The sequence below is a fragment of the Mizuhopecten yessoensis genome, unplaced genomic scaffold, assembly GCF_002113885.1.
Source record: "Mizuhopecten yessoensis strain PY_sf001 unplaced genomic scaffold, ASM211388v2 scaffold4839, whole genome shotgun sequence".
NCBI classification, from domain to species: domain Eukaryota; kingdom Metazoa; phylum Mollusca; class Bivalvia; order Pectinida; family Pectinidae; genus Mizuhopecten; species Mizuhopecten yessoensis.
Window position 1 is genome coordinate 139,334 of NW_018405747.1, and position 72,089 is coordinate 211,422.

The following is a 72,089-nucleotide window of genomic DNA, read 5'->3' on the forward strand; positions in this document are numbered from 1 at the left end:
AAGGACTGAGCTGTTGCCCCTCTGGCCTCCGCATACTGATCAGCAATTTTCGCCATATCTTTAACAGACGAAGGGGATCTCTCCTTCAGAAATAACGACAAGTCCTGACTACATCCACAAATAAACTGGTCTTTTATCATAAGATCCTTTACGCCTTCGTACGTTTTCTCAGCCCCAGCCATTTCCGTCCATCTCTCCAGATAACTTTCAAGCCGCATAACAAATTGAGCAAAGGTCTCACCTCCTTCCGGTCTAGTACTTCGGAAACTCTTCCGGAATCCAGTCTCAGTCTTCTCAAACCGTAGCAATAAGGCCTTCTTCAAGTAGTCAAAGTTCAAAGCTTGTGACACAGGTAATCGGGAAAACACTTCCAATGCTTTTCCTTTCAATAAGGCACTTAAGCTGGTTCCCCATTGGTCCCTGTTTTATCTCTGAGCTGTGGCATACACTTCAAAGCGCTGAATATATGCATCCATACTATCTTTACCCTCGTCAAAGCCTGGCAGTTTCGGACCCCTCGGTGTATTCGTTGAGACTCTAGAGGTGTCACTGGTAACATCTAAAATACCTGCCTGGTGTAGTTCCAGCTTCCGCTTATGTTCTATATCTGCTCTTTCATCTGCTCTGGCTTCTCGTTCAGCTTCTATTTTAGCTTGCTCAATCATCATGGCTTTCCTCTCTGTCTTCACCTTCAGCTCCTTGTCTCTCTCTGCTTGGTCAGCTTCCACCTCAGTCTTCCTCATCTTCCTCTCCATCTCCCGCTCATCTCTAGCTCGGTCCTGTGTTTCCTTCAAAAACTGCCGGAGCTCATCTCCCGTGTAACCAAGCTCCTTTCCAGCCGCGATTATCTCGTTAAGTGTCGTCATATTTACATTACAGGATAAAACAATGCCACAAATATTTATATTCTGTAGTATATTGTTACGACAAGAAAAATGAAACAAGATACTTATCTCCCATCAAGTACATAGCTTCCACAAGAGACAATATAATGACCCTTGTATCCCTTATAGTATAAAGCTACCACAGGGGGCTGTAGCATGATATTTGCTTCCACTGTAATACATAGCTACCACAGGGGAATAGAGCATGATCCTTGCTGCGATCCCTATAGTACATAGATAGCAAAGGAGACTGTAGCACTATCATTGCCTCCCACAAAGTATATAGCTACCAGAGGAACATTTGCTTCCCCTAAAGTAACGAGCTAGCAAAGAGAAACGCCCCATATATTACAAGTCATATATACCACAGGGGATTGTACGATATTTTTGCCATCCCTACAAAACTGTAACAGTAAACTCGAATGTGACAATTGCTTCCTATAGTTGTCACAGACGGCTGTTGCATTATCTTTTACACTTAACCGTAGTGGTCTGTAGCATACGTCTTGTCTCTCCTAAAGTACAAAGATACAGTGCCACTGGGGGCTGTAACATAATAGTTGTCTCCCCTTAAATAATGTAAATTGGCTCTCTCTCTCTCTCTCTCTCTCTCTCTCTCTCTCTCTCTCTCTCTCTCTCCGAGAAACAAAATAAAACAACAAAAAAAACACAATCTGACGCCTACCTTTAAGATATCCCGCATTCTGTGTGAAAACAATAAAAATTCAATTATTGCCATGAGAACAGTTCAATTATCAAATTTCACATTGTTGGCTATATACCTGGGACTGTCGTATTTGCACGTGTTTTTCTAGTAAAGCGTCTAGGATTAAATCAAGAAACGATGTCTCTATGGTAACTTTCTTACCTTTAATATAATAACCACATCAGCATGTTATCCTAAACACATTCCAAATACAAGCATTGCCATGGATACCTTCACATCAGAACTTAACACAACTACAACAATCGCCATGGATACCCTTACATTAGAACTTAACACAAATACAACCATTGCCATGGATACCTTCACATCAGAACTTACCACAACTACAACAATCGCAATGGTTATCTTAATTGCACAAATACAACCATCTCCATGGTTATCTGAATAACACAAATACAACCATCGCCATGGCTACCTTCACTTAACACAAATACAACAACGCCAATGGTTATCTTAGTTGTACAAATACAGCCATTGCCATTGTTACTTTTTCCCCTTAACTTAACACAAATAAACCCGTCGCCATGGTAACCGTTATACATTTTTTTTTACACAAATATCATCGTCGCTATGGGCAACCTTTACACCTCAATTTTATACAAGTAATTGTATTTCGGGCAACTGATAGATAGTCGGATGTAAAATAAGTATTTATGGCGATTATGGTATTAACGTAAAATTCAGTTTTAAAGATAACCATGGTTGTCATTTTAGTGTGTATAGCTCAGAAGTTCAGATGTAAAGTTCACCATTCTTACACTTGACATTATCTCAAATATTGTCATACTTATCATGACCTTTAATCACATCCATGATTTATTAACTTTTACATACCTGACATATACTTTCATCACATATCCCACTTTTATTCAGACACTCTATTCAACATGGTTGGCTGCATGCAACAGGGTTTTAAACAAATAATCTCAACGTTGCCCTATATTTCATCCTGCAACACTGTTAGCGTGACGGCAGTGATCTAACCATGTATTGAAAATCAATTAGGACCGTGAGACATGAATTCCTCGTAAAACAGATATATGACAAACAAAAATGCATGTGCAGCAATTCCTCAATGTCATGATTAATTAATCTTAATTGCCACGTGGCCAGCGACACCTTCCCATTGCTGCCTCGAAATACGCTAATGTTTCATTATTTAGCCAATAAGTCCTACTTTCTGAGACAAGGTGCAATAACCATGCGTGCGATTACCACACACATATCTCTTCTTCATGGCGAAATGACATAATACAATCACAATACTATAATTATCATTGATTGTCGGGACCATTAGGGAACTACATTATCGTCCTTTGAGAAATTGAATTAAGCTATCTTAAAAAAATAAGAATACCACTTATTTTCGTTCAAATTGGTTATTCTATGCGGTTTTCTTAGAAACCAGTCCGCTTTGTGATAACTGAACGGCAATGGGTGCTGTAGAATGTGTTGTTCAGGAGGACAAAGGATAAACACGGAGAAAGGTTTTCTGGGAGGACCAAGGGTATCGTGGAGAAAGGTTCTTAAGGATCAAAGAAACCACGATAGTGGGTGCTGTGGAATGTGTCTTTGAGGAAGTCAGAGGGCGACATGGGAAAAGCTTTTCTGGAAGAACCCGATGGTAGTGCGGAGATAAGTTCTTAAGGAGGACCGAGCGCTTATTTAAACATTTTTTATTTGTCATTCAACAAAAAGGATTAGGCACAAGTTATCTCAACTTAGAAACGCCCTCTCCCATACATTTCATTATATTGATTACATGACAACAACAACAAATATATTTATAATATATATGAACAAAGAAGAAAGGAAGGGAAAAGGGAAGAAAAGAAATTTAGAAGAATAAGAAAGAGAGATGATAGGATAATACTACTGACCTTAAAATCTGTTACTATTTTTAATGTAGGTTTGGACTATATGGAAGATATTTTCATTGTCTTCATCTGACAAATTTGGAGAACCGTACATAATAACATTTAGAGAAATATTACAATAACGTGAGACATCATCAATCAAAATTTGTCTTTGTCTGATATACAGCATACAATCAAAAAAGTAATGGACTGCATTTTCACACTCATTTCCACATGCACACATTGGATCACCTTCGATATTAACTCTATACAAATCATAATTTAAACTACTACATGAATGACGCAATCGTGTATGTAAAATATTTAGTTTTTGATTTCCTACATGAAAAAAAATAGGCAACAAGTAACCTTGGTTACGCTTAATCGATGCTATTGTAACGAACTCGAACAGATGACGGATTCACAGAGAAAATCTCACCTGTCTGGTACATAGTAGGAAAAATAAAATCCGCACGCGGTTGATATAATTTACGGAATACTGGTAGAATTGACGGAACGCATACCAATATGGGTTTCACTATCGTAGAAAGGGGTCCTTTGGGAAAGATAAATAAAGGTATTTTGGAGAAACAGGACGAGCAGGGAGAGTTTCCTTTTTTTCTTTCTTTCTTTCCTTCATCCAAGGAGATGTTTTTCGTCGTTTCGTTTATCTCAGGATTTTGTGTCGTAGCATCATAAAGTAATATAAAACGGTATCCAATACATAATTGGATTCATTCAAAGGTCACTATAAAGTTTCATCTCCGTGAAGTGTCATAGCTTCATTCTCCCCCATGTCACATAAAATGGTACCTCGGGAGACACCACTGATCTCAGTAGGTAAAAAAGAAAAGAAAGTACAGATAGAAGTAACAATATTAAAATGTTGTATCGGGGACAGCTTATCCATCCTAAGATCCTGCAATCAACTATAACAGGACAATCCTTCCTCGAAGGTTTTGTTCGTTAAGACTACGGGGTAAAGTTTAGAAAGCTTTCGAGGAGGAATTTTGACTAACATTGTGCGCGTAAGAAGCTAGAAAAATGAGGAAACATGTGGATGGACTGAGCGTAACGCAGGAAGAAATTATCGGATGTTTAATATTTTTTTTCAACAGATCAACGAATTCATTAGCACGATAAGAGAATTGTGCGAACGTGTCAAAGAGCGGTAGATATATCGTAGTGGGTATGGTGATGTAAGAAGAAGTGACTGTTTGCTTACACCAACACGAAAAGGGAATTTAAGGCTAGGCAAGAAAACGCTAACGTGAGTTGACTCTTTCGGTGGGACATAAGGCTTGTGTAGAGAGAGGAGTGTAGGGCGGTGAAAATGATGTACCTGATAAAGTACCTGATAAAAAGACCTGGCATTCTTAACAAAAGAACGATAGGAGACTAGGATGGTAAACTCAAGTATAAAATGGATAACATATTGTGACAGTGGCAACATCGGGGTAGGGATGTCTTCATTCAAGTACAAAGACAATCACATTGCACATAAACCACCGATCAGTTTACTCCGTATCACAAAGACAATAGGCAATGATTCATGCACAAAGTAAAGAATATTCCAATTTGACAGTTGAACAAGTAAACGGAGAGAACTAAATAAGATAATACCTAGTGGAGTGTGTAAGAAAAATATCCGATATTTGTAAAAATTACACATATTTTAGTACAATTATTTTTGCAGTAAAATTCGATTTACACATAGAGGGTGCTACTCGGTGTTCACTGATGATAGAGAAACTCAAGGACTGAAACTTCATAAACTGGGCACGATAGCATGGCATTTCACCTGGTCATATGTAACTGACAACGCAAAGAAACAGAAGGTTAATGAGTACAGAAATGAAAGAAGTCCAATTCGTTGAAACAGAATTTGTTTGTTTTGGTTTAATGTCCTCGCGACAGCTATGTTCATATGAACATGGGTGCCCAGGGAGACACCACCGGGAAGAAACAGAAGGAAAATGAGAAAGTGTTGCAAACGGCGCAGTAAATCTATTTTAGTTTCTTTAACGTCCTCTAAGCTGTAGATACAGAAGTAACCCCCTGGTTCTGCTTGTCGCCACTTACTATATCACGCAGTGGGAAACGGCTGACTTTTTGTTTTCCGGAACCTGCAGAGGTTTGCAATAGGTGCGACAGATCAGGCTTGGTCTCTTGATTCCCCCCTGATCAGAAGACACAGGAGAAACCTTCGATTCTGCAGGGGGTCCCGCATTAGCTACATCTTGAGATATCATGCAGTGGCATGCAGCTATTCTTTTCTTTTTCCAGACCCTCAGAGTTTGCAATAGGGCTAACCTATTAAACTTGGTTTCACTGCCCAACAAAAGAAAACAAAACAAAACAAAACAAAAACATCGATTCTGCGGGGAACCTCCATAGTTAACATCATACGACCTTGCAGTATCATACAACAGGTGAATCCTTTTGAAAATCACCCGAATATGTAGAAGATTCATCACCATCTGATATGGTGTGGAGGAAAATGACAAAAACGTGTAAATTCGTGTTAAAAACTCCATCACAACGCTTCATACATTTTTATCGCATGACCCGTCAGAAACGTCAGTGTCACGTCGAGCAATTAAAAAATGTCTACCACACTGTGTAGCCTAACGCTACCGCGACATTAGACTTTAAAGATAATTCAATGTGTTTACGAGGTATCGGTGCTAGGGGCTCTATCGAACTCGCGCTTTATGGGCGTAAAGCTCCAATTTTTGAGATGAATAATTTACATTTATCATATTAGAACATTTGGATTGGTGATTTACAACACTTTTCTGAACTTAAATAAAGAAAGGAAACATTTGTATATGTATGTATGTGCCGATATACATAACGGCATATATTTACACGATGACCAAAGGTTCTTCAAAACACATTACCTCTGAGTTAGATATCTCTAATTTGTCATATTTGAAAATATGTGTAATTATTTGAATTGATGTTAATTTGGCGTTTCTCAGTCATCTGTAAAAACCGCAGTCAATGATAATATTTGTTACGGAGACATAAAACTAAACAAGTTCAATCTGACATGTTAGACTCAAATCTTATTTTTGTTCCTTTGTAGGAAAAATATTTGCGGTTTGATGAACTTGTTTAGCCGAATAGTAAACCCTAGACAGACATACACTAAGACAGCAACTTCGTGAAACCACACTAAAATACCAATGTGTGTGCATTAAAGGTGTAACGGTGTAACTGTAGACCATAAGTGTAAAAGGTACCGTCACCAGCTGTGAAGAACGTCTTTCCCGAGACGGTATGACGCATGGGGATCAATAACGACCTAACGTTGACTTCTCATTTCTATTTGCGTTCTTATTAGACAATTATCTTGCGTTAAATATTTTCCTTTATCCTCTTGAGATAGATGAATCTGTAATAACAACTAAAGGTCACGACAATCATATTTGTTATCTTGTGACGTCAGTCGGTTGCTGACTGTTTGACCCAGCTGTGGCAATGGGACTTACGTGGGGGTTGTTGAGATGTACAAACTATATAAGTGATATTGATACAGTGTTTATAATAGACTCCCGTTGTTGGTGCTTGTTTGAAGAAAAATAAGTATCAATATACTTATATCAACGTCACATGTAAGATTGGGTCATTTATTGCCGTATTTAGTTCGAATCATCTGCATGTACAAGCGGGGGCCGTGGTGGCCAACTGGTTAAGGCAGCTAACATTCTGCTACAACTAGCCTTCCACTGCTGGGATGCGGGTTCGAGGCCTTCGTGGGGTAGTCGCCAGGTACTGGCCGTAGGTCGGTGTTTTTTCTCCGGGAACTCCGGCTTTCCTCCACCACCATAACCTGGCACGTCCTTAAATGACCATAGCTGTTAATAGGACGTAAAACACAAATAAACCAAAACAAAACACGTACAAGCTTGAATCTCTCTCACGAGTAAACTTGAATTAATATCAGGTATAAGCACGAGTCATTGTCACGTACAAGCTTGAGTGGTCTTCACGTACACGTTTAAGTCACATTCATGTGTCATTTCTGGTCAACTTTCATTTTGAGTCACATATCGTTTTACAGCTTAAGTCATATCCATGTACATGCTTGGGTTACGTTCACGTATAAGCTTTTATTACCTTCTCGCACGGTAGCATTGTGTTACTTTTACCTGTCAGTTAGAGTTACCTCCAATTTCAAGCTTGTATCACCTTCACATATAAGACAAAGTCACACTTATAAGCTCAAGTTCCACTCACTTGTGTAACAGGAGAAGAAAATTGCACGGACAGACCGGGATTCGAACCGGGGACCCTCTGAACTCTAGATGGACGCTTTACCAATTGAACTACCTGGTCGCCGACGATCAACTCTGTCCAGTTCCGCTACACTTGTCTTATTGAGTCGCCATCACGTGTACATGTCCGATTGGGTGCTTTAGTACAAGCTCGATGCACATACATATGTACGCTTACATCGCATTCTAGTGTACAACTGAGTTATACTCACGGGAATTCGAGTCATTCACGCAATACTTTATTCAAGTGCATTTATACACATAAAACATTAGTCATTTTTATGTGTACGCTTCAGTTATCTGATTTATATCTTTTCAATTGTGTATGCTTCCGAATTAAGTGTTAGTATTTCCATAAGTATTCGGCAATCAAATAACATTTGACCAACAATAGGGCAATCCCTATTCTGAATGTCACTAATGAGTCCATTAGTATTAAGGACATCGATACCGTTCGTCCTGAATGGTCATTTGTTGAACGTGACACGTGTATGAAATGCTAGAGGAGATAAATAACGAAGCCGCTTACAGCTTCAACTTATTTGACCGTCAAGGTTCACAACATTCGCCATTTAAAACTACGACAACTATGTAGGATTTAGATCCACAGCTATGATGGTCAGAGTTAGTGCAGCCTTTTGATGAACGGAAAGATATAACTCGCGGAGTTCCGGACGGGGAAATCCGGACGAAATATGTTTTAAACATATTTATTGCCCAATTCGAGCAGAGGATTAGGCTCAAGTTTCATCAACTTAACAACGCTTTTTCCTCTAATACAGTTCAAATTGATATTTACATGATAGCATTTAACAAGGCATACATACTATATTAAAAAGTTTCACGTGTCTTAGTACTTCTGTATTGATATCTACGGACAGATTTGCATTACCAAATAAAAATAAAAATAAATTAAATGGATATATATTCAACGAGCTTATGTTTTGAAATAGCGTAATTCGTGCTGTTTTAAAAAAACTTACGTTCTAGCATCCTCGATATCCAGGGGTTACGCTCACTTTCGCTCTCTACACCCCTGGAATATGTCATAGCAAAACTGAAGGCTCAGTATGCGCCACCTTGTTGATGCCCAAGAAGACTAGTTCGATCCCTTGATGTACATCAAAAGAATCTCGAGGTCACGTACCGGTAAAAATTGACAGGCTTTGAAGTCGGGCGTCTCTCCTTTGTAATCTTCAAAGGACAGGTATCAGCCTAGCAATTGGTCCGGTGTTTTTTTTACCTGAGACCAATCAAACAGCTATTTTCGTGCCTTCAATTTTGCTATGACTTATTCCGGGCTGTAGAGAGCGAAAGTGAGCGTAACCCCTGGATATCGACGATGACGTTCTAAGAAAAATGGACAACAACCTCACAGGAATTGTTTTTCATTTTATATAAAATATTCAACTTGCGCCTCCTCTCTGATAATGTTTCTAAAACCGTTTCAAAATATCATGAATCATTGAAGGCAGTCCTGTTATCACTCGAGCCACCTCTCTTTGTGAAAAGATCTAAGATAAACATTCGACACCTTCATCCTAATAAAGTCATCACAAAAATTAAATGAAACAGTTGATTAATGTTTAAAATTAAGATAAATATATAAACTGTTTACACCTTCTTTATCTTAGATATAATCAAGTCATCACAAAAAGGAAGAAAAAAAGGGGAAAAAATCAGCACTGTTTCAGTTTGAAAGAAAAGGTTAAATTTCTAAGTTAGATTGACTTATAATTCCATAAGCTCTGAGGTATTGCGTTTCCGTTTCCAATTCCTTCCATACCAAAATAACTAAACTGAACAGCTAGCATCACCCCTTAAATCACAGGGTTTGCAGATCTAATATCGCTGTATCGATACGACGCGAAATGTAAACATGATTACAGTTCGACTGTGTGCCGTGTCAGTTGAGTTTGTCCGATATTTTAATGTGCTTGCTCTGGATTCTATTTCAACAATAAACAGTGGAAAATCCAGCTTTAATGTTCTGCTAAAAAAATAGCACTTGTATTAAAAAGTCAGCCTGGCTGCATAGGGTTAGGGAAGCAAGCTGACTTCGTTTGTAGAGAGCAATCCCCAGAGGCAGGTCAACATCCACAAAGCCTGTCTGCAGAAGCCACAGAGCTTTACCACTGTTTGTAAATGTTATGCAACGATCTCGAAGTATTCGTTCTAGCGTATTTGGTCGTCGTCGCGTGTCGATGTATATTGAAGATGATACGTTGAGTGATGTGTAATGTGTCAGTAAACAAGTCAATCCGTAGGATAAAAGTACATGTTTTGGTCGGTTCCTGGAAACGATCGATAAGGTAATTACATTCATGTATGAAGTAAGTGTCAAGGTTTCGACTAACGACATTGTCAAGGTCATGACTAACAAGAATGTTAAGTATAAAACTAACGAATTCGAAAGCGTCAAGGTCACGAATAATAAAATTGTCAAGGTCATGACTGTCAAAACCTTAGGTGTACGAATAACGAATTCGAAATCGTCAAGGTCACGACAAACTACATGGTCAAGGTCACGAATGATGACAGTGTCAAGGTCATGACTAACGACATTGTCAATGTCGTGACACATGAAAGATTACGGCTGACGACAGTGTCAAGTTTTCGACAAACACTCGTGTCAAGGTTACGACTGACGACTGTGTCAAGGTAACAACTAACACAAGTGTCAAGGTCACGAATGACGACAGTGTCAAAGTTACGACTAACACTAGTGTCAAGGTCACTACTGACGACAGTGTCAAGGTTACAACTAACACATGTGTTAATGTCACGACTGGCGACAGTGTCAAGGTAACAACTAACACATGTGTCAAGGTGACGACTGACGACAGTGTCAAGGTTACAACTAACACATGTGTCAATGTCACGACTGGCGACAGTGTCAAGGTAACAACTAAAACATGTGTCAAGGTCACGACTGACGACAGTGTCAAGGTAACAACTAACACATGTGTCAAGGGCACGACTGACGAAAGTGTCAAGGTAACAACTAACACATGCGTCAAGGCCACGACTGACGACAGTGTCCAGGTAACAACTAACACATGTGTCAAGGCCACGACTGACGACAGTGTCCAGGTAACAACTAACACATGTGTCAAGGCCACGACTGACGAAAGTTTCAAGGAAAAAACTAACAAATTGTATCAAGGTCACGACTGACGAAAGTGTCAAAGTAACAACTAACACATGTGGCAAGGCCACGACTGACGACAGTTTCAAGGTAACAACTAACACATGTGTCAAGGCCACGACTAACGACAGTGTCAATGTAACAACTAACACATGTGTCAAGGTGACGACTGACGACAGTGTCAATGTAACAACTAACACATGTGTCAATGTGACGACTGACGACAGTGTCAAGGTTACAACTAACACATGTGTCAATGTCACGACTGGCGACAGTGTCAAGGTAATAACTAAAACATGTGTCAAGGTCACGACTGACGAAAGTGTCAAGGTAACAACTAACACATGTGTCAAGGCCACGACTAATGACAGTGTCAAGGTAACAACTAACAAATTGTATCAAGGCCACGACTAACGACAGTGTCACGCTTACGATAGTTCCAAGACCATGACTAACGGCAATCCATCTTACTTTGAGACGATTATGAATACAGAAATGGACTATTGATTGACAGTGTATACATTTCTTTGCAGTTACATTGTTTGGCATCGGTAGCATATTATTTTTCCTCAATTTCAAAAATGCCTTCCTTTGAAACAATGAAACGCTCTTGAAACTAACCAAGTTCTAACATCTGCCTGTACCACTGGCAGGATGCAGACGTGTAACAGTGTTCCTAGGGTTGCGTAACTGACTTTGAAGCCTTGCTTGAAAACACAGAATGATTAATTCAGTGTCAGGAGGTATGGTGTGATACTCCGGGTTATTAACATTTTAAAACTGATGTGGAGGGGTTATTTCTTCACGTCTGTGAGAAGATATTTAATGATTTCTTACTTTAACAGTATTATGAATACAGATATTTATGAATTATGAACACAAGTTCTCTGCAGACACTTGGAACTTATTTTTCGTCCTCAGGTTCATATGATCTCACTCTTTTCACTGACTAAATTATCGTCTCTGTTCTGCTGTTCAACGCACCGGCAAACTTGTAAGAGATTAATCAATAATTTACGATAGAACACCTTAAAACCACTATTTATTTTCTAAATTTGCTTTATTTGGCATATAGCACGTGCGCGCGGGTCATCCAATAATAAATTAATCCGTCTGTGGTTCCTTAGAAGCACGAAATACGTGCTGAACACTTCATATGATTATGAATAATTTAAGGAAAACGTATGAATATTATTGTATTATTATCTGAAGTCGAGAATCCAGGATGATTTTAATGAGAGTGCTAAACTTTCTCTAGGAAATGGGAAAACTTTGAAAAAAATATATAAGAGAGACGTCATTTTCAATTTTTAATGAATATGACTTCTAAAAAAGGGGTCATGGTCCTAGGGACCTCCGTATCTGGATATTGGAGTATCTTATGTACCCTCCACCCCCCATCCCCGAAAAAAAGGTGTTATGTAAGAAGAAAAAAATCACACAGATAAATAGAAATAAACAAATAGAACGAAACGAAAATAAATTTATGTCAAAAATAATAGAGTTTGTATACTGTTTTTATATAGCGATTAACACAACCAAATGAATAAATAATGAAAGGCAAAAATAACGCTTAACGAAACATGATAAAAAAGGAATATTTTAGAAAATAATACCGCTTGTAAACCGTTTTTAAAATATGTTTTCTACTTAACCTTAATAATTCAGTCGTGTTCTGTGATCCACATCTCTAGCTCTCAAACCGCAGCTTCTGATGTAATTATTCCGGAGTCTTTTAGATTACACCTGTCTAGTAAATTTCATTAGAAGGCATTTATTGCCTTCTCTGAGCAGAATACACAGAAACTTTACCTTTATTACCGAAACAAGTCGAATCTAACTAAATTAGCCTCAAAGCAATACATCATCCAAAGGTCAACGTCAAAAATAAACGACGTGTTGTGCTTTTAACAACAGCAGTATAAATATATAAAGAGGACGAAACGATCTGCAAATTTATCAAATTTGATTTGTCGCTTTTCAGTATTATAATTCATGTCTTAAAGTAACACGGTGACCTTTAGATTAAATTGTAGGTGACTCATACATGGAGCAGGACATTGGCTTGGGTTAATGGCGTTTATCGCAGGAAATCAGCATTCGATACCTAAGGCGGTAATAAGTGTACACACAGGACATAAACACGTGTTACCTATGCCGGTTACACGTGTACACACAGGACATAAGCACGTGTTAACTATGGCGGTTACACGTGTACACACATGACATAAGCACTTGTTACCCATGGCGGTTACACGTGTGCATACAGGACATAAGCACGTGTTACCTATGGCGGTTATACGTGTACACACAGAAAACAAGCACTTGTGACCTATGGCGGTTATAAGTGTACACACAGGACATAAGCACTTGTTACCTATGGCGGTTACACGTGTACACACAAGGCATAAGCATTTGTTACCTATGGCGGTTACACGTCTCACACGTCTCATACTTGGGTAGCTAAACCGGTTCGCTAACACACAACTCTAACTAGTGATTTGTAGAATGTTCATAACTTCCTTAATGCCGGTTATCATGAGTTCTATTAAGACTCCCAATAACTTCCTATTTTTGCATTTGTTAAAATTAGCGATGCAATATCACTAAATTATAACGTATGCGTACCTATGAGTTATTTGTGTTTCTGGAGCTAATAACAATCAGGTGTGAATTTAATAGGCAGATTTCTACAGTGAACATTCAGTCTTGAGTTTAAAACCTTCAGGCTTCCTGCAGTCATTACCAAGCTTGGCAGGTTGTTCCAGTCATTTACAATTCTGTCGGAGAAGCAATTATTTTCTACAGTTTATCCTGCTCCTTGCTTTCTTCAGCTTCCACTGGTGTCCTCTAGTTCTGGTGTTATCCTCTTGTTCGAAAAGCTCAGATTTCTCTTCTCGATTTCCTGTACGCCTGTACCATATCATTCCGTTTCCTTCTAAATTGGAGCGTTGAGATTCCGAGATTTCGTAGTCTTTCACTGTATGTCTTGTTTCTGAGGGCTTTAACCAATTTTGTGGCCCGACGCTGCTCGTTTTCGATGGCTATGATATCCTTTTAGTAGATTGGATTCCAAAATGATATTGCGTATTCTACCTGTGGCCTGACCAATGCTTTGTAGACTGTTAGGAACGTTTCTTTGTCAAGGTGCTCAAAAGTTCGTCTGACAACGCTGATCATTTGGTTTCCTTTTGACACACATCCCGATATGTGCTTGCTGAACTTTAAGTCTTTGTCGAATGTGAACCCTAAATACTTTTTTGCCTTGACTTGTGCTATGTTGGTCGAGTTTCCGTTGATTGTTATTGAGTAGTTACTTTCCTGGTTACTCTGCCCCAGATGCATTGATATACATTTTGAGGTGTTGAATAACATCTACCATTTATCAGACGACTTTGTGAGGTTGTTCAGATCTTGTTGAATCAAATCTTTCTCTGCCACAATACCTGTCTTTCCAATGATCTTTGCGTCATCTGCAAATAGTTTAGAGGATTTAGAGGCATTGTACCCACTTTTCCTGATAATGTGCTTGTAACTTGTGTACTAGTTAGAGGTGTGCTGGTCGTAGTCAATGCCCGTTTTTCAGCCGATCTCATCAGACGTCCTACGATTTCACTTTGTTTTTGGTGGCAACTTCCTTCTTTTTGTTCTTTTGTGGTTCATTCAAACTACTGGCCGAAGTTGCACTTTTGTTAGAAATTCCTGATGGACCCGGCCTAGGTTACTGTTGTGTAACTGGTACTGGATTGGGTTGTGCCCCTTCCTTTTACGTGTTCCAAGATTCTATGGAGTAGAGTGGTTCATGCAATAGACACAGGCGGATTCTTGAGTAACCTGCAATTTTCCCAAGAATACGTGACACCTCCTGTTCGTAGAAATCATTTCCTTGCTCTATTTCCGTGTTTCTAAGCCATATGTGACCATTCTCGTCCTTTGCTGTGAGGTCGCACGCCCCTGTCCACAAGTAAATCACTATCTTTTGAGGTTTTTTTTTATATTTCCATTTCGCAGTTTCTCCTCAATCACTTTCCTGCATCTTTCAGTTGTCACCCCTTGCTGTGCAGCTGAATTATATTTTAGGGACATTTCCGTCACGTTCAAGTTTTTTGTATTTGTTGTAAAGCATCAGGCCCTTACTGTCCCCTATAACGATAGGTCTCCACACACGATTTCCCCTGTAGATCACAGGATCCCTCCTTAAGTATTTCTCTAAGGCCCTCTGTGACATACAACGTTTTTATTCACACCTGACTGCTAAGATACAATTTATTTATTTACACCACAAAACAAAATTGACTTGGACTAAACAACTTTTGGTCTCTCCCAGTCACCATATACATTGGTACGAAGACCCGACAGAAATCAGAGTTGAATATTTATCTGAATCGCAGTTCACCGTAAATGACCTTGGACTAACGACAAATGTTCTCAAAAGCAAGTAGATGCTTAATTTTACTAACGACGAGCCCATTTCAATCCCCTATGCACAAGCAATCATTGTTCAAACCTGATTTCAAAAATCCAATATGGCGGCGCCCGCGGCCCACCAAGCCAACATGGAAAACACCTATTTTCCAACTCAAGAAAATGTCCGGTCGAAAGTAAATACACAGCCCCCTCGACCGTCCCTACCAGCACTCACAGAACACAATTTTTAAAACGATAATGTCCATACATCATAAATAATCGTCATATATTCTTCTCAATGCTTTTTGATGTCTTTTTTGCGACTTGTCATCTGTGCATGCGCACACTTAGTCCTGATGGACGAACCAAAAACGTTTGTATTACATTTTTGATATCTTTTGTCTGAAAACTGATTAGTAGATCTATTGGCTGTATCCTTTTTTCAAGTAATCGGTGTGTATACTCAATGTTGACCTGGTGCATGCTCACTATTTATCTTAATTTCAAGTCCCTGTGTATTCAAGCGTTCCAAGCACTTAGATTGTGATGAGTAACATCCGTCACCTCTTTGCTTTGTTAACCATGTGTTTTGATTAAAACTGCGTGTGTGCTTGTGCACTTGTTGTGGTGTGCTTGGCCCATATTTGTCATGCAGCCATGCTCAACTGGAACCCATATATCATGTTAAGAAAACAATTCAGCAGCCTGAAGATCAACAGAAGTCCACATCTTATCAATCGACAATGGGTAATTTTAGCAGGTCTCGCACAAACTTCAAATGGAGTATATAACCTCCACTGACCCTTATGAGCTCCATTGACGTATACTATTATACCCAAGTTGGTGTAACTTGAAAGTAATTAACATACGCCGTTCGAAGCATGCATTATCGAGAAACGACAACTGGTAAGCATGAATGACCACGCTACAGCTGTCCAATAGACATGTTCCATGATTTACCAAATTGTAAACTCTATCTCGCTAAGCATGATTAAATTGTAAATTTACCTGTCTCTCCACCTGTACGTGTCAATAAAAGCCCTGTAAACTCCACTTAGCTTTCATTGTTTGTCTCGGAACTTCGTGAGCCGACACCATACAATCTACCAACGGCGGCAATACACCGGAAGACAATTTGTATCAAGTAAGTGTGAAACAAAGGCGGGGTAATAAGTCCGGATACGTCATTGAACACAAAAAATACGGTATCGCATAGTTGCCGTACAATATTTATTTTCAACACAATAGAACATTTAACATGGTTCTAAAACACAAAATAAAATGAAAAATACTTAATAATTGTGTAAAATTTAATTAATGGATAACGTTAAATAAGTGAAACTAACATTTTGTAACGCAGGTCATACTATTTTATCCACAGGATGGAACCAAAATGTAGTTGTCTTAATCACTCACAGTTTGCTTCTGAGGCTCAGAGGATGCCAGCAATAACATCTTTCGAATTTCTGCCAATAAATTTAGAAGATGTATTGTGCAGGCATTTATTTCCGAAAATCGCCTTGTCAAGACCTCAACATATCTATGTACATTGTGTGCAAAAAACTCGGAACTTAACTTTGTTCAGTCCCAAAACGAAAATGAGGAAGTTTACAACGAAGTCCATTTGATCAAAATAGTACACATGATGGAGAAAAATGTTATCTCAGAAAACTATATGAGAACTCTTACACATGCGTTCGCGCAACATTTATCTGCTATATTGTCTCCGATTGTATGGCAGCAAAGGAAAGTTATAAGGATGAACATTTTCTGAAAATGTACAACCCTTAATCCTGGCTTCATAAGCAAAATAAACTATTGGTTGTTTTTTTTACTTCAATATGTTCGGATTTTGACACTAACAATACATCACAGTGTTTAGCTATTGTGAAGGCCATCGTACAAACATATTTAGCCTCATCCTTTAACATTACGTTGCCATTGTCATTTTCATCCTCACTCATCACTTATTTTCTAACTGGGAACAAGAGTGCCGTACAAATCAATGCAGCGACATCACCATCCGGAAGCTACTCGGGTCTGTTAAACTGGATTAAATCCTACACTACCATCCCAGTTCAATGTCCCCAGAATGGTGATGTTGTAACATATTTTGATAATAATCAGGTTCTGTCTAGGAACTGGCGCGTTCGGTACGACGTAAAAGCAAGATTAAGTGTCATCACCAACATTATTCATATCATTCCTCTTGTTTCATCCTCCAACCAAAACAATCAACAATTGTCACCATTTCACTGGCTTTCCAATGGTAATGTCCAGATATTGGAAACGGTCACGCGCAATCTGGAATCCTGTCAGCAAGATGGGGATGGGTTCTCCTACGAGTATGAAGTTATTGTGATAATTGAGTATTTTGAATTTGTACCATGGTATTAAACTACCTTCAATATTTATCTACAGGTTCGCGTCTCATCAGCAAAGTCATCGTATGTCCACGATGTAGTGAACGGCTTTACTGAGAGCACACTTCTCAGACAAACACTATGAAGGCGCTCCTATCAGTAATCTTCCTATATTCCGCAAATTTAGGAACATTCTTTTGCAACCAGGTTTTGGCCATATTGAAATCAATAAGGTCAAGTGCTTATTCAAGTTCCTATGGGAGGAGGTCCTGAAAGACATTGCCAAGAGGAATGGTTACCGAAGCTCACTTGGCAGCCCATGCAGCATCTGACCAACATGCAGCTTTTAGATGGTGGAAATAGCTTTGTTTGGCATGGCCGACGAGCTTCTGTTACCATACTTTAGAGAACGTATGGCAGCTGGTGTAGGAGTGTCGGCTGCCGACTTCATGGTGTGGATGAGGGATGTTGTCAATCCAAACTTCCTGTTCATAGTTGAAATTATTTTTACGTATCTTTTGTCTGTTTATGTTTTCCGTGCTGGGATTCGACGCAACAACAGCAGTGTCATCATGAGCAGTCGCGCTTCCTTCACCGACCTTTTCTATGGGTTAAACAATACCCTTTATCAAGAGCTGGAGTTGACGGACCTAATGATTCGCGCCCAGGCACCCCCACAGGTCATACAGTTCCAAGCAGCCGCTGAATCTTTTTCAGTTTCCGGTAATGACAGCAAAGGTGAAGCTGGTGACTTCATCCTGGAAGCCAAGAACAGACGAAGCAAAATGTGGATGCCACCTGGAGTACCTACGAAACAAAGATAGTTGAGGGTGTGTAGGAACTTCGACAGATCAGAAGAGGTAATCGCTCTAAAAAACAATAAAACATCATTATTCTTCAGGTTCGTTATAAATTACTATCCTGAATACGGTGATTGTTATAAGATGTGATGTCAATAATACGTACAAAATACTATATATATTGTATAATGCAGTTACTATACAAACCTTAATACTGTATCACAATGTGTCAGTTCTAAGTACATGCGTGCACTTTGCAGTAGGTCGCGATGCTCTTTGTGGTTGTAATTGTACCTATATGACATTATAAACAATACTAAATGTTCCTTTTTAGAGTTAACAATTTAATTGTGATTTTGACACCAAAATTCAATATGTTTTAAATACTTCTTATTTTTTACATAGCTGTTGGTGCAGAAGGAATGCACCCAATACTCACGATTGGGTGCTTCACAACCAATCCAACACCATTTCCCTGTTTTTTTATCATCTATTCCACATAACTGGCAATGTGTTTTAGGGTGTTGCCCACTGCAGCACCCTGTATACCAGTCTGTGTTCCGATGGTCGTTGTGGGGGTGGTGTCATTAACTGTACTTTTTGGTGTTATCTGTGACACTTCTTCCTGATGTAATTTCTGCAAATTAACAAATGTTATGGTTACGCATTGGTCGGGGTTTCAACATGCTTTTACTATCTATATTTCAACAACCCCGGCCCGTAACAGTTTGTTTAAGAAATTATGAAGCTCAATTACACTCTGTAATCCCCCGATATATGTAACAAATTGTATATACGTTCAATACCTCAAAAAGATCCATGCGGTAATGAAGACTTTCACCGAATCTGCTCTTTGTTTGCAATGACACGTCACTTCCTGTGGCTTCAAACAAGTCCTTAGCCTAATTAACAATAAAACATCACAGCATACATTAAGTGAATTTGTTTGTTTTAAGATCCGCGCTAACCTTCTTTGTTTGATGGTTCTGGGAGAAAAAGAATGAGGTATGCAGCGTACCGATCTTACAACGGAGACCTTCCAATGGCGGTTGACATTATGTAACAATGATTATTTGTCAGCTCCGAAAGGTAACATTGTACCGGATAATTGTTAAAAAGTTTGGTATGAACCTGTATTTTCATTTTGATATGGTGAAATATCACCACCAGGTACTTGAAATGCATTAGCAGTTCTAGTATTAACACATGAAGCGTTAACTAATTTTACATTTCATATTCAATGTGATCATATTGTTCCTTCAAATATGATACAGTGAAAGTCATTAACAATCCCAATAGATTTGCAGTGTGTACATTTACCAGCTTCTTTTGCTCACTATCTGATGAATACGACAATTTATTTTCTGAAAATTGCTGAACCGGAAGTTAAACGGAATTGGCGCCTACCGGGTGGATATCGCGTTTGCCAGGACTATGCATAATTGGAGTACCACACATGCAAAACAATCCATATAACAAGTATACGATAAATAAAGAAAAACATAAGCACTTTTGTTTAATTTCAGTTACGGGAACACACACCAGCACATCCGGGGACGCGCTAGACCACGATCTCATAAACTTTAAGCGCAACGGCCAAGATAACCGAAAGGTTTACAACCAAAACATCTGTGAAGTAACCAAGGCAAAACTGAAGCCAATTTTTGTGCGACCTACCGACCGCACAAAATTTCACGATATATCGAGGTGTGTGTTCAGGAGAAGTTGCCATTTGAATAATGTATTAACCACTTTTTCATTTGTCATTTATTAGAAGTTCATTAAGTAAAAGTAAACAGTTAGTTACAAAAACCTTTCTCAAACAAGGAAAACCAAAGCGGAGTATGAAGAAATGATAATGAGCGAAATTGAGTCAACTGGGGAGGTCCTTGGATCCCAGCAAGAAAGCAAAATGAGAGCGAGGTGGGCTGCTACGAAAACACTAACAAAAGCAGAATACATCCAATTATATAAAGACGTAACTGTGTGTTTGGAAGACAGCCAACTCAATGGTAAATAGTTCCATTACACTCTCCCTTGTTCGTACATTTGAAAACAAAGTGTCCCGTCTTCTACAGTTTGATTTGGACCTTGCCTTTGGGTCTTAAGTAGGTTTGACCAACCTTTTGCCCGTATGGAAGGTTTTGCATGTTGGTAGTTGACCCGCTACATTCGCTAACGCGCTTCCTCAATTCCGAAGATGTGTTCTGTTAGAAGATAGAGAACATATGCACACCCGATGAATATGAAGACGATGACGATGATGAAGTTTAATGCTGTCGATGAATATGAAGATGGAGCTGAGTAGGAATAATAAAATAGGTAGTGTGCACTTTACTCTATGTGTTTGTCTTTATTTTTCTCCAAAAAAAATATAATAAATACAAAATGCATAATTACCATGTTATATGATGCCACCAACGTGCAAAGCTACTTTCTGTGTTCAGGAGATCCCTCGAATACCGGAAACACTGATGAGTTTATTCCACTTTGACCATTTGACGGAGAGAATATTTATATGCTTTGCCTGTTATTCTATTCAATTGACTATACAATCTTGTCAATAAAATTTGATGAAAAGAAATTACATGCATCTGTAGGATGATAAGGTTGTAGTTAGGTACAATATGGCGGCCCTCGTGGGGGTACCAGCGACTGTGACATCACTTCCGTTGTCATATGTGTGTGTGAATCGTGAAGGATGAGGTTTGCAAACTTGCTTCGATTATACTACTGCTTTACCGGGCGTTATGTGTCTGATATCCGATGCATGGCCTATGGACTACTGTAAACATCATTTAGAGTAACACTTTGGCCAATTTCCAAAAAAATAGTTTGTGCGCAATGTGTTTTCCCGTTCTATGCGGTCCGGGTTTACTTTATAAATTAGCTTCGGTGATACAGCGGTGTTTAATACTGTGTCTAGACCGTCTAATGACACTCATCAGGAAATGTATTTTACCCTCACAAGGGACCGGACAAGTGATTCGCACGGTTCATGCATTTTTTGCTACATCTCACCAAGTGGGAATTATCTACCCGGCGCCACTGTTTGTCGCGGCTAAAAGTCTACACAACACTACAACGCGGCAAGATAACGCGTGATTTAGCCACGGGAAATAGAGGAGCGCTAGCATCAGATTAATAGCGACCAAATGATAGTCCAAATCTTTGTAATTATTTCTCCCGTGTTTTAATGGAAATAATGAACATGGGTGATGTACGTACCCTCGATCTATACTTTCGGATTCGTTCCGGTTTTTTTTAAAATGCAGTAATCCGTATTTTGCATCTACATAAAGTGTCACTCAAACTAATGTCAGACGTCTAGAATAACGGTAATTCACGCGGAAATCCCGTAACGAGTGTAAACTGATATGACTTGTCTGAAGTTAAATACTGGATGTAACGTTTTTCGCTGTAATGTAACATTTTACCACAAATCGTACGGCTTTGTATGACGATCTAAAACTATAAAAAGGCCATTTACATATATGCGAATTCTCAGTTAGCAGCGTCTTTGCGACAAAAGTCTGGATATTTATCTTAATTGAGAAATGGCAAATTGTAAGTGGTCCCAGTATCCGATCACACCGCGCTCCAGACAGCCAGAACGGTGCCCACCATTTCCAAACCTATTATGGGATAGTCTGAGGATTAGAAAGAAGGTATCGTTGTTTTTCCCCACTTATGTTTTGTACAATTTGAAAATAAAATCTGTCTATAGGAATGGTTTCCTCCTTGGTGACAAGCACGTGGAATTTAAAGGCTTGAAATTTCGGATGGCGCTGGACTGGAGTGATGTAAGTTAACATGATTCCCGTCCTGTGGCGTATTCTTGTACTCCACCTTTTTCGATATACATTTAAAATGTTGTTTATGTTTGTAAATATGTTTATGCAACATGGTTGACATTGCTGTTATCCATGTCTGCCATGTTATTCGTCATTTAATAAAAGGACATTTACTGGACATGTTTTATTCTTTGTTGTTCTTGATGTATATTTATGCAAAAAGCTAGCTTCAGTGGTGATCGGATGATCGTGATGGAGATTTATAGCATAAATATACTTACGACTTCAAAAAAGTCATTACGAGTTTAAAGAGTCGAATTTAGTTTAGTGGTGTCCCAATGTTCCCTTTTCTCGCACACACTATTATTGAGTCTATTCGTGATAGGTGCTTGTTTCCAAATATCCACGTAAATATTTCCTTATTTCATAACGTATTGTAATTTATATACAATGGGAGTTGGGCACAAGTTTAACAACTTATATTAAGCCCTTTCCCTACAATATATTAATACAAATGTTCAAGGTGGCATAATACATATATATATTTACATTGGCTTNGGGGGAGACAGAGAGACACAGAGATTCGGATTAGTTGTTAAACACGAAGGAGTGCAAGAAAATATACTCAAAATCTGTAAGTATATAAAATACATTGTTGCGTCTGTTTGTCTATTAGGATGTTTTCTTGATATGACAATTCATTATTACCGTATAGTAGTAGCTGCAAGTCAAGTGGAATGAAATCGTTTAATTCGCGGTAGAGTTTAATTCTCTGATCCGCATAATTATAACAAGTAAAAAAGAAGTGATATGTATCTTCGATAGGATGTCCACATTGACAGTGATTGTTTAAGATACTAGAGTTATTTCTCATTCTGGTGTGTAAAATATTACTTTTTCGATCACCAATGATAAATATAAATGGACTTGTAACGTATTTAGCCTGCGAAGAGTATCTTTCAAAACTGTATATAAAACGCTGTGTTTTATATTAAGGTCTAACTGGTTCCAGAGTCGCATTGAGAGAGGATAAAACACAAATTTGTCGTAATTGAAGTCGTGAATTAGGTAAACAGTAATTTTCAGCAATACTGAGGTTATAGTGTGTGTTTTCTGAAACTGTAGGTGTAAGATTCTTATGGGTTTTGTAAAAGTTGTAATTTCCGCCGAGTTCTACGTTCAGATAACGTTTCTAGACCAGTTTCAAAATACAATGATTCAATACTTGAGTTAGATGGTAACCCGGTGATAATCCTTATAGTCTCAAGCTGAAGTTTTTCAAATTTGTCTGCATCACCGAGAGTGCACCCATCCCATACCTCACAACAGTATTCTAATAGAGGAAGAATGTACGATCTATACATTTTACTTAAAGTTCTTCTACTCAAAATAAATTTCAATTTACGTAAAACGCTTAACTGCTTCGATACTTTATACAAATATTTTCAATATGGGTACTCCACTTACAATATGGGTACTCCACTTACAATATGGGTACTCCGCTTACAATATGGGTACTCCACTTACAATATGGGTACTCCACTTACAATTTCCATCCAAAATTACTCCCATGTGCCTATGATTGTCAACAAAATCAACACTAACGTTATTAAATTTAAAATCGATAACATACTCTCGAGTTCAAAGTTAGAGATTAGTAAAGCTTTCGTTTTTGAAAGGTTGAATGTCACCAGCCAAATATCCGCCCAATTTTGTTTTTTTCCAAGTCACTATTTATCTTAGTTTCGATATTCTGGGGAGATGCATCAGAACATAATAAAGACGTATCGTCAGCAAATAATTTAGACAAGCTTTCAAGATTATCAGATATATCATTAATATATAAAATAAAAAGTAGAGGGCCTAACACTGATCCTTGAGGTACTCCAGCATTTGTAGTTTTAATAGAAGACTTATCATTACCAATAAAAACTTTCTGCCGTCTATTACCAACATCATAACTTAGCCAGTCTTATAACCTTCCCGATATACCATAACTAGCTAGTTTCACTTTCAGTCCCTTGTGCCACACACGATCGAACGCTTTAGATATATCACAAAAAACTAAACAGGTAGGATGTCTTTTTTTTCTAAATTTTCGCATAAAGTGTGATCAATTTCTATCATTTGATGAACAGTAGAGTGACCAGGTTGGAATTCAGATTGGAATTTATATATTAAATGAATTATCTAACAAATAATTGTTTTAATATTTTACATTCAATCGTTCAAAAACATTACCAACAGAGCTGAGTAATGCTATTGGCCTATAATTAGCAAATTCATGTTTATCCCTCTTTTTAAATAAAGGCATCACTAAAGGTTGTTTCCACTGGTTTGGAAAGATACCAGTATCCAAAGAAGATCTAAATATAACGGTAGAGGGAGAGCTACTGAACATACTGTATTTTTCAACATATTGTGGCAAATGGTGTCGCTACCCACAGCTTTACTAATATATAAAATGTCTATAATGTCATTCACGTGGAATGGTATGTCAGATAAAGTGGAGTCTGTCCGAAGTTCTACTGTCGGTACGTCAATGTTAGTATCATCGATTGTCGAGATCGAAACAAAGTATCAATTAGAGTTTTAGCTTTGACATCGTTTGCCGTTTCTAATTTTCCGGTTTTGTTTCTAAGGGGATGTATACTATTGGAATTATCTGAGGTTTTCATTAATCTGCGGACAATTTTCCAAAAAATTCTAGGGTTCTAATCAGAGTATTGATCTAAAATGCCATTAATTTCCGCTCAAAACAAATCTATTGTACTTTTCTTAAGATTATTCTCATGATTCCGTTGTTTCCGAAAATTAGTCAAGTTATTTGGAGAACGATTAGATTTAAATAAGTGCAATAGTCTGTCTCTTTTCCTGATCTCCCATCGTAAGTTAGAATTAAACCATGGTTTGTCATTAGGTCGAATCGTCACTAATTTTGTTAGTATGCACTCCCTAGCTAGGTTAAAAAAAAGTCGTTGTAAATATTACACACATATCATCCAGGGAGTGCACACGCAACAATAAGTCTGTCCAGTCTGTCTATTCTAATTTGTGGTTGAATAATTCGTATTTGCGTCACTATTTAAGCATTGAACTGTTTTTGTATGGTATTTATGATCTATTTGAATGGCATAGCTTTGCAAGCAAACAACATAATGCGTGCGGTCGTCGCTTGGTGGTCTCAAATCTCCTTGACTGTGTCTATTACGTCAGCGAAAGTAAAAACACGTGTGTTGGAGAGTAGAATAGGGTCATGCAAGGTAGAGCACGTGCGTCCGCGTAAACTAACTGTTCTTCCCACCTTCAATATTCTTCATAAAAGTCCCGCGAGGTATGGTTTTCTTTTCGGAAATGATTGACAAAACTAGATTAACTCCGGAATAAAAAGTTTCCAGTGTGAAGTTACAGTTTTTGGCAGAGGTACGAGAACCCTTAATTTGAAAAAAAAAAAAAAAAAAACAATTCTGTTCCGACTGACTACGCATGTTGTTTAAAGGAAGCAGAAGGAGAAAAACAGCTCTGTATAATGGTACGTTCTTGTTAACACAAATATGACATCTTGGACGCGTCTGTTATTTGATAGCTCGTCAGGAAATAAAATTACGGAAATATTAATTTGCTTGTAAATAGCACACAACCCGCTCCTTTGCTAGTTGACAAGGCTGCTGTGTCTGGTATGGTTCCGCTTAGATTGTGTAGATAACTACAACCATTTATATATAGATTAATGTATAAGTGTCTCTAGGGAGAGATGCCAGTCTTATTGGCTATGATATGTATGTATAGCCAGGCGAAAGGAAATGTATTTAATCAGCTTCTCTTGATAAAGTTCTTTCGTCTGAATAACTCTCATTGGCTCTACTTTGGACGCCAATTTTTCTTAATTAACAATATTCCATTTAATTTTCCAAATCTTGTACAAAATATGAACCTCTGTTACCGACGCTCCCTTTCTGTCTCTCCACACATCTGCCGTATGGGCCTGACGAGTGAACAATTAATTCACGTCTTGAAAAGAACGCTAATGATATCGGCACTCTCTTGCGGAAAATAAAGGTTCCATGCCTTTAAGGGATATTTTTTATTACCTCTTTCTCGACTAATCAGTCGAACAAATCGGCGGTCGGTATACCGTAAACTAGATGTGTTCCTGTTTAGGAGTTATAATTCAAGAGAAATCTCGCAGACGCGTCATGAGTGGCTCAAAAATACCCGAGGACACTTACACTGTATCGCTCCGCTGATTCCTGTTGTATTTATAAGAACGTGGTCTTTTTGTAAGTCTTTATTAAGATCAACAATGAACACAGTCTGAAAATACATAAATGAGAAATACTCAGATATTTACCAAATGACGTGTTGTTCCGATGATAAACATAATTAACATTTGAAACGAGACAAAAGAATAATTGACACAGTACATTAATGAACTATAAGTAAATGTAGTCAATGTAGTAACTTAATAACTGAGTATCAATGATTACTTACAAATAGTATGCTCTAAACAGGCTAGTGTTAGTGTTTCCTCAAATGGCGACCTTCCATCAAAGGGGAGTAACTCTGAAATGCCTCGACTATAAAGGGAAGTAAATATGTAATTACCATTGTCAATAAATAATAATCATGTAGTATTACAAAGCCATTATTCATACAAAGATCGAGAAGTTTGTTATCTGAGGAAAGTACAAGACAGCAGTCGATATCGTACAGGTTTTATGTTATTCGAGAATTAGTGTCTGTTAAGGTGCATCATACTCCATCTTCGATATCCATGGGTTAGCTCATTTTCGCTCACTGCACCGCTGGAATATGTCATAGCAAAATTGAAGAATCAGTGTGCGCAACCTTGTTGATGAGACAAGAAGACACTATCGATCCTTTGATATACATCAAAAGAATATCACGGTCACGTGACGGTAAAAATTGACAGGCTTTGAAGTCGGGCGTCTCTCCTTTGTAATCTTCAAAGGACAGGTATCAGACTAGCGATTGGTCAGTTTCTTTTACCTGAGACCAATCAAACAGCTATCTTCGTGCTTTCAATTTTGCTATGACATATTCCAGGGGTACAGAGAGCGAAAATGAGCGTAACTTACCCCTGGATATCGAGGATGGTCGTACTTTGTACCATTTATCCTTGCTGTACGAGGTTGGATTGGCATTAAGTCAAACTATGCAAATATTTTACTCCACCAAAGTATTCTGTACTGAGGAAGCAAATATGGTTAACGCCGCTAAGTACATGTTTAAAATAAGATTTTAAGGACGTTGAAATTGTACTGTTGTATCATTTAAAGTCATTGCATCGTTGTATGAAAAGATCGTTTGAAAACATTTCGCCAAAAATTACCAAGTCGCAGCAGCCTTTCGAACATATGGTAGACAATAAAGCATAAAATAACAATAACAATAATAATTTTTAGGTTTTTATATACCACTTCATCACAATCTAGTTCGTAGGTCGTCTCAAAGCGGTTCACAAATAATTATCCGTGGTTATAGGGCCTTTGCAACCAGTCAATATCTTTCTCAACTCCCTGGAGAGCATACAGCCGGTGCTGCCATTTCGGCGCTCACAGCTAGCATTCAACAATTCTTGCACTGCACAATCAGGTACTCATTTACAGCTGAGTAGACTGGAACAAGCGGAGTAAAGTACATTGTGTATCTTGCTCAAAGGTTCAACACAGTGCCGTGCTGTGACTCGAACCCGCAACCCTTCGGTCACGAGCCCGGCGTCCTATCACTAGACAACCGTGTCTCCAAAGACAGTGTAACACATTACCTTGCAACTTCTTAACACATTTATGATATGAAATGTTTAATTTGTTTATTTGTTTGTTTGTTTGTTTGTGTTTACGACCCGGGAATGATGGGTAACGTTTTGCATGAAATATAAAACAATTTTTGGTTTGTGATAAAAGAAAGGCCACATTTACGTGCTCATCTAACGTCTCAGCTTACACTCATTGACTGCAAAAAGATAGATATTTCATTCGTGAGATATATCCATGCGCGCAATGCACTCTTGCGATCTGAAAAGTCAGTTGAACACCTATATAATTATGTGGCACTACAATTGCATTCCCAAATGAATAGAAGGTTGGCATTTTTCGTATTCAACAGAGAGTGTAGAATTATGTTTCCATATAGTTACATGTACGGTTCATTGAGAGCTTGGACGTTTTTAAATTCGTACATATGTGACATTTTTATTAAGCAAACTTTCCACTGACTTTGTATAATATGTGCCGAAAGAGGATTTGATTATGTGTTATTGTATTGACATCAACTAATGTTTCAAGTTTGTTCCGAGAAGATAGAATCTCTTTCCCGTGACGTCACTTCCGCTCTTCTAATTTACGTAGACTTTCAATACACACTTTAGTTGTATATATTACAGTATTTCCCAGTTGAGAAGATCCTGGTGAAGCTTTTAATGTTGCAATAATGCGGGATATTACAAAAAGTCATGGCTTTCCGAATAATTGTTGAAGACATTGTTTTTTCCACCGAAAGCCGATGTCGCCATTTCCAGTTTACTCCCAAATAAAAGCTCTGTTTTATTATAAATATTGTCCCTTTATTCTCAAAAGCCCAAGAGTCACTGTCAGTTATGGTAAACGTGTATCGGAACCGTTTATGTGCCTTGAAGCTTTTAGTTTCAATATTTCTAAATCATTTATTGTTCTATTTATTCCGCCCTGTCGTTCACTTCGATAGAATAGAAAGATGGTATTTTTATGTATTCAACAGGGAATGTAGAATTATATGTTTCCATATAGTTACGGTTCATTGAGAGCTTGTACAATGAATGAATGAATAAATGAATGAATGAGTGAGTGCGTAATGAATGAATGAATGAATGAATGAGGGAGTGCGTAATGAATGAATAAATGAGTGAACGAGTGAATGAATGAGTTAATGAGTTAATGAGTTAATGAATAAATAAATGAACGATTAAGTGAGTGAGTTAGTGAGTGAGTCAGTGAGTCAGTAATTCAGTCAGTCAGTCAGTCAACCAATGCCGATAAGGATACATTTAAATCTGTTTAAAAAATATGCCAAAATAACGTCTCTTCGCGCATAAAGCAATTTACCAAAATCTTCAAAAACAGATGATATCTTCATTTTATTGCCGAAAGCCCCTTTGAGCCCAATAAAAACGTACCTTATATTAGAATGGTGTTCCGGAACATATGTAGACTGTCTGTAAAGGTGTAGCGCAGTTAAATTAAAAAAAAACCATTGTGATATTCTCTCTACGTGATAACAAACGAAAAAACTACATATTATATATATATTGCATATTATACATATTTTACTTTATTGTCCGGATTGTTTATAATTTCCTATGCACAAAACGCATGTCTTGAATGTATTATACACACATCACGTGACCACCCTTGTCAACAACATTCTATACTTACAAACGTCTCCAAATACCAGTATTATTGCTGTGACAATAAACACCAGAAAACATTGATGTTAATTCAACATAAGAAACCTCTCCTGTAAAATTAAAATATAGGTGGGAGGGAATGAAGAGACTTAAAGCTAAATACTATTTCAAGTTTTACGCTTGACTTTTTGATCGTTTGACATGACTTAAGTGAGTTACAAGAAAGTTGTTTTGAGTACAAAGTCAATGCTTGAACATGAGAAAGCTTTCATGAATACGGGCCCAGTCCTTTTTCTATCACATGTCGTACAAATATATATATGGAATGTCATTCTTTAAAAAGGGTCTCAAACGATATTTCTAATTGTGATGAAGATATAAACCGCTGAGGTTTTCATTTACGTATCCCATTAAGTATCACCTTTCAATGTGCATTCAACATTCTGAAATGTCATAAGTTATCAAAAAAACGTTTTTATCTGACATTTACTATGCATATCGTCAATGAAACGATCACAACGGAGCAGCAAGCCAGCAATATGAGTCAATTGAGCGATTGACTCAAAGCTATTTACTGTGTTATTTGAAGCGGACTGCCAAGCGTCACATTGACAAATATCAAAATGGTGGCATAAACAGATCCACGTATTAATATGTTGTATTCATCGTTCTACGAAAGTTATTTCCATTTGTTAGGAAAAGAATTTGTATGAACATACGAATATGCAGGAGGCCACACATTTGCCGAACTACAAAACTGCGGCTTTACCACTTTGAATGGTGATATGGAGCGACCCAAAAAGGAAGAATCTACCTCTGATAAGATTTTTTTTGTGTTTAAAATATGAATGATGTAGCTATCTAGTTGCGTCATAAAGTCATTATTTGTGGGAGTTTTTAACTGCAGCGAGTTTACTTTACAAATGACGCTCCATAATCGGACGAAAACGTTCAGAAATCGTCATTGCATGAAACCAATATTCAAAGAGTCATGAATTCATTGCTAGTCGTCAGAAATGGCGAAGTCTTGTAGTAAACTCTATATTCACAATTCAATGTCAACACATGATAAACGGTCAGTGCCCATTGATTCTAATGAGGTTATTGACCAATAAAAGTTGTATTGTTGCGGAAATGACGTCATATTTGTAGTTCCTCCGTTGTCGTGTCAGGATCATATGCCAGTTCCGTTGCTATGGAGTTTGTACTGGCACATTCCTCCTTTCGCTGTAGGCTGTATACTTTCTGTCTCAACGAAAATTTAAAGTTTACGAATTGTTTGGACGAATCTTTGGTATATTCGAAAGTAAATCCTCCGAGCATTCCGCCAAGTATCGGGCCCACCCAATAAACCTGTAACAATATAAATTAAAATTTGAATATTTACAATCGGCATTTGTTTTGGTATTTTCATATTTTTGCTTATAAATCTGCATGTTCTCCATCATAGAGCTCATATTAAATATGCGCATGTTCAAATCCGTTAATAAATGTATACAGCGATGTTATAATCTCTTCAAATACAACATAATGTATACTTAAGTAACAGTCTACGTATGTGCGTGTATCATGGTAGAATACATGTATATAACGAGAGTGAGGTTTGGTTTGATTGGTTTGGTTTAATTTTCTTTAACGTCCTATTAACAGCTAAGGTGATTTAAGGCCGTGCCTCGATGTGTGTAGTGTATGCGTGCTTGCGTGTGTGTATGCATGAGACAGTGTATGTTGGTGTGATTGCCTCCTTGCGACAGCGCGGATCCGATGCCGACTTTATAGTGCTATCTCACTGAAATACTGTTGTGAAAATGCACTATAAAGTGGCCGAACCGACTTGTCTGTATGCTCAGCGAGCAAGTCGACTCGCCCGAATGTGTTGAGCTGCCGTGCGTGACAATATCGAATGTAGTCTACACTTTGTCAAGCCGCTATACGGACGTATTTCGCGTACTGTTGGTGCAGGATAATCTTATAACTCGCATTCATATTACTTGTAGCTTCTTACTACAATACCATGCCGAAGCCACCCAACACAGCATTCCGCCCGGTAGAAATGTTGGAAAAAAAATAACAAATGCCGCTTACGGCCCAAGTTTAATATTTTCCTAACATTTTCGAATCCCTATTATATTTTAATCATAAAATACAAACAGTTGCTGATTGTATCTATTCTTCCTAGTAATATGGAAATAAGGTCTTTTTCACGTTTACCTCAGTGTCCATACACCCATGATAAGCAAGGTGCCCAAAATAATCTAATTATCTAAATAAGCTGTTCTTTTACGTGTGCAAACATTTATTTACTCGTGACTTATGCAAATTATGAAATAGAGAATAATTACAGCTTAGAAATGAAATTTTGTCATTGAAATGGACCAGTTCGCCAGTTTATTTTAAAATATCCTGTCGTTTATAAGGCCATATTTAACGAGGTTTCTGTAAATAATATTACAATGTAAAATGATACTTCATTTGTTCTTTTAATACTATAATGTCACTCATAAATTGCGGTATGATCTCATAAGAGGATCCTGCCATTACGGAGTTGGATCCGGCATGGTACGAAATTGGTTCAGGGCAAGGTCATTTTGTGTTTCATCTTAGCGTTGGATATGTACAAATCTTAACTTTTGAGAAGGATATTGCGTCTCCTCCCTAAAACCATACGAGTACTTCGTGACACTATCTTTTGTTCTTGTACCATTGATGATATTAATATTATCAAAATCTAATTCCGGACGTTGCAATGAAATTGACATCATTTGCGATTGTGTCGTCATGCCTTATTGTGCAAGGGGTGGAAAAGGAGTGTCAAAATAATGTTGTAGTTTTTTTGTGCAAGTAAACACTGTAGAAATGTGAGAAATATATTAAATAATTATGATCGATTGATTTATTGCAGGACGTTGCAACATCCCGATATTAATTCTGACTCACGACTCGATTCAAATTTGTAACAGCATCATGTCGCTCCCCGGTTTAGAATAATTGACATCGACCGTCAACAGGTAAATATATCAATAGCACGTTTACAAGAACAATTCAAATGATCAATTAAGTGCAATCTGCCACAGCGACTACGTTATTGTTAAGATATGATAATGTATAGGCTTTGGTAGTATGTGGAATAAAGGCGTATTTATATAAACCTTGTTGAATCGGTTGGCTTCGATATAGAAACACAGAAATGAAAACCAATACACCCGTGCACAACAATCAATAAAATCTCAGCGGTATTCCAAATTCAATTAAGTGCATTAGGTTATTCTGACGGTATTATTTACAAATAATTGAAATGATATTATTCATGCATTGAAGAATTGTTTTCACGCTCCGATAGATTGAAAACTACGCGAAACAATGCGAATGTTGTGCAAATAAATTACCACTTGGATAATGTTTAAACTGCTGGGTTTGCGCGAACAAAAAGCAGTTCCGGGGCTTTGGTTTATTAGGAAAAAATCGAAGAATTGGATTTGAGTATTTGTTATGCAAACAAAGAAAATAAAAAAAACCTAATTGTTCATATGTGTATTTTCACTCGCACAAGAGCGCACAAACGCACGCATATTAAGCATGTAGCTGCTTACACATGGCATTCACAGGCAATATGAATGCCATCTGGACCAAGGCAAAGTCAATGCAGCGTGTCAGCGCTTTATGCTGGACTTTCCTTTTCCCATTTGACATTAATATTACCTATGAATAATAATAAATACAGCTCAAACTTACATTTATCATTTGATATTATGATTCCGTTTTGTGAGTTGTTCCTACAGTGTATAATTGTTATCTAAATTCTTTGTAAACTTTTTTGAACAGTCAAAAGCCAAACTGGAAACAACGGTGATCGCGTCAACAATCTACCCATGGCGTTCAAAGCTGATATGAATGCCTCGACTTTTCAGAGATGTATAGTGGTACATGTAATGATGTGATAAATTGAAGACAATCACGGATTGCATGTACCCCCATACACATATATGATTGTTTATCAGGAGAAAGAGAAACGCAACGGCCAGACCGGGATTCGAGCCCGGGACCCTCCGAACTCTAGACGGATGCTCTACTAGTCGCCGACGACCGACCCAGACCAGTTCTACTACAATTGTATCTAAACACTAATTTCCAGCAATTATTATATGTCCTTCCCTGAAAAAGGTGAGATGAAATTACATTTTGCTTTTTTGACACAAATTTTCCATGACATCACCAGCTTTGGTCTTTAAATGTTTAATTACAACTTTCGATTTCAAGACAATCGTAATCGGAATGTTTTGGTATTTAGCTAAAGGAAATGTACATTTAATTTGAAAAATGCCAAGCATTTAAACAGGAAATTGTTGGCTAAAAACTGTCATGTGTTGTTATTGAACCGTTTCCTTCAGGAAAGGAATGTTTAAACGAACCATTGATGAATGGGGGCGACATCAATGTAGGATTACCAACGGATGATTACGTGGTGTTAACAGAGTATTTGGTTATTCGTGTCAAGCAAATTGAGAAGGGGGAGCGGTGAAGGAGGTGAATGAGAAATCAATCGATTTGGATGAGGAGGGGGAGGGAAGGAGGGGTTAGAGGGGAGGAGGAGGAGGAGGAACATGGCCGCGACATCGAGCGTTAACAAGAGACACGGTGATTTCTCATTTATGCCTGGGGTTTCTCACATTAGTCGCCTCGTACGATACATGCAGTGGGTAACAGCAGGTGTATTCTTCTTGATCCCCGGCCTGGAGGGAAGAGTTTCGTTTATGAAACTATTAACAAAGCTGACTTTTTGGTGGTAAAAAGTATCTGCCTTATACACTGCATGTATTAACTCATTCACCTCTGAAGACACATTTGAACTCTTCCAATTCAAAGGTTGGACTAGATCATTATGAAATTTCAGGGGTGAACGAACGAGTTAATGACGTCTGATCTCTGCGGAGAGGTTCAACATAAGTACAATCTGGATAAGCAATACAGTTATTTCGACTCTTTACTGTGTTCAAACGTTCTGAAAGACTTATGTGTGACTTGTGACGACCGGTGTGGCCTGTGTTTCCTGTCTCAAAATTCGTATGAAAAACGAATAAATTAAAACAAGGTAACATATCACTGTCTGTTTAACTTTAATGAAAATAGTTTTAGTATGAGTTTCACTTACATTCTAAAACTGTACATAGATTAACTCCTAAAGTATTTTATAGTACGAAACTTTCACTGTGAATTATTTGTTTTCAAGTTGGTTTGGTTTTAGTTTGTTTATGTTTTACGTCCTAGTAACAGCTATGGTCATTTAAGGACGTGCCAGTTTTGGTGGTAGAGGAAAGCCGGAGTTCCTGGAGAAAAACCACCGATCTACCACCAGTACCTGGCGACTGCCCCACGTAGGTATCGAACCCGCGACCCAGTGGTGGAGGGTTTGTGGTAGCAGAATGTCAGACTCCTTAATCACTTGGCCACCATTGGGAATGCGAAGATCACAACTGCGAATTCAGGCATATTTAAATTACATTATATTATATGAACAAAATAATTTGTATTGTTGTAACCCAACCTGTAAATGCCATTACCTATCTATTTTTGTCGGCATTTCCGGTGGCGTTGTAGCGCTGGAACATAGTAAAAGGGAAGTCGGAGCTACGCCGGATTTATGCATTACACTTTATAAACGGTAAATCATTGATGATGACGTGATATACCTACCCAGTGGTCCGTCCAAATGTTCATGATGAGGGCGGGACCCAGTGACCGAGCGGGATTGATGCTAGCCCCTGTATATCTTATCTGTTGAAATATAATAAGGACAAAAGGTCAAACAGTTGCAAAATAAGAACACTGTCAAAGTTAAAACGCACTATAATATCGCAATACACCACAATACACTGATATTACAATACACCACAATATATTGAGATTACAATACACCACATTTAACTAAGATTACAATACACTACAATACACTAAGATTACAATATATTGAGATTACAATACACCACAATACACTGAGATTACAATACACAACAATACAATAAGATTACGATACATCACAATACACTGAGATTGCAATACACCACAATATACTAAGATAACAATACACCACAATACACTAAGATATTAATATATTGAGATTACAATACACCACAATACACTGAGATTATAATGCACCACAATACATTAAGAGCACAATATACCACAATACATTAAGCTTACAATACACAACAACACACTAAGATTACAATACACCGAAATACACTAAGATTACACTACACCACAATACACTAAAATCACACTACATTGAGATTACAATACACCACAATACACTGAGATTACAATACACCACAATACACTAAGAGCACAATATACCACAATACACTAAGATTACAATACACAACAACACACTAAGATTACAATACACTACAATACACTAAGATTACAATACACCGAAATACACTGAGATTACAATACACCACAATACACTGAGATTACAATACACCACAATACACTAAGAGTACAATATACCACAATACACTAAGATTACAATACACAACAACACACTAAGATTACAATACACTAAGATTACAATACACCGAAATACACTAAGATTACAATACACCACAATACAATGAGATTACAATACACCACAATACACTGAGATTACAATACACCACAATACACTAAGATTACAATACACCACAATACACTAAAATTACACTACATTGAGATTACAATACACCGAAATACACTAAGATTACAATACACCACAATACATTGAGATTACAATACACCACAATACACTGAGATTACAATACACCACATTACACTAAGATTACAATACACCACAATACACTGAGATTACAATACACCACAATACACTAAGAGTACAATAAACCACAATACACTGAGATTACAATACACCACAATACACTAAGATTGCAATACACCACAATACACTAAGATTACAATACACCACAATACACTAAGATCGCAATACACCTTATATATATATATGAACCTGAGAATGTGAGATTGACAGAGACGAAATCGAAGTTAATGTCACTTTTTCAGGTCCATATAACCACATCGTCTTGGTTAATGTATTTTTTTTCTAATCCATATAACTACATATTCACCGAATTGAAAGTCTTCACTGTTATACAAATGTAGTAGATGCTAAGTAATGTTTAAATCGTTAAAAGAAGGATAACATTTATGGAAATTGTACAGAGGAAAGTACTGCATTTGTCAGAGAGTATTGTGACGTTACAATTGAACTGACGTCACAATTTGAATATTGACTTGCTGCTTCTAGAAAAAAGTATGTTCGCGTCATTTATATAAGCACTCTGCGTATGCCAAGCTCTTCATATTACAAATAAATTTAAGCCGACAGCTCACACCGGGATGGCAGTATTTAAAAAATAGATACGTGTTCAATCCGGATATTTACACTATGAAAGAAATAGCCACAAGTGATGGATTTAAAGAACTTGTTCGTAGATAATTAATGTGTATTGTGTTTGCTTATTGTCGATGTAATATATTGAATGCGCAACACTTAAAAAAGCCTCGTCATTTCATCGACGCAACGTTGCATGCGGCGAAGCGTCAAACATCAAATTGAGTGATATTGTTTTATATATATGTTATAACTGATAAGTCAACCGACTTAAAATAATAAAGAACTTGAACTTTGCATTAAAAACGCGATCAAGCATTAACGCACTACATGCCACATTTATGTAACCGAACGTCATTCATGATTTCATGAACGCAAATTGAATGCAGTTCAATGTTAAATAATGTAATTTGGTAAAATAGGTTCGTTGATTGAGTAAATAAAAGCTAATAAAATTCAAATGTTATTGTATTATGCAATGCGGAGTGTGCCGGGGATTCAGTTGTTCAGGGTTATATACGCATTGACAACTTGTTGCCGACACGTCTGGAATATAATTGGTAAATAATTGCTGAAAAGAAATCCTTATCTTGCGGATCTTTCTATGAAACAATAATAAAGATAAAAACACATTTTTTTCTGAATTCATAACTGATACGGGATCAGACCAGGGACTGCCTTCATTTAACCCTTCCCTGCTTTATCATGGATCGTGTGGTCCAATCAACTTGCTTGTTACTCGCTTAAATCACGCGATACGGGCATTCAGTCAAGTGTACACATTTAAAACAGTTTTCGGCTTTAATCTTCAATTTTTTTCCCTAATCAAATTAATAAAACGTATGTTTTTTTAATTAGTTTATCGTCGGAAACATAAATTAGGCTTAGACGCATACTCTAAGCTCGAGCGCGAACACGGTCTCATGAATATGGGCAAGGATTCGAATTCGGATTAAGGGGAGACTACTGTGTGCACGAAAACAAACCAGGAACTCTCTAGTGTTTTGGACACACAGTAACATCACTGATAATTCTTCTGGTTTTGGCTACTATGTTGAAATCACTGAAAGTATATTTGAGGAACGAGTTGTGAGACGCCATGTTTGATGATAAATATACATTCTGAGTGGATCAATGGAAATTATCTGATAGAAAAGCAACAGGAGCATATAGATACTATTCTTCATTGAGTTGGTTCCGGTAAATGTTTTCCAAACGATATAATAATAAGTATAATGCCCTTATCGTTTTTTGTCGATGTCGCTATTATCCCTTTGTTTGACACAATAATCTAATGTTTCCATTTTCCTTATAAATTGATTAGGCCTTCAATGTTTTTCAATTATACATAGTTAGATTATCGGCGGAATGAAAGAAGTTGACCGATATTAGAAAAACACAAAAATACGTTACTCGTGTAAGGTTTGCTTCATTGTGAGTGTTTACAGTTATCGACTTTCGTGTTTCGAGTTTCTGCCGTAAAAGTGTCAAAGCCTAACACAAGACAGGTTTTACTCGCATGGCGGTGTTAGAGGCGGTAATCGAATTGTCGCGCGCTATCTAGAAAGAGAAGCAATAATTACACCTCACATTACGTCTATTACAGAGACAGAGACATCCTCTCGTGAGACTAGAAAAAACTGTAAACACCATGTGAAGTACACTTACTAGATATAGACTGAAGTTCAAACACTATACACTACATGTACTCTTACAAATGAAATTTAAGGATCCCCGTACTAAAGCTAAAAACTACAACTACACATTAGAAACGCATTTTTTCCCGGCATGACTATAGCTTTGATAAATCATTTGTGAAAAAAACTAACCCTGCTGGACTTTTATGAAAAAAATAAAGAATAATGAAAAAAATAATTAAAATGAACTAAGCAAAATATAATTAACAACAGCGTTCAGAGCGTAAAAATTCAGCGTTACTATACCTAGATTCGAACCCTGAACTACCCGGTCAACGGAAGTGTCCTGGCCAAACACTGCTTCAGTTATATCTTAAAGGAGCACAAGGGACGCAATGTGACTGTGTATACAGAAAATCACAGTGCAGTGGAACAGGGATCCTTAATTTAAAAGTACGGCTACTCTGTTTGCAAAATTGCTTCTCAAACATTGCACACTTTCGAATGGTGTTCAAAAACCACAATGAAGGCATTTTCGTGAAAACAACCAACTAACTAATAGACTATTGACTTATAATTTTGCAAACAATAAAGTTAAAATATAAAACTTGATATTTAATCAAGTATATTTTTGTGAACGTTGTATAAAAAATACTAATTACATATATAGATACACATTTTATATGTAATTTAGTGTTTTAAGTCCTTTCCGGATATGCACAACCGCCACTCATAAACAATTAGTATCGCCACATGAAAACGTTCCGGAATCCGGCACCCGCCATACCCATCTTTGTTTATACTAGTATACCGCAAGTGTTAATAGCCACTAACCCTGTACTGACAACTTTTGAAATATTGGATTTCCGTCAAATGATACATTTTTTTTATAAATGGTTGAAGCATCATCAGCAAACATAGTTAACAATTAATATTTATTTAACATTTTTATAAACAATGAACTTTTTTATCAGACATGACTTGTGTCCAACTCCCATTGTATATAAATTACAATAAAATATGTTTGCAACAAAAGATCACACTCAAAACACTGAATCTCTGTCAGACAATTTAAAAAGAGGTTTATCAATAATGAACCTCAACCTGAAAATTATGTAATCAGCGGACATCTTTCAGAAGTCAATATTAATTGATAACATCTCTTCGAAAAAAAACATCATGTCATAAACTCTATATTGTCGCTCAAATTTGCTTAATTTTGCATCACGTACCATTGAGAACATTTAACATCAATTGATTATTCATATGCCATGCATGCAATATTAATACGAATAAAGAATGCAGCTTGTATTTCTGTAGTCATCAAACACCATACATGGGTTCCTGTACGCCAAACGAAAGTTATGGTCACTGAACACCATACATGGGGCCCTCTACGTCAAACGAAAGTTTAAGTCATCAAACACCATACAAGGGGCCCTCTGCGTCAAACGAAAGCTTAAGTCACCAACCACTATGCATGGGGGCTTCTGCGGCAAACAAACGCTTAAGTCACCAACCACTATACATGGGGGCTTATGCGGCAAACAAACGCTTAAGTCACCAACCACTATAAATGGGGTCTTATGCGGCAAACAAACGCTTAAGTCACCAACCACTATGCATGGGTGCTTCTGCGGCAAACAAACGCTTAATTCACCAACCACTATAAATGGGGGCTTATGCGGCAAACAAACGCTTAAGTCACCAACCACTATGCATGGGGGCTTCTGCGGCAAACAAACGCTTTAGTCAGAAAACACCATAATATGGGGCCCTCTGCGTCAAACGAAAGCTTAAGTCACCTAACACTATACATGGAACACTCTGCGTCAAACGAAAGCTTAACTCACCAAACACTATACATGGGGGCCTCCGCGGCAAACAAACGCTTAAGTTACAAAACACCATAACATGGGGCCCTCTGGGAGAAACGAATGCTGAAGTCATCAAATACTATACATAGGCCCTCTACTGCTCACGAATGCTATAATCATGAAACACCATACATGGGGCCCTGTGCGGCAAACAAATGCTTAATAGCAATTTTTGAATACGTATTATAAAATAATCTTTATCTTTATATATTTTCTGTATCATCGTCTCCCCAAAAAGTATTTAAAATATGTAAAGCTTCCGTTAAAGTGATGACAAAGTAGCTCCTCCTTGCGGTGTAATGTGTACCGTACACATTCTATATCGATGCATCCGAAACACGCGCTCCGGGCTTTCCTCGCCCAAAACGGTTTAATTAGTTGTACTTTTATCCTAATAACTTAAGATAACATAAATGAAATATTTATTTCATCCGATGCTCAAGATCCTTTTTGGAGGAAATTAGTTTTTCCGTGTAAGGAGTAATGAAAGCATATTGATCGATTTCAGCTAGAACTAGCAGACTTGGGCAGGGTGTGCATGTCCTACACTAGACTGAGCCATATATATTAGACATATTTTTGTACTGACGAAACTTTGATGTTGGAAATAAATCTATTTAGCGCGACTAATTATCGATGATACCAGTTCATTTTAATTGGTTATTTTCAAATGTGGTAAATGTGGGGAACAGTAGGTCTTGAATAAATTGCGATAACTGCGGAAGGTAATAATATGCAATGATGGAAGGGTTTTGTTTGTTTGTACTTTTCGTATGTCGTATTACTAGCAATGGTAATTTAAGGTTTTGGCAATGGAGGAAAACCGGAGTACCCGGAGAAATACCACCGACCTGCGACCAGCACCTCGCGACTACCCGTCGTAAGCGACGAACCCGCAACCTAGTAGTGGGGATCTAGTGATTATATATATAAAAACGCCTTAACCACTCTGTCACCGCGGCTAGCTACAGTTATGGATTCCATGTGCCCTGGAGCGGACGTGCTCAATAGAATATGTCCGTTGCAAACTGCGTTCATACCTGCGCTCTATAAAAGATAGTTTTTGCCAACTGCGTTCGTTTTACCGTAAACGCCTTGTGTACGCGCATTGTCACACTGCTGGAGTAGTGACGCGGTCTAATGTTTCAGAACGAAACCGCCATTGCTAATTTTACAGACAAGTAAAGGGCCTGTTTCCAGTAATGTTAATTCTCCATAGGAGCCTGCCCCCGTATAATTTCTTATCTACCATCATTTATTTTTGACCATCATTTGATTAGATTTTCATTAATATTTTACATAACATGCACATTTTATCAACACTTAGACAGCTTCTGAAAGGTACAACTTTGAGGAGCCATAAAAAACAAACCAAGTGACCTAAATCTTTATACTTTATAGATTTGTGACCACAACGGCATGGGCAATGCACCACCAACAGGAAATTTGAATCAGAGAAGGGGCCGTTTTGGAAACCGGCCCTTTGAACGTGCATTTCATAGCGCTCCGTTGTTGTATACTTAGAGATGATAGATCTCTGAGGAACCAAGCAAGGGCTGTCATCGGTCTGCTATCACGTTTAACCGTGGAGTAAACATAGAAGTAGTCCGTTTGGAGGGTAACGGGTTCGAATTCCGGCATGGTCGCTGCATTTCTCTTTCTCCTGTTACATATAAAATAGTATTTAGAACAGACGAGTCTACCAACAAGCGGTGTCGCAGACTGTCAGGAAATACAAATACCACTAATAATAACAATCCACTTACAATAGGGAATTATTATGGAGTTAAAAGAGCCCAAAATACCCGGATGACAGCCTTAATCAACGGCTATAACAATACCAAGCGCAAGTTAAATACAAACACGAGACCATCAACATCACAGAGACTGATTTAACAATGTTCAAACGTTTCATAACTCTCGCTAATAAATACACATGCCCAAAATGTTATTCATACACGGCTCTCAATCACATTTCCTTGTGTGCCGATATTTAGAGTGTCTCATTGAAGTTCACACCATCAAATATGCAAATGCTTTCATGCTTGCGATAAAGTCAACAGGCCATCTATGAAACTTTATCGTATCGTATGGTTTTTTGATACATTTCGGCTCACATTGTTGATAAAGTTCATGTTAAACCCATTTTTGTCACACACTCCGGAACACCTCGACCGATTCGGTCGTCTTCGATGGAAGGAACTATACAGTGATTGGTCTTTTCAAGACGTTTGCTGGATCAACCAGTGCCCGTGTGGTTTGTTTGTTTGTTTGAGTGATTTTACGTCCGTTTCACTACCGAGTAGTTCGGTTATATTTATCCAGGAGGTGATCCCGTGTGGTCACAGCATGTTCTATGTATATATGCCTGTATTTATGTAAGGATAATTATATATTTTCAAATACCATTTCGGACATATAAAACACTCCCTTTTCATTGGTTCATATAATTGCGTAATGGTTTAATTATCACTAGGGTGCAATTCAAGTAAGTTATAATATATCTGTTTGTATGCTTTCAGCGGGCCGGTAACCTCCGTGTCATAACCAGCAGTTTCTCATGTTTATTAGACAGGATTAATGTCGGGAGCCCTTTTAGTCTGACAGTCTGAGATAGCTGTAATCGCTATCCACGAAGCGTGCAAATAAAGATGATACCACAACAGCAGATTTGTTTGTCTGTTTGATCCATTCGTTTCTATATATGTATAGAAGAAATTGTTATTATCGAAAATAATTGTCGAGTGAAGTATCGAGGCGCGCGTTACCGGAAGTCAATTCCTCGAGTGAAGTATCGAGGCGCGCGTTACCGGAAGTCAATTCCTCGAGTGAAGTATCGAGGCGCGCGTTACCGGAAGTCATTTCCGTGGGACTGGCTATTACGACGTTCCAGTGCTAACATAAATAATTGCTTTTATCAGACAAATGTTTAAAAATACGACCTAACTGCAAGCGCAGTGATATCCTGGCACTATTCCATACTTTCAACTATTCAACAGTTCGTCACGTCCCGTGCTTTGTGGCTTTCTTCTTTTCATTCCATCCTTTCTCGAAAATTCGTTTCTACCGCACTGGCTGTAACTGAATGGCCCATCACATGCCTATATTACATACATTCAAGCACACGCACACTTCTTGCATTCACGCTCTCGTGCACTTAAAAGAAAGTTAAACATTACAGAGGATTACTAAAATAATAAGGAACACACAAGTGCACGTTATGCCATGTAATACGGACACAAGCTAAGAAATGAATATGAAAGATAATGAGGACTGTTGGAGAGCAGACAGAAGAACGTGACCAAATTTAAAACCTGCGAGTACTCGATACATACTGTTGGACATATATAAATACATTTTGAGGACTTAAGCATACTTACTTGTGACAAAAGACATAGATAGCAAGCCTCCCATCGACTTGGATGTAAGTGTTTAATTAGCAGTTCTGATTTCCTTTTTATATAAAATTTAAATTAGCATTGCGGTATTAAGTTGTACAATATACGCTTCCATAAAATACTGCTGATAATCATTGAATATTTTCAGCGTTTTGATTCCCAAAAATAAAAGTCGTCTATGAATTCTTGTAAGGGCTAAATAACGAGAAGTGGCAGAAACGCAACTGCGATGTCGCAAAATTGATACGGCATGAAAAGAAAGGTTCAAAAATATGAATCGTTTGCATAACTTCATCTTGTTGATTCCTTTGAAAACAAAACTCTATAATAGACTTATAACATTTTTTTCACCATCGCCATTTTCATAGCGTATGCAAGTTTATGCGATGTAAATGTATTGTACATCACCATCTATATCAGTTACGTCTGGATGTGAAATGCGAGCGTTGTTGACCGTAACTCAAATCTCGTTGCAGTTGTCGTCCCCACGAGATTACAAAACTGTCTTGATTTCCCTGGATGCTGAAGTTTTGTGAAGTGCTATATATAATCTCTGAGAGAATGCGTGAGGGTTATTACGTCTTGGGATCATTATGGCACACAATAGAATGTCACCTCTCCCAGACGTTATAAAGTATTGTTTGGAATCCCGCACCGATTCTCGCGTAATGATATTTAGGTGTGCTTTTAGCATCACTCAGCCACACGTTGAATTGTTTCACACTTGACTACAGTTGACAGAAATGCTTATATACAACGGCAATTACGGTCGAATATGTTTTCAGAACCTGAGCGATAGGTCATAAGGGTTTTTTTTCACCTTCTTCTTATCAAACCTATGAGAAAAGTTGTGAGATGTGTCGGGGATTTCATTGCATTCAATGGAAGTTAAGTGAATTCAAACAATATTTGAGGGAATAATTCACTTAAATGATTCGTTCATACAATTGTCAAAACAAATCGCAAAATATAAAAAGTCAATTATTCATATGTAAATATATACTATATTAAAAACGAACATAGGCTAAAACTTACCAAAAACATTGTGTCAAACTTTGACGTGTCTGTTATTAATGTATATAACTAAACGTGTTATTCGTGCTTGGCGCATGCGTAACCGGAACGGGAAGTAACTATAAGAAGCGTCAGCAAAAAAAACCCACTTGCAACCAGCGGTGAATGATAGAAAATAGGCTTGGGTCCGAAGGGAGGAGGCATAAATAAGCAAGTCACGCACGGTTGCCATTGATATAATTAAAGTCTCACTTGGTTAGAGAGACTAGTCCACAATCGATTACGAATGAACGTTTATGGGGTAACATCTTCGTAACAGCTATATAATTATTTGACTATGTATGTTATACAGAATTGCAAGATGGGCCACTCAATGACCGTTTTTACTTCATTGTTAACCCCTGCAGGGTTGGGGAGAGAATGCACCTGATGTATCCTTCTGCGTGTTAGCGTTAGAGGCGACTAATGTGGATCATACTACAAGCAGGAATCGGCAATTTGTTTCAAGCGAATTGGTCTCCTTCTCCCACTGTATCACTTGAGATCTAAATTGCTTTTTTCTGTCTTCCATATTTTGTGTAGATGTCTCCCCAGGCACCCGTCGTCGTATATCCGTAGCTGTTGGTTGCATGGGCGTTAAAAGTGGAACACACCTGTATGCTTAAATCTTAAATGTCCCAAGTACGTATGACACGCAACTTGAATTTAAGGAGGAAAATATCAATGAAAGGAAAGAATAGAGAGGAGGAAAAGAATAAGACAGTGGTCAATGGGGCGGGGATGTTGGACAGGAGGTTCAAATGCGCTCCTCGACTTTTTCTCAATTTACAGAACAAAGAAGGAACCCCGTAATTCTGCATTAATTGCCTCATTCGATCGTGTTGTCTCATGTGTACCGAACAGCAGGACAGCACCCCTCCTCTACCGCGGACCCTACATTCCCTACCACTGGTATAATTTGCATAAGTATATTCTCAAAGTTATTGTAATGTACACACATTCCCTACACGTGAAGAATACACACGAATGATTCCCTATCCTGATATATGTGCATTAATACTAGTATAATTTTCAAAAATGCATTCCTTACACTGCTGTTATGCATAAACGGTACCATTTGTTGTTATTGTAATACACAACAATATAAGTAAACAGGGACGTATACATATGGAGATGTAGATATGAGTAGGGACACTGATGAGAAATCGATGTGCCCCAGGCGTCAGATAGACGTTTGTTTATTGACGGTTGTTTATTGTGGGATTGCGTGAAACACACAGACGTAAGAACACTAAATCACAACTTCTACCATAACTACAGACATATCCTATACAGGTATCTATATTTGGGGGCTTAGCTATTATCGATACTGTATCGTTACCAGTTTTCCAGCGGTAGGTCAAGGATTTAGAGTAAGGGTGGACGATATGTTCTGTTAATATGAAGTTTTTTTTAACCAGAACACCTTCAGATAGACTCAGCAATTTTTGTAGTTGAACACTTTTTAATGTGTGTGTTAGAGGTGGGTTCTCTGTGGGCGGTCACAATAAATAACTTATCAATCACGTTAATGATTGTAATTTCCGGTTTGCGTTAGTGGACTTTGTGTGATCCTTTATGCGAAGTCCCTCTAGATTATTCTAGTTTTACCAACTTCCTGAAATTCTACCTCCTCCTTTACTTTTAACCTCCTCCTTAACCTTTACCCTCCTCCATAACTTTACTCTCTTCCTGAACTTTTACCCTTCTCTTTAACTTTACCCTCATCATTAATTTTACCATCCTCCTTAACTTTTACCCTCCTCCTTAATTTTTACCCTCCTCCTTAACTTTTACCCTCCTCCATAACTTTTACTCTCCACTTTAACTTTTACCCTGTTTTTTAACTTTACCCTCCTCCTTAATTTTAGTCTCCTTAACTTTTACCCTCCTCCTTAACTTTTACCCTCCTTCTTAACTTTTACCCTCCTTCTTAACTTTTACCCTTGTTTTTTTTTAACCTAAACCTCCTCCTTAATTTTACTCTCCTTAACCTTTACCCTTTTCCTTAAATGTTATCCTCCTGCTGAACTTTTACTCTCCTGTTAAACTTTTACCCTCCTCTTGAGATAACGAGGTAGAGCGAAATTATCTGTGGGGTCTAATTTTTTTATTATGATACATGATTATTGAGTTCTATAGTATGCAGTCTTTTAAATGAGCGGTACCATTAACATATCGCGGCCTCCTAAGTCACACACGCATACACTACACACACGCATACACTACACACATGCATCTTGCAGACAGCTCCCCTGTGCTATTGATAGGAGGTTAAACAATACTAAACCAAACCAAAACCAGACGGTAACATTTGACGTCATACAAATGTAGTTGTCTCCCTTTTGAAAATTCTGGTTGGAACTTTGGCTTTCTGGTAGGAAATATGAGGACAAGGGAAGTTCTTTTAACTGGGAGAAGAAGTTTAGAACAAAGGAATAAAGTGTAATTAAGTATTGTTTATGTGTAATAAAGTGTTGTTCCTGTTTAATAAAGTATTGTTTATGTGTTATTGAACGTTTTTCCTGTGTAATAAAGTATTGTTTCTGTGTTATTGAACGTTGTTCCTGTGTAATAAAGTATTGTTTATGTGTTATTGAACGTTGTTCCTGTGTAATAAAGTATTGTTTCTCTGTAATAAAGTATTGTTTTTGTGTAATAAAGTATTGTTTCTGTGTAATTAAGTATTGTTTCTGTGTAATTAAGTATTGTTTCTGTGTTATTGAACGTTGTTCCTGTGTAATAAAGCATTTTCTGTGTTATTAAACGTTGTTCCTGTGTAATAAAGTATTGTTTCTGTGTTATTGAACGTTGTTCCTGTGTAATAAAGTTTTGTTTCTGTGTTATTGAACGCTGTTCCTGTGTAATAAAGTATTGTTTCTGTGTAATAAAGTATTGTTTATGTGTAATAAAGTGTTGTTCCTGTGTAATAAAGTATTGTTTCTGTGTTATTGAACGTTGTTCCTGTGTAATAAAGTATTGTTTCTGTGTTATTGAACGGTGTGCCTGTGTAATAAAGTATTGTTTCTGTGTAATAAAGTATTGTTTCTGTGTAATAAAGTATTGTTCCTGTGTAATAAAGTATTGTTTCTGTGTAATAAAGTATTGTTTCTCTGTAATAAAGTATTGTTTTTGTGTAATAAAGTGTTGTTTCTGTGTAATAAAGTGTTGTTTCTGTGTAATAAAGTGTTGTTTCTGTGTAAATATGTGTTGTTTCTGTATTATTGAGCGTTGTTGCTGTGTAATAAATTGTGTACAATAAAGGTTTATTTTTGTACTACGAAGTGTAGTTTCTCTGTAACAGTGTGTTGCTTCTTTAAAGTTTTGTTACTGTACAATAAAGTGTTGTTTCCGTGCACAAATATGCTGTTTTTGTTCATTTAAATGCTGTTCCTATGTTATAAAGTCTTTTTTTTGGTATTAAAATGCAGGTCCTAAACAACAGGTATCAGTGTTGTTTCTGAACAATCCAGTGTTGTTTCTGTAGAATAGGGTCGATTGTCTGTGAAATATAATATTGTTTCTATTAAATAAAATAAAATATAAGATAGAATTGTTTCTAGTAATAAAGTGTTGTTTCTGTACAATACAGTGTTGTTTCCGTATGATAAAGTGTTGTTTCTGTGTAAATAAGTGTTCTTACTGAACATAAAGTGTTTTTTTCTGTACAATACAGTGTTGTTTCCGTGTAAGAAAGTGTTGTTTCTGTGTAATAAAGTGTTGTTTATGTTTAATACAACGTTGCTTCCGTATAATAAAAAGTTTTTCCTGTGTTAAAAAAATGTTTATTCTGTATAATAAAGTGTTGTTTCTCTGTTATAAAGTGTTGTTTCTGAACATAAAGTGTTTTTTCTGTATAAAACAGTGTTGTTTCCGCATAATAATGTGTTGTTTCTGTGTAATAAAGTGCTGTTTCTGAACAATTAAGTGTTTTTTCTGTGTAAGATAGAGTCTTATTCTCTGTATCAAAGTGCTGTTTAGTAAAGTAAAGTGTGGTTACCTTAGAATCAGGTATTGCTTGTGTAATATAAAATAGTTTCTAGTAATGAAGTGTGGTTTCTGTACAATACAGTGTTGTTTTCGTATGATAAAGTGTTGTTTCTGTGTAAATAAGTGTTTTTTATGTTTAATACAACGTTGCTTCCGTATAATAAAAAGTTTTTCCTGTGTTAAAAAAATGTTGTTTTTGTGTAATAAAGTGTTGTTTCTCTGTTATAAAGTGTTGTTTCTGAACATAAAGTGTTTTTTCTGTATAAAACAGTGTTGTTTCCGCATAATAATGTGTTGTTTCTGTGTAATAAAATGCTCTTTCTGAACAATTAAGTGTTTTTTTCTGTGTAAGATAGAGTCTTTTTCTCTGTATCAAAGTGCTGTTTAGTAAAGTAAAGTATTGTTACCGTAGAATCAGGTATTGCCTGTGTAATATAAAATAGTTTCTAGTAATGAAGTGTGGTTTTCGTGTAATTTAGTGTTGCTTATGGTAAAAAAGTTGTTTCTGTGTAATATAGCATTATTTCCATGTATAAAGTGTTGTTTCCATGTATTATGTACCATAAATTATTGTTTCCGTGTATAAAGTGTTTTTTTCTGGTAAAATAAGTGTTTTTTTCCGTGTATAAAGTGTTGTTTCCATATTTTCAGTGTTGTTTGTGTTCAATAAAGTATCGATTCTGTGTAATATAGTATCGCTTCTTGTAAAAAGAAATGCTCCTTCTGTTTGAGAATGTTAGGTTCGTGCTTTTGCATGTCTGTGACAAATCAATGTTGCCATGCACAGATGAATGTTAAAATGGAATTTATTGAATAATGCTATCAAAACCGCAAGTTTGATTTTTATATATCGTGACTTTCGAAATAGAACAGATTTTCACTGATAGGCTACTGTGTGCACTTGGGGATGCCAAGTCGATCAATTCCAACGTTAAAATTTAAAAAAAAAAGTGATAAAAATGGCTAAAAAAATATGCAGATTTCAAACATAAAATATATCATTTCCTGAAACGTTACGTTTCTTTTGCTTCCAAGGGGTTGACGGAGCGGTTATGATAAATGACTGGTCATAACAATTCTGCAGTATAAAACACACACACTGTTATCTTGTGGCTCAGCGACTGGGTTGACGGTAATTAGCCAGACAATCATATATACAATGTATCATACTTTATCACTGCACAGCGCAGTTCCCCCTTCTAACAATACAGTACGAGATCACCATACACCACATACACCATCTGTACCAAAAAACTATACAACATTAAATAAGATGGGATTCACTATGATACATTATGATATCGTAAAACTACAATACGCTATGGTACCTCGGTGACAAAATACACCGTAATACACTGAGATATCGCAATACACTAAGATTACAATACACTGCAGAACACTGAGATCGCAATACAGTACAATACACTCAGATTGCAATACACTTCTAAACACTCTGAAATCCTGATACACTAGAATACACTGAGATACACTACAATACACTACAAAATCGCGATACACTACGATTCACTGAGATCGCAAGACACTACATGTACAATACACTAAGATTACAATACACTGCAGAACACTGAGATCGCAATACAGTACAATACACTCAGATTGCAATACAATTCTAAACACTCTGAAATCCTGATACACTAGAATACACTGAGATACACTACAATACACTACGGAATCGCGATACACTACAATTCACTGAGATCGCAACACACTACAATACACTACGAAATCGCGATTCACTACAATTCACTGAGATCGCAACACACTACAATACACTACGAAATCGCGATACACTACAATTCATTGAGATCGCAAGACACTACAATACACTACAAAATCGCGATACACTACGATTCACTGAGATCGCAAGACACTACAATACACTACGAAATCGCGATACACTACAATTCACTGAGATCGAAAGACACTACAATACACTACGAAATCGCGATACACTACAATTCACTGAGATCGCAATACACTACAATACACTAAGATTGCAATACACTAGGATACAATGAGAAATCGCGATACACTTTAAAATAATGTGAGATTTAAAAATCGTCACAATACACTGAGATATCATAATACACTTCAATACAATATTATATCGAAAGCAATACAATATTAGATCGAAAGATAAGTCCTGGCATCGCGGTAATGACCGTATTGGAAGTGAAACAGATCCCAATTCGATACAATAGCCAGCGCAAAAATTCAATGTCATTCAACGTATATATATATACTTTTGATGAATGATAATGTTACTGATACTTCTTCTGAAACTCGGTCTCCAAAGGAGAATGAGACTACAATACATGACGATATTACGGTTCTCGTCTTTTTCCCGTCTCGCGGAGGAAATAAAACTGGAGCTCACCATAATTTTACGGTCGTTTAGTAACCCCTGTCTCGGAGGGGGAATGAGACCACAATACACTACAGTGTTATGAGGAGGTTTTCTTTCAGTTGAGTTTCGAGGGAACATTTTCTAGTTTCGAGTCAATGCTTTTGAGTTACATGTGATTATTTTCGAGTTCCGAGTTTACTTTTTCGTAACTCGAAACCAAAAAAGTTGGCTAGAAGCGCGAAAATGATATTCAAAACTCGAAACTGTTGACGCGAAACTCGACAATGTTGACGCGAAACTCAAACAAGTTGACGCGAAACTCGAACCTCGACAAAGTTGACACGAAACTCCAAATTCGATTTAAGTCACTTTTTTATTATCAGGCGGCATCTCTGCTTATGGTAAAGGCCTGAAGATAGCTATACGTTACGGCGTATGTCTATATGGGAGAGAGCAGTGTTTTCCACGGTGTCAGAATAGCTACAACAAGACTGCAGCGTATCGGTCCCGGGATCGCGGGCTTGGTGCCAAAATGTGTCATTTTAGTAGCGTACAGGAGGAATAAATTTTACCTTATCGGGATTTCCTCTTGTTTTGTTGTCGTAGATAAGTTAACATTTTTAAGCCCAAGTAAACATGGGCAGGTTACATACTTTCCAAGAATTTAATATTTAAACGAGCTTTTAGAAAGAAGGAAATAAAGACATTCAACGATTCTTTTTAACGTTGGTATCTATTTACACTGAGAAAGGGCTTAAAGGGGCGATTTGTTATTCCCATGCACATTTTTAGAGTAAAGGAGACATAGAACGATTTTTTTAATCAACAGTGCTCACTTTTGTTCCGATTATTATTTCATGCTCTAATGGAATGTGCAATAGTCGTAATTTACGCTTGAAATCGATTTTAATTTACTATTCATTTTTTTCAAAAGTAAGATAAAGTTATTAACATATTTGCAATATACCCCAAACATCTTATGCCGTTTTAGAAGATTTCCCTTGTCAACAGGGTAGCATTATGAATCACCTTGTTAACATATTCATTACAATGCGGACGTCAGAAAATTTGTAAATAATAATCATTTCAATAGCTTGTTCATTATTTCTTTGAGGGTATATGCCGAATCAGGGGCAGAGAGCGCATTCGCCTCTTATTAAGACAGTCGGGGTTCGATTCCCCGATCGGACGTGAAAAGGTTTGTTTCACCTGCCCGATGACTCGGGTTTTCTTCGGGTACTCCGGTTTCCATCCGCATTAAGACCCCATTTGCACTAACACCCGGGCGAACAAGAGTGATAAGTATAAGTTATATAACGTATTGCATCATTATTGTTAATAAAATAATTACAGTTTATTTATATAGATAATTAAAAAAAGAATGTAAATTAAAATGCTGAATGTTTAAAATATTTCCTGAAATGTTGTTGCGATCACCCGACTGTATTAATTTTGGGAGTAAGACGGTAATACTTCGAATTATTTGAATTTAACCAGCTGTCATATTTTTTGAAATTCATATAGTGAAGGGATTTTAAGCATCTACTTTTCTGTTTCAACTGTAGTTTGAATTTCCACGTTTTGGACCTGATCAACACAGATTAGTACCAGAAGGATGAAACAGCTGTATGGTGCCATGTTTTTTTGTTGTTTTTTTGGGGTTTTTTTTTTTCATTTTTTTTGCAAGACGAGACAAAACATATGGAATTGTCCATTAGTACATGATTGCTTAGTACATGATTGTTCATACATATTATAACAAAGGTATCTTTAAAGTTTTAAATAGTTTTGTAAACTTTTTTTTACACTCCTCCTCATCATCATTCATCAACATCATCATCATCATCATCATCATCATCATCATCATCATCATCATCATCATCATCATCATCATCATCATCATCTGTCATCATCATCACAATCACCATCATCCTGACATTATGTCACAATGTTAATATAATTCATTTTTGTCAAACTGCAACTATCATGATTTTTTTAAAGATGTAATCACATGTATGTTGCCTACGTTTATCTTGTATAGTAATTAGGAGGTTGGCACAATAAAGGCCTTTTGAAATCAATAATTCTAAAATGAGCAATTGCATAAAATTCGACGAAAGGTTTTGAAAAGTGATTTCAAATTACACTTTTCATTCAATCTTTTATCTTTGGTAATATTGTGTTTCTTTTTGAAGTCTTTTATATGTTACATAACCTGTTTTTGTTTTGTTTTGTTCTGAGTGATGTATTATTCATTGTAATATATTTCATGCTATCTTTCATGTTATGCAAATCTATTGTAGAGCGGGCCTTTGAAATGTTGAAATAAATGTTACCTATTTACGGAATAAAACTTGTTTAAATCAAACGACCGATATTCATTAATTTGCCAGCTTTTTATCTTTATAAACAATTTGCACATATCTCTTTTTAGATATAATTTTACACTGAGTTGCAAAAGTTCACGTTTTTCATGTGTTTGATTTACTAAAGTGTACTTCTGCAACTTTGGGTTTGGTCTCGAATTAAAATCACATTGAAATATACACGTATTTTATTTTATCGATTTCAGATATCATTTTGATTCCCAACACACCTTGTTTTTAGTTATGAATCACCATTTTTAAGATAATGCATAAAAAAAAATGTGTTCTAGTCTTCATACTTAAACAGTCATAACACTCATCGGATGTATGACTATATGTTTAAGGCGTACAGTCCCACAAATTTTCCACTATATCCCGGCCTTGAAAAGTTATTTTCCTGTTATTTTGTGTTATTTCTCCTTTCCATTATAGGAAATTTAACAAAACATTTTGTAATTATTCCCAGTAATTTGTTCAGAAAACTATTAACTCATTCACCCCTGAAATTTCATAATGAACTATTCCAACCTTTGAATTGGAAGGGTTCAAATTTGTATTCAGGGGTGAATGCATGAGTTAACATGGAAAATTATCATTAACGGAAGCGTCCTGCTTTATAATTAAGATATCCGAAGATCGAATTAATTTGTTCTGGTTGAAAAAAAGGCATTACAATGAATATATTTTCTTCGTATATAAACTATTGTAAATGGACAAGGCACTCCAAACCAGAGCATACAAAGAAAAATATTGGAACTCTTTTTCGTTGGAGATTCAAAACAGAACGCTAAGACATTCTACCTTAAACGTTCTATGGGAAGACGGTCAATATGATTTTGTTTGGGTTAATGGTTTTGACACGATTCCACGTTGGATCGGAAACATTAAAGTCAAACTTTGAGCCGAGGTCTAAACAGCAAATTACTATCTTGAGTTATCGACGAAACTCCTTGTTACACACGAACAATCGGACGGTATGGAGATTGCCGTAAGTCGCTGAACATCGTTTGATTAGCCAGAGCAATGACGTACCCTAACAGTCGACGGTAGGTGTTTCACCAAAGTGATAACAGACAGCATTTCGACGGAGAGATGCAGTGATTACATTTCGTTTGGAAATGTATTAAAAACATTTAAGGTAGTTACAAGCGTAGTCCTCGCTTTAAGGCGTCCCTTAACGCATCTTTGCATACAGGCAAAGAAGCAGGATAATTCCATTGTTTTCTTTTACATAGAATAACCTCCTCTTGAATTTGTTTTGGATATAACTGTAATAACTAATACTAACTCGAGGTTCTTATATACCCCTTTATTACAACCTAGTTCGTAGGTCGTCTCAAAGCGGTTCACAAATGATTATCCGTGTGCAACCAGCCAATACTTTTCTCAACTCCCTGGGAAACATACAGCCGGAGCTGCCTTTTCGGCGCTAATAGCTAGCATTCAACAGTTCTAGCACTGCCCAACCACGTACTCATTTACAGCTAAGTAGACTGGAACAAGCGGAGTAAAGTATCTTGCTCAAAGATACAACACAGTGCCGTGACTCGAACACGCGACCCTTCTGTCACGAGCCCGGCGTTCTACCACTAGACTACCGTGTCTCCTAACTGTACTTGGAATTGGCCAGTGATCTACCGCTGATTAGATAGGTCATTTGGTTAGAGGCACCGTACTGTAATGGGCGGACCAGGGTTTGAATCCAAAGCTGGCCTTTTTGCATTTTTACTCCCAGAACACTGTTGTTTATTTTTCTTTAATTATTATTTCATCTTTATTATTTTCCATAAATGGTACGCGAGAGATGGGATTCTTTTCAGATAGGAATTATTAAAACTATTGTCATGACGGTCAACGAGTTTCCATTTCCAATTCATATACACAATTTTGGCAGTGGTACGGGGTCCTTTTTTAAAAGAATTGAGAACGAATGTTATGCTAAATACAATACATAATAATTAGGATCCTAAACATAGGTAATTACATGGTACTAATTAGATATTTTACCAAAATGTCTGTTTAGCTCAACGGAAAATTGATTATTTTTGGATTAATTAATAAATTAAATTCAAAACTTAATTACAAGTCTAGAGATTCAAAAATATCATCTAAAGACATGAAACAGAACGTGTTTGTAAAATTTCAGATATTTCTCAATCGCATAATTAAACTTTGCGTTAACGAATCCCTAACTGAATCAGGCTTCGAACAAATAAGTCGTTGCTACAAGATACTTGTTCGTTTATCAATGGTGTAAATATATAGAATACTCACAGATATTTACCTTAAATAGATAAAAAAAAACAAAAAAACCAGTTCAATTTTAGTAATCTTCCGTTAATTTCCAAATGACCACATATTAAAATGAGATAAAAGAAATGTATACCTACTGCAAATATCTGAGAAAGGCACACCGCTAGTCCGCACGTGAGCGCCTTCGGCACAAGTACATCCTTTTTAAGTTCCAGTGTAGAAAAATAACAAAACACCACGACAAAGGTAGCGAGAAATTCGAACCCGAAGGCCTGACCCTTGTCGACGTCTCTGTGTGGCACTGTCACCCCGAGGGTCCCTTGGTACATGGCCGGGGTCAGTCCGTACAAGATTCCTGCCCCTGCCGATGCCCCGATCATCTGGACCAGCAGATAGGTCAAGGCCTTAACGATGGTTATGTAGCGTGCACACAGCATGGCGATTGTGATAGAGGGATTAAAATGACCGCCACTCCCGTGGCCAAAGGACTGGACAAGAACAGATTCGGACAGTCCGAAAGAAACAGCAGTCTTAGTTTCGTACGAATAGTAGTAGTCAGCTTCGATAGGGTGATTCCGGAGAATGGCGGCCCCACAACCAAACACAACGTACAAAAGAGTTCCAAGAAGCTCACATCTTACACCCTTCCAGAAACCCTTTGTCTGTACCTCGGCTTTTGTCTTCTCCCATTGGTCCTTTAAGCCCATATTACACAATTGTTTCATGCATGCCTCACCTGTGAAGGGTTATCCTGAAATGCATGTGCAGAGCGATAAACCTTTGACCGGAAATGTACTTTCAAAGTTAGAACCTACACGGGCGCAAACTTTGTGCAAATATTTCACGTCCAATGCGCCTGGTACCGTTACTCCAGGGACGAAGTGCTAGTGATGCTAACGTTTTACTGGCTGAGGTATTTGAATAAAATCCATTTAAATTTAATAAATGACATTAAAATTTATAAAAGTTATATATCCCCTGAAAAGTTTTATTTATCTTATTACTACCGGATGATGGCATTGTGCGTTCCTTCCATTTACCATTGTCTATATGCAAAATGTTATTAGCCTTTAGATCCAATGTATCTCTTGGCCTGCCCCACAAGGTCGAACATGCGTCATTAACGACACCGCGGGAAAGAGGCTTATTCCAGAGGTCCTGAGAGATCGGCGATACTAGACATTTGTGATCTAGGAAATTCATCAACGCGTTGTCGTTATGCAATAATAATATGGCTGGTTTCTCTACTGTTAGACATATCGATAAATATTGCATAACCAACAGGCTGATTACAAGGATAATGTCAGCGAACCATCGATTGGTGTTACGAAAGAAGGACACCTTTTCTTATCACAATCCTCAAACTATTCCATTGATCTAAAAATTACCAAAATGTCTTACAAAACGTTCGAATCTGACACGTTGTTGAGCGATATTAAGAATGACTGTAATTCTCGCTATGCATCAGACAGAATTACAAAACTCGGTAATTTCGTGACCCCCTGCTGAGCTGTCAACTTGTGGAGAAACGCTCGATCAAAAATTGAATAGCCCAATAACGGCAGTTGTCAATGAATCGATAAGCAATTGTATCAAGTTTATCTGTAACAGGTTGCTTACACGAAAACAGGATGCTTGATGTGCCCGTTTTCTCTATAGTTCCGCATATCACAGCACGCGCTCCACAGTATCCCATGGCGACGGATGGGATGCGCGTTCACCAATGTCCAAACTGTTGGTACTCCGGAGCGCTAGAGCTATAGCTGGCACCTCTTAAAATCGGTGCGCCAAACTTTGGTGGGAGCTTATCCTGTGTATCACTGCGGTTCCTGGAATTCCAGGAATCGATATCAAACACCGGTACATATCTCCGCGGTATCATCATCAACCGGCTTCTTAACTTACTCGATGTAAATAGTCGTTGACTTGCACAACATTACGCGGCCTCTATTCGGCTCCCTTTTCAAACCAACTTGCTTGTTATTGGAATTAGTGATTTATATACGAAACGGGTTTAATCTAAACCAGTAAGCCGTTACTACCTTCGACCTTCAAGTCAATACGTTGTTTTGCTGTAAAATGGCACGACAAACATTGACTCACTGCCTTGGTGCGTCCTATTGGCGTCATGTATATCTCACGTGTGGTAATTTTCTCGTTAAATTGTACGCAGCTTCGTTTCCTTTCGCTAATAGGGAGTTTAATCTGTGACGAAAGGTATAAGCGAGGATGAAAATACTGTCTACAGCTTTGGTTTCACGTAATACTATTTTGGATTTTTACTTTTTTAGGGTTAAATGTATCTTTTTGGCTTATGATGGTTTGTCACCTTGCTCAAATTGAACATATACCAAAGATATAATAGCGCATAGTGAACGTATTTTTGAAAAGTTAGTGTATGTAGTGTTACTTAACAATAGAACATTGCCCTTGGATCGGTTTGGTTATCTTTTGTTTAAACGTCATTTTAACAAATTTATTGCCGGGTTTTCTTCGCGTGCCGCACAAACTGCGAAAATAATATTAGTCCTGTAAGATGCATATGATGACAAGCTTTCTTAATTACAGCTAACCGTTATATTCCGTGAATTTAATATATAGTTAACGTCTTTTAAAACACCTCCTAATGATTTGCAAGTAATGGTAAGGAAAAGTTTACACAAGTTCTGTTATTATATATACCAGATTATTCCTCGAAATGCCATTGACGGGATTCTATAAACGAGACAAGTTGTAAAAAAAATCATGAAAGCTGGTTTTCCGATGATTTTTGTTAGATGAATAAATATTTAAAAGTCTTTTGATGTGTGTTGTAATCTTTAAACATTATTGTATTGTTCAGCGTGCTCACTTTTCTTAGCCAAGAGGAATGATTTGAAACATGGAGAAAATCTCGCATCGAAACTTTCTTCTCCAAAACGTGTATTCATTTCTTAATCCATCAAAAAAGTCCATAACTGTATATTATTAAATACTATTGTCATTAAATCCAAACGTTTTAGATCAAAACATAAAATGAAAATAGACTTGAAAATTATTCCAACAGAAAATTTTTCAGCAGATTAAATCATTCAATATCAATTGAAATTAAAACAAATTATATAATTGACATCAAATTCCAAAAGAAATTCCAAAAGGCATTAAGAGTTTAGTTCGTTCGAGTTAAGTTTCTCCAGCACTTTTTGGAACCCCATCAAATACGGCTAATATGGAAAATTACCTATTTAACAATAATAATAAAAAATAATAATATACAACATTTATATAGCGCCGTATATAATTTGTAAAATTACTCTAAGGCGCTTTACAACATATGGATAATAGTAATGGTTATAATTGTGAAAACAAACAACGAAGGCTTGCAATCACTTTCATACATTTAACAAGCAATGTGCACATAATTGAATAAATAAAAGGATGGTATTTACATGACGTCTTTGCAAAGATTCTAAAATGCAGACGAAAAAGGGGTGAGTTTTTATGTCCCTCTTGAACTTGGTCAGGGTATTTGACTTCCTAATAGCAGATGGTAAGCTATTCCACAACGTAGCCGAAACCCTCCCAAAGCACCTGTTTCTGTAGGTCACACTACGAGATTTTGGGACACACAACACAGATTCTGACTCCGACCGCAGTGATCTTGACGGCTGATACAGGGTAACAAGCTCCTGTAGGTACTGAGGAGCTGTTCCATTCAGTGCCTTGTATGTGTATACCAGAATTTTGTACTGCGACCTATATCGTACAGGTAACCAGTGCAACGAATAAAGCGCAGGTGTGATGTGCTCTCTCTTTCGAGTACGAGTAACTAGCCGTGCTGCAGTTTTCTGGACCCTCTGCAGACGACTAGATAGTTTGTCAGACATACCACAGAGCAGGGCGTTACCATAATCCAACCGAGAGGTAACAAGTGAATGCACCAGAATGCATGCATCTGCAGTTAGAAACTGCCGAATACAGCTGATGTTCCTGATCTGGTAATAACAGGATTTGGCGATAGCGTTCACTTGTTTCTCCATGTTCAGGGAACTGTCAAAGTATACCCCTAGGTTTTTAACAGCTGGAACAGTCTCAATAGTTCTGGCACCAACCTTGAGCTGGAGAGCCATTGTTTGCTGACACTTTGGGGAAAAGACGATTAGTTCCGTCTTTTCCTGATTAAGTTTAAGCATGTTGGCGTTCATCCAGATACTGAATGTTGGCATTCATAGGCAATATTAAGACAAGCTTCTAGACTTTCTGAGACTATTCCAACTGTCCTGTGGTTTTATGACCATGTAAATTTGTGTGTCATCGGCATAGCAATGATAGCGAAGGCTATGGCGACGACAAATCTCTCTTAAACTATGTTTAACAATAGTCAATGACCCATGAAATATATAAGTCAAGCTCAGCATCCGCAGCTAAGAATGTAATACAGAGTGTCATCTGTAACAACGATCCCGGTATATTTACCATCGTATGGCATTGCCACTCTATAACCCTACCAAATTCAGTTTGCATTCATATTGGCTATGAAGGCCATGGACGTCATCATTATTATTACGTCAGAATTGTTACGTCGGACACCACTAACACTCCCAAGGCAGTGGCTGTTCTATTCATTTAACAAACATACATGATACATACATTATTTGAACTAAATGCTGAATAATTATAAGTGTTATTGAATTTTCTATGAGATTAACAGATTAAAAAGAATGGTTGATATAAGTATTGAACTGCCTTGAGTTGGCATTCATAGGCAATATTAATTCAAACTGGACGAAAGAAAATCCAACGCGCTTTATTGAATTTGCCTTTGACAAATTGACATTCATATTGCCTTTGAATGCCACCTGAAAGCAGTTCAATGCTTAAATTAATAACCTATCATATTTACCTCTTTGGCTCCGCCGCCGCCGCCGTCGCCGAAAAAACAAAACATTGTTTTGATTCCACTCCATCATTTTACTAGACAATATTCAATTAATCAGGAGATTTTGTTCTTCCAAATATTTTTCATTCAGAAAATACTAAAACAAGGAAGCTTACAGCGCGCTGGTAAAAACCAAGTCAATTGTTGGGGAATTTATCATCCAAAATTACTTTTCAACAGAAAATCACAGTACGTAAATGCCTTCGCTCCCCGGTAAGGAATACCATTGCCCACATACTGAGACAGTTCTATTTTAAGTCTTTTTTCAATTATTTTCGGCGTGTTTATAACCAATGGCTATGTATATTTAAAGATGTTTTAGAGAAAATAAGGTATCGGTGCCGTAAACTAGAATCGATTTTCAGCCGGATGTGTTAAGCCTATGTTCATTGAATACGTTATGTGTTAATTGCTCTCAGCATTGAGTAAGTCTCTCCTATACGGAAACGACCTGATAGGTTGGCAAATATTTTGCCATAGCTTATGTTTAAAACGTGTTAAAAGCACCGAGTAAGGAATTTATTGCCTAATCTAATGAATATTAATTACTTCGACGAATATTGAAGCCGCACCTGTTATTTGAATATTTATTGTGTGAATGAATTTGAATATTTAAATACTTGGTAGTATATTGCTTATGATGATAATATCCATTTTAAAAAAACAACAACACTATTTTACAACAATTTTGAAACAAGTTCCATTAGCTTATGTAGGCCAAATAAAAAATCAATCTTGTGTTTCCGCTTACCCTACCTAGCCTTGTTTTTTGTGTTTACCCTGAAGTTTTTATTGGCATTTAGTGCTATGCACCAAGGTCAGAACTCATGCTCTATATTAGTATAGTAAAACTATTTTCAAAATTAAAACAAACTTACCTACATACATACCAAACCTTTTTCTCAGGATGATAGCGGACGTACAAGTTGTTTTCCCTTTATAATACTATATGAATCACTCTTGTTGGCCCGGGTGGTAGCGCGCTGGCGGTCTTAATACTCTCCATTAAACGCTTATGTTGAACATTGTGTTGGGTTTCTTTTACAAAACATTTTGCGTATAACTGACAATTGTTGTATTTTCAGAATGCGACTAAAATGCATCTGTGCATATTAACACTTTATTGTCAGTCGAATGATCAGAGACGCTTAATTGAATTGTTAGAACAAAATGATATTCATTGATCGTAGACGCTCTTGATCTATTAAATATTCGCTAAAGAGACAGTTTAACGAAGATCGGAGACGCTCTATTGAACGGTTGGTAAGGAGACACTATCAGACGATCGAAGACGCTCTATAAAATAGTCCACAAGGTTTGGTTTGGTTTAATATTGTTTAAGAACCTATTTACAGCTAATGTCATTTAAGTACGTGCCTCCCTGTGTGTAGTATATGCGTGCTTGCGTGTGTGTATGCAGGATACAGGGTATGTTGGTGTGCTTGCCTCCTTGTGATAGCGCAGATCTGATGCAGACTTTATAGTGCTATCTCACTGAAATGCCATGCTGAAGGCTACCAGTACAGCATTCTGCCCGGTCACATAATACTGACAACGGGTGAACCAGTTGTTGCCATTCCCCTAAATGCTGAACGTTAAGCAAGGAATAGCAACTACCATTTTAAGGACTTTGGTATGTTTCGGCCTGGAGACAGAACCCATTGCCTTCCTCACCTGGGCGAACACTCAACAGTCGAGCCAAAAGTGAGGTATTGCCAAGCGAGGCGCTTGAAAATAAAAAGAAGTTAGAAATTAAAAAAAAAGATAAAGATCCCAAATATTGTAATGGGCGCAGCAGATTTATTTTGGTCGCTTTTGTGTCCCTAAAAAGAAGAAACTAAAGCAAATCCCCAATTCTGCAGGGGGTTCCCCATTAGTCGCCTCCTACGATACATGCAGTGGGTAACAGCAGGTGTATTTTTTCCCGATCCCCCACCTGCAGGGGTGAGTCGACAAGGAGACGCTATCGAACGATTTAAGACGCTCTATCGAATGGTCGTTAAGGGGAGACTATCCAAAGATCTAAGCCACTTCATTCAATTGTCGCTCAGGATAAACTATCAAACGATCTAAGACGCTATATTGAATGATCTAAGACGCTATATTGAACGGTCGCTAAGGAGGTACTATTAAACAATCTAAGACATCTTATTCAATTGTCGCTAGGGAGATACTATCAAATGATCTAAGAAGCTTTATTGAATGGTCGCTAAGAAGATACTATAAAAAAAACCGATCTAAGACGCTTTATTGAATGGTCAGGAATGAGACACTGTCAAATGATCTGAGACGCTTTATTGAATGGTCGCTAAGGAAAACTTTCAAACGATCTAAGACGCTTTATTGAATGGTCAGGAATGAGACATTGTCAAATGATCTGAGACGCTTTATTGAATGGTCGCTAAGGAAAACTTTCAAACGATCTAAGACGCTTTATTGAATGGTCGCTAAGAAGATACAATTAAACTATATAAGACGCTGTATTGAACGGTCGTTAATGAGACACCATCAAACGACCAGAAATGCTTTATTTAATAGTCGGCAAGGAGACACTATCGAACAATTGGAGACGCTTTATTGAATGGTGGTATTGGAGACACTATCAAAAGATCTAAGACGCTCTATTGAATTGTTGTTAAGGAGACATTATTAAGAGATCTGAGACGCTTTATTAATGTTCAGAAAGAAGACAATACCGAACGTTTGGAGACACTTTATTGAATGGTCGGATATAAGACTATCGAAGGATCGAAGACGCTTGATTGCATAGTAGGAATGGAGACACTATCTAACGACCGGAGACGCTTAATTCAATATTCGTTAAACAAACTTTATCGAACGATCAGAAAAGCTTTATTGCGTGGTCAGGAAGAGGACGATATCGAACAATTGGAGATGCTTCATTGAATTGTCGAAAAGGAGACATTATCGAACGATCTGGGACGTTATATTTTATGGTCGGGAATGAAACACCATCACACGTTTGGAGACGCATTTTCGAACCGTCGATAGGGAAAAGGTCGTTCACACCACGTACAATACAATTGTTACATAAAAGTCAGCCTTATATGACCAGTGTTTATCATAAGTGCTTTGTTGATTCTAACGAAAGGTTTATAATATATGAAAATATTGTTAATCCGAAATGCGATAATCTTGGAAAATCAATTTCCGGATGTTTAAATATTCAGGCTCTGTACGGATCACAGGAAGCGATATTGACGAAAGATAGTCCGTCAATGTGGAAGAATAAACATCCAATTCCGCATCACATTTAGCTGAAATTGGACTTCTGGTCCCAGAATCATGAAACAGTGGTAGACCTAACGTTGAAGACCAAATTGTCGTTCAAATAGATGTTTCACTCGAGTACAGCCAATAAGCACGTGTTGGTAAGTTTGCATTTTGACATTTAACTGAAATATTAGATGACATTTAAAGGATAGAAGTCTAGAATCTTTCATGATCGTAGAATCTAGTTTTAAAGAGGAATTTGTTCGAAAATGTATGAATTTCAAATCACTAATTTTGTATAAAATGTGTACATTAGTACATTATAATATTCAATATATACATTGCATATTGTATAAATTATATGAACATGATATATAATTTTATAGAAAATATTATATATATAATTGGTTTCGAAGGTTCCGATAGATTTAAAGTTTGCAAATAATTCATATTGCATTTATTGCATTTGGATAAGGATGTGAGAAAGTACAGATTCCTTTTCAGGGCGCACTTATTTGTGTGTAAATTTTCATAAAATCACTAAAAAATTAAATTCGTGAATTATCGCCATGTTTGCTTCAACTTTCTTCGAAAAGTCAAGATAAATTTCTTTATTAAATATAGAATAGATATCTATATAAAAAGTTATATTCCAGTTTTTTTTATCGAAAATCTTTCTGGTTTTTATATATATATTTTTCAATTAGCACTACTGCCCGGGACCATTGGAGTTCTCAAACCTGTTCAAGGAGATAATATGAAGTAACGAAGTCAACTAAGACAAAATCACGTCACTTTGTTCACGAACTTGATATGTCTTGATCACGTGATATTCCGACCCAATCTGGTACACTGTACCTATATAGGTCTAAAATATAATCTTTCGCACAATCGTCTGTTTTTGACATACATTGTACATAGAATTAGTTATTGATCAAACATGCCGTATTTGTTATTAAGGTTAAGGGTACCACCGCAACAGTTATTATCGCGAAGAAGAGTTCCATTCGGGTTCTCTTTTACTTTGAGTATTCTCTCTTCTTTATAGAGGATAAGACAACCGAAAGGAGTTTTTCTGGTTTAGAGTAACTTCCCTTATCAAGTTTTTCATATGTTTTGCGGCCTATAACTTGAACACTCATTTCGATGTTGTGCCTTTATAATTCTGTTTGGAAACATTGGTAAATTGTAGGCTTTGTAATATAAAGGTCAGGTGTTCGACCCCTGCGGTTTTCTTTTCTCATTGCTATTCCAAAGATGAACGTAACATACACACAGGTGATTGTACCTATAAAATATGGTAATAGATGAAGCCAAAAAATGAATAACACGGCATCGTACAGCAGTTTTGTCCTTTCGGGACTTCGAATTTCGAACAAATGCAATTCTGAAAAAATATCATTGCAATAAGTGGTTTTTATGAAATGCTTCTGTTGAAAAGGACTCGCAAATACTTCTCAGTAGTAACAAAGGTAATAATATATTTTAATTTGTTGGTGTCCTTTACTTTAAGTACGTTTTCTCACAGTATCTGTTGTAAGTATTGTTTGATGAACATGATCTTTAACCAGACAACACCTCAGCGTTAAGCACCTTGCACAAGTCAAAGTTTGGATCTCACACATTACGCACGGTCCCATACAGGTCGGGTGTACTTGTTTGCTGATATTTCAATAACTCTCCACTAATTATCTGAGAAGGCAATGGCGGGCGCTCCTTTGACATTTAATAGTACTTACGCGTGCCCCGCATGTGGGCCATGACGGTCCATAAGAGTACTCAAATGTTCATTCCACGGTTTGACGTTCCCCAGTAATTGTTCATTACCTCTAACAAGCTTATTTAGTCATTTCTTCGTCTTCTTCTTCCCAATAAAAACACCCAAGCAACAAATCAATATTCCCGCCAAAATTGGCGCTGTGCTGCAGCAGCTGGTGGGTCGCGGCCTTGCGGTGCCGTGCGAGTATATTGGGGGTCTTCATAACGTCGCCTTAACTGGCCGTTTACTCAGCCAATCTGGGGATCACGCCTTCTCGCTCTCGTGTCTATATGCTACAAACTCACATCAATCTGTCTTATTAGGGTCTTTCTATCCCGATAGCGAATTCGAATCTAGAATTGACCGGACAATGCCCATCATAAATTACTGGACATCGCCCTTCGCGTGGAATTTATTGTCGCGATATTGTCGGTGTAGAGGACTGGAGAACAGGTTATCTGGACAGTAAATTCGATCGACTTCTGTCAAGTGTAGAATGGTTATTAGGATAGGGAAAGCATACTGGATGTCGTGAACATTTGATTATAGGTTTTAATAAACACTAGAGGAAATCATTTCGCTTTCTTGGTTCCATAGATGTTATACTCCAAAGAGCTAATTTGATCCCCCAGCGTCTGTTCAATCACCATGAACGGGAATGGTATAAAAGACAATGACGGATATCTCCGGGCACGTAGTCTGAGGAACAATTACCAGAACGATTCAACACTGTAGAACGGTACGATCAGCTTCAACTGGAGTTGGAATGGTAATGAGACTAGATTCCCTGCTTTTCCTCTTGTTTCTTTGCTTGATTTCCTGCTAATTTATCTTTCTGTTTGCTTGTTCGCTCCAATGTTTGCATTCCGTTGATTGTAACATACATTGCCCAATTGCTTCATTGAATTCTTGGTTCCAAACATTCTCAATATGTTGATTTGGTTGTATTTATTATTGTTACTAGGGGAAAACAACATGTAAATCGATTTGATCATTGCAAAAAAAAAGACAGAAATACTTCATCGTGATCAAAAATGCGGTATCCAAGACTGTGATATATGTAAACCTATGAGGTGATAGATCCTGTTGCGTGTTCATTGGTAATATATTGCTTCATTTAAGTGCCCTTGAGCGTTTGCCATACCACGGTGGCCGTCGTCCGTCCGTCGGTCCGTCTTTTTTCCGGACCAGAGCTCTGCAACCGTTCAAGATAACTACTCAAAACTTTGTACAATTACCAAGCTACTACTCTAGTAGTACCTTTTGCTATGTAGAAGTTCCCCATTTAAATACTTATTCTGTTACCATGGAAACAGATAGGCCAAATTACATATTTTCCGTTGTATGGATCATGACTCCAAAACCGTTCAAGATAATTACCTGAAACTTTGTATAACTATCAAGCTAGCATTCTGATAGTGCCTTTTACTATGGAGAGTTCTCATGTTTTTGAAAAAAAATAAAGTTACCATGGAAACAGATATGCAAAACTACAAATTTTGCTGTTTCCTGAGTAAAATATCAAAACCTTTCAAGATAACTACATGTACCTGAAACTTTGTCCACTTATCATCCTATCACTCTAGTTAGGCAAAATTACAAATTTCACGGTTTCCAAAGCATGGCAACAAAATTGTTCAAGAACTGCCTGAAACTGTGTACACTTTGTACAAGCTAGCACTCGCTTGGTGCATTTTGCTACTGGAGGAGTTCTGATTTTGGATATTTTTTTCTTTTTCTGTTGCCATAGAAAAAGGCAAAAATACGAAATTTGAGGTTTCTGAAGCATGATCTCAAAACCATTAAAAACAACGAATTGAAATTTCACTTGTACACTTATCAACCTAGCACTCTATTGGAGCCGTTTGCATTCAAGATGTAAACAGGAAGTTTTGTACACTTATGAAGCTAATGCTCTTATCAAGCCTTTTTTGATGGGGAAGTCATCAGTGTTTTGTAAAAGATGATCTACATCAAAATATCAGTAACAGTGGTGGAATGGAGTTAATACCTTTTATTGTAATATTAATATATATATATATATATATTCTCGTGATTTGGTAGTTAGGTGGACAGAAAGAAAACACGGGAGTTGAGTAAAATATGCAGGTTATTGAGAAGAATATTGTTAGAGGTTTTATATATCTTGGACGCATTTTTAATTACATGTATATTAATTTTTACAAAAAGGAGTTTAGTGGACATTTTTGTGTCGGTAAATACGGGTACTTTTTCATAGGGACCCTCTTTTCGGAGATCAAATTAAAGAGTTTTTGCTTCACAACACAAATCATGTTTATTTTGTACATAAAGCAATACTCAGTCATAAAAATCAAATCTTAGGTCGGCAGCTCTGTAACTTTAAATAGCCACTTGCCATCCTGTCTTCTACTTCTAAATGGTAATGACCAACTCCAACAAGTTGAAGATAATGTCATGAGGGAGAAAGAGATTTAGTCGATTCCGAGAAAGCCAAAATGATATATACATGTATGTAGATTTGATTTTGAGGGTACAGTGACAGGAGAGCAGATTTAAAAGATCCAGTAGTAGAACAGGAGGATATGATATCTGGTGGGATCTTACTCCACTCAGGTATTGATCGTGGAAAGAAGGATTGTTTTCTGAACTGGGTTCTGCAGTGTGGTATTTGGAAGGATTGGTGATGGGCATGCCTTGATTGCCTGGTTGCTGGTATAAGTCTAGTGTGTTTACTAATAGCTACCTGATTATTCACAATTTTGAACATCATGCATAGGCTTGTGTCTGCGTCTGTCGGCAAGGGATCGCCATTTAAGATAGTTCAACATATTAGAGTCGCTGGATATTCTATGAGTGTAGACGTTTTTGTTTAGTACGTAACGAGCAGCCCTGCATTTTACCATTTCAATCTTATTGATGTTATCCTGGGTATATGGCTCCCAAACAGGTCAGGCATACTCTAGAGATGGACGGACTTAAGAGTTGTATGCCTGTGCCTTTACTGATGTTGAACCTATTTTTAAGTTTCGACGGAGGAAGCCAAGTGTGGAATTTGCTTTGTTGGTAATATTATTAATGTGGGAGTCCCATTTTAAGTTAGATTAGATTGTAACACCCAGGTATTTTGCTTGGTCTACGTGTTCTAGCGTTTGCCCATGTAATTATGGATAATGGGGTTTTCCCCCTTGTTCACTTACAACATATTACACCTGCTCGGGTGGAAGGCCATCTTCCATGTCTTTTCCCAGAGCGCCAGTTTGTCCAAGTCTTGATGTAGAGTTTCAGCATCACTGTTATACTTGACAACTAGATAAGCGATAGTGTCGTCTGCGAGCAAGCGGATGGTCGCGTTTAGGCCCACAGGGATGTCGTTGATGAAATAAAGAAATAAACTTGGTCCGAGGACCGATCCCTGGGGCACACCAGAATGGACGTTGACGAAGTCAGACATTTCCCCGTCCACAACTACAGATTGCTTTCTGCCAAAATGGAAATTCTCAATCCAGTTTACTACCTTTCCTTTTACACCATAGTACTTTAGTTTGTGGATGAGTAGGGAATGGCTGACTTTGTCGAAAGCCTTAGCGAAGTCCATGATGAGAATATCTCTTTGGCTTCCTTTGTCAAGGCTTCTGGATATGTCATCGATGAATTCGATCAACTGACTTTCTCATGATCGAAATTTGCGAAAGCCATGTTGGAAAGGATACAAGATGTTGTTTGTATCAGCATGCGTCATGATGTTAGAAACGACGATGTGCTCCATTACTTTACTGCAAATGCATGTCAGTGAAATTGATCTATAATTTTCTGGATTAATTTTTTGTCCTTTTTTATAAATGGGGGATATATTTGCCAATTTCCAATCAATGAGGACTTTTGAGAAGTTTTAATATACCATTTTCATGGATCTCAATATCAGGCATGGTTGGAAGTTGGTGGTCAAGAGGCATGTTCCACCTGAGAGTAAACTGGCGATAATTGAGGGTTTCAGGTAGAGTGAAAACACATTGAAACTATGCGCTTTGCCAACAGGATTATGTACTAATTTGCCTCTTTGCTTTAGTGGGGAAATGCCGCAGTGATCGGATCGTTTGGCTTTAATGTAAGACCAGAACCGTTTCATGCCAGAGTATTTGTTATTGATTTTTGGACTATTGGTATTTATTATATCTTCAATATGTTCCAAGAAAGACGTGCGGAGTTTCTTTTGGACTAGATGTTTTATGTCTTTAAATTTTGATTTTAATGAAGAATCCCCAGATTTTTTAGATTTTATGTATAGACTATCACGTTTTCTTATGAGCTTTTTTATTTCGTGGGTAACCCATGGTAGGCCAGTTTTTGGTTTTATAGTTTTCTGAGGGATGTGTTCTTTGACAAGTTTTGTGAGTTCCATTTTAAAATATTCCCACATTGAATTTGCGTCCCACTCGTTGTTTGTTAACATATAGTTATACACATTGCCCCGACGAGAATTTATGGTATGCCACTCAGCATTTTTATACAGAGGGATTTTTCTTAATTTTTGTACAAGTTTTATGGGTGTTAGGTTAAGTTCAATAAAAACGATATTATGGTCAGATAGGCCTGGAATGATTTCAGTAAGGGCCACTTGGTTTGGAGAATTTGTTATGACCAAATCCAAGACATTGTCATTTCGAGTTGGTTCTTCGACAACTTGGGTTAAACCAGTGTCGTGCAGTGGGTTTGAAAAGTCATAATGGGTTTTGGTATGACTTGTTTTGGGTTTCAGAACTTTGTTCTTCCAGTCCCAGATGGGAAGGTTGAAGTCTCCACCTATCATAGGGGCTGCATTTTTCATTTTGGGGGCCTCATTTATTGCCTCCTTAAAAGATTGCATGCTCTTTTCGTCAGAGAATTTTGGGTGGTCTTGAGCCCATCGTGAATATGTCGTCAATTAAATATGATCATATTTCTGTAAAACAAAATGGTACTATTCGATGGATGGCAAAGCTTGACATGTATTTTGATTAAATTAATTCGTAAATTGACTTTCTTTCCTTACGACTTGGATTCTATCAGCGACTACTTTTCACCGGAAGTAATTTTGCGGAAGTCTCCTTCAACCACACGCTTGGGTGAGGACAAAATCGGAATGCACTCAGGCGTGAAGAGTTTTTTGTTGAAATTTTGTATATACATTTGTATTAGGCCGTATCTCACTAAATACGTCATGGATTGTTATTCGAAAACCAATCCCGGAAAAATAATTTTATACCTGTTACAATTATATAAGTGATGCTTACCATTATTTAATATTGGAAGTGAAAGTGGTGGCCGGAATGAACCAATATGAAATAAATATGGCAATATTTTCCACTGTTTTCGTTCTATTAAATACTCATATCTTGAAAAATACTTAATCGATTATTGTTGTTCGGAGACAACTCTGGTCAAGAGAATGTTGCATTTCTTAATATGGTACCTACTTTTAAAACACATTTTACATATTATTTGCAAAAATGAATGAATCGAAGACGTTTGAAAAATGACGAAAAAAGTCAAACTTTCTGGTAAATTTCTGTCTCTATTTACCCTCTACTCGTTAATTACAGAACCGATTTTTGTTCGGTGACCACTCTAAGCAATCTCATTTTATAATCTTTAAGCTGATATAACTTTTATTAATACACATCACAAACTGGTGGCCGGAATGAACCATTAGGAATGTAAATTTCTACATGCTCGGGTATTCTAAATGCAATGCAAGGGAAGTAACTCGAAATGAAAAACGAATTACCTGTAGAACTTTTAGCCATTCTTAAAGAATGTTACCAGGCTCTGCGACGAGGACGCAGTTCTACATAAGAGCCCTTTTTTTATTCTTAATGTTTTTTTGTTTTTTTTTAATTTTTGAATACTTTCAATTTACCTCACAGAATATTTATTTTCAAAACCTACGATGTTCGGAACATAATCAATCTTCTTTCGAATCATCAATATTTGCACATCCTATATGTTTCCATGTTTTATAATTAATCCTACCTGTGCTTCAATCACAACCAATCATCTCATCCATCCAATCGGGTAACCCACAGGAACAGCTACAATTGATAGTTATATTGTTGTTATTTGCCTTTTTTTATTTGTGATGCTATTTTAACAAATTGTGAAAACAGTCTAAAGTGCCCCTTTTCTAAACACCTAATCAAATGTTCCCGCATTTGGTTTTCATTGAA

The 72,089-nt window shown here is 37.2% G+C and overlaps 1 protein-coding gene across 1 annotated transcript; it reads right to left on the minus strand.

Annotated features, from left to right (window-relative positions):
• Positions 1-30,527: 30,527 nt before the first annotated feature.
• LOC110449939 (lens fiber major intrinsic protein-like) lies at positions 30,528-56,700 on the minus strand. The gene is made up of 3 exons (XM_021497122.1): positions 56,131-56,700; positions 35,359-35,439; positions 30,528-31,020 (listed from the first exon to the last, which is right to left on the minus strand). The coding sequence occupies exons 1-3, from the start codon at positions 56,698-56,700 to the stop codon at positions 30,808-30,810; spliced, it is 864 nt and encodes a 287-aa protein (XP_021352797.1). The 3' UTR covers positions 30,528-30,807.
• Between the last annotated feature and the right edge of the window lie 15,389 nt (positions 56,701-72,089).

What these genes read in the sequence shown, in the direction of transcription:
- LOC110449939 (XM_021497122.1), bottom strand. Translation starts at nt 56,700, where the DNA reads ATGGGCTTAAAGGACCAATGGGAGAAGACAAAAGCCGAGGTACAGACA. An exon ending in GCCTTTCTCAGATATTTGCA is followed by an intron (nt 35,440 to 56,130) that starts GTAGGTATACAT and finishes ATATTTCAACAG; the next exon opens with ATAAGATATACAGGGGCTAG. An exon ending in ACATTTGGACGGACCACTGG is followed by an intron (nt 31,021 to 35,358) that starts GTAGGTATATCA and finishes ATATTGTTACAG; the next exon opens with GTTTATTGGGTGGGCCCGAT.